At 42.0% G+C, this 72089-nt stretch overlaps 2 protein-coding genes, 1 long non-coding RNA gene and 2 pseudogenes across 14 annotated transcripts in view; 2 read left to right on the top strand and 3 right to left on the bottom strand.

Annotated features, from left to right (window-relative positions):
* Nucleotides 1–8388, top strand: part of LOC137222075 (uncharacterized) — a 147546-nt gene extending 139158 nt beyond the window's left edge. For 9 of the 12 annotated variants that reach the window (XR_010942286.1, XR_010942279.1, XR_010942280.1 and 6 more), the window contains 2 exons: nt 568–835; nt 1981–4364. Coding sequence is in view for 1 of the 12 variants with exons in the window: in XM_067732799.1 (XP_067588900.1) it covers nt 568–626; nt 4746–4896; nt 6440–6516 (287 nt within the window). In the remaining 11 variants the exon portion in view is untranslated. Of the gene's footprint in view, nt 1–567; nt 836–1980; nt 4365–4745; nt 4897–6439 lie in introns of those variants that run through there. The other 3 variants (XR_010942282.1, XR_010942296.1, XM_067732799.1) reach the window with 2 other exon arrangements.
* An 892-nt stretch (nt 8389–9280) lies between these two features.
* Nucleotides 9281–9384, bottom strand: LOC137222902 (U2 spliceosomal RNA; annotated as a pseudogene).
* An 8265-nt stretch (nt 9385–17649) lies between these two features.
* On the bottom strand, nt 17650–35524 carry LOC137221043 (uncharacterized). The gene is made up of 4 exons (XM_067730249.1): nt 35438–35524; nt 32396–33026; nt 22154–22212; nt 17650–18034 (listed from the first exon to the last, which is right to left on the bottom strand). Exons 1-4 carry the CDS (start codon nt 35522–35524, stop codon nt 17693–17695), a joined length of 1119 nt encoding a protein of 372 aa, XP_067586350.1. The 3' UTR covers nt 17650–17692.
* On the top strand, nt 32982–65995 carry LOC137222064 (UDP-N-acetylglucosamine--peptide N-acetylglucosaminyltransferase 110 kDa subunit pseudogene; annotated as a pseudogene).
* On the bottom strand, nt 46231–62354 carry LOC137222066 (uncharacterized). Its single transcript, XR_010942258.1, has 3 exons — nt 61787–62354; nt 55623–55687; nt 46231–47158 (listed from the first exon to the last, which is right to left on the bottom strand). It is a non-coding gene; the product is annotated as an uncharacterized lncRNA (long non-coding RNA).
* Nucleotides 65996–72089: the final 6094 nt, after the last annotated feature.

Raw genomic sequence — 72089 nt, 5'->3', positions numbered from 1 at the left:
TAACATTTTTCCAGCTACATGTAGAATATAACTTAGCATAAAAACGGTATGGGTTGGAGGATATGGGGAGGGGGAGGGTTAAGCTGTGACAAAGTGAGAGAGTGGCATGGACAGATATACACTACCAAACATAAAATAGCTAGTGGGAAGCAGCCGCTTAGCACAGGGAGATCAGCTTGGTGTTTTGTGACCACCTGGATGGGTGGGATAGGAAGGGTGGGAGGGAGACAAAAGAGGGAGGGGTTATGGGGATGTATGTATATGTATAGCTGATTCACTTTGTTATATAGCAGAAACTAACACAGCATTGTAAAGCAATTATACTCCAATAAGGACATTTAAAATAAATAAATAAGTAAAAGAAGACTGACTCATGTAATTAAAAAAAAAAAAGAAATTCTTTTGTCCTGGATTCAAGAGAAGGGATGAAGTAAAAGGATGAGGAAGAACAAGAAGAGGAAATGTGAGCATGGAGAGGGTAGGAGGAAGAGCAGAAGGCAAATAAGTGTATGTGCTTCCCTTGCCATCCCTGACTTTTTTTTTTTTTTTTTTTTTTTTGCGCTTCAGGAAAACCCAAAAGCCAGAGAAGAGCACGGAGGTGGTCACCACTGCATGTGAACAAAAAGGTGGAGAGAAGAGAATGGTGGTAATCTGGGCAGGCAACTGGAGGGTGACCTGAGTGCATCTCACCAGGGAAGAGTCCCGGTTCCATAGAACCCCTGAAGATGTCAGGCTCTTATGTTTAGATGGGGGGCCGAAGGCATCTGTGGGGTCACCACATACATCACTCCTGGAGGTGTTGTTCACATTGTGTTCTTTGTAAAGAGTGTCCCTGGTGAGGTTCAACATCTCCCTCTGCAGGACCCAGCCTTGCCCTCCCAACCCGCCGAGGTCAGCAGGCAACATCCCCAGTAAATCACCAGGTGTGGTGAGATATCTGGAGTGGCCCTGGTACCCCCCAGTTCAGGCGTCCTGGGGAAAGGGTGAGGAGGACAGAGGCACCGGGGCTTCTTCTCACGCAAGCAGACAGCTCACCTGGCCCAGCGCTGCTGCATCCCTGTGGGCACGCGGTAGCCCTGGCATCCGGTAGGGGACACTGCAGGATCCACACCTGGCTGGGATTTGCCCACCCCTTGGGGACCCCGCAGCCTCTGTGGAGCCCCACTGAAGGGCCTGGGTCACCTCATGGCACCATTTCTCAACCTGAGGTTCTATAGATTTTCCATAGATGTGTAAAAATTGAATACAACACACACACAAAATGAAGGCAATTCAAAGCAATGCTAATTTAGGATGAGTTAAAGGGCCAGGATTCCAAATTAATTATGACCTTAAAATTAGATAACAAATACATCTGGTTTTATTACCTGCTGAAAAGCAGTGTCTTCTACAAACTTTTCATGTTGGGATACAGCAAAGCTATAGAATTTATGATTCTATGACCACAGCATCAGGATATTTTTAAATTAAAAAGCACAGGCAAGTTTGGCTGGGGTGTTAAAGAAAGAAAAATGATTATTAGGGGAAAAGGGAACATTGCGGTTCTCTGCCCACTTCCACTGTGCTGGTCTCATGATGGGCCGTGTTGCGTGTGGGCTGGAGGGACAGGGTCACTACTCCCACCTGTGTCATCAGACCTCCCACTCACAGCGCCCAGGTGGGAGGGACCCACACTTTTCACCCTGGAGCCCCAGAGCCTCCCCTTTCCTCTGCATCACTTTCACTGTTCAGTGGACCAATCACTTGAATGCCGCCCGGCCAAATGCCCAGGTTAAATCGCCCCTGTAGGACAGGTCTCTCTGCTACCAGAACACACTTGGCAAAGAGCAGCAAACAGGCCCCAGTGCCCTGGGGATGTGAGCCCTGGGGATGTCAGGGCCCAAAGTCACTTGCAGGGTCTGAGTAGCCCCCTGGGTCCCACACACCGACCCCAGGGAGCCCACCACCCCACTGACTCCAGTCCCTGCCTTTGTGTGGCAGGTTCTGGTCTGACACCTGTGAGGACTGTGACCTGGAGTCCTCAGCCTGAGACTCAGAGGGGATGGAGCTTGTGCAGCGTCTGGCAGCTTAAATGAGACACGAAGCCAAGGAAGGAGGGCCGCCTCTCTGCTCCCCCTCCGCTCCTGAGTCAGCTAGTGAGTGCCGGTTACTTCCTGTCGGAGCTGTACAGATTTAGCATAAATTTTAGATATAGGTCTTATTTTTAACAGTGAAAGGCTGTTACATCAAGCAAAATTGATCTCCTCCTCGGTTTTTTTTTAAACATTTCTATGTAAGACAACACACAAGTATAGAAAAGCACCCTCCACAAAGGGAGGGCTCAGTGAATTACAGTGGGCGCTCCACTCTGGGGAGCAGTAGTTTTTCCCTCTGTGAAAGCCCAGATGCTTCTGAGAAGCTCCTCTCAGCTTCCTTACTCTGGCCCGACCTCCACAGCGGAAATCCCAAAGGGACTGGATTCTCCCAGCCCTCCAGCACCCTCCACTACTTTCTGATTGTGCTGCCACACTCATTTTGAGTTATTTGTGTGTAAATCACTGCACTTGGAATATACGTGGAGTAACTGATTTCATTTTTATAACTGAATAAGTTAGCACTTATTCTTCTCCCCTTCTACAGGGGGCAGCCAGGGTGCTGGGGACGTCCTGTATATTGAACTGGGGTTGGTAACAGATGTGTTTATATTTACAAGAAACCATAAAGCTCTACGCTTAAGATCTGTGCCCTGTACAATACACCAAGTAAACTTCAATTAGAAAGAGATGCCAAAAAAATTTCCCCACAAAACAAACTTCAGGGCCAGGTGGCTTCCTCTGATTTCTACCAAACATTTAAGACAGAAACGATACCCGTCTCCTACACACTCTTCCAGAGAACAGATACAGAGGGAACACACCCACACTGCTTTCATCGGACCAGGAGAATACTGATGTCGTACCCGCAGCAGATATTACAGGACAGGAGAAATTACAGGCTAAAGACTTCTGAATGTCGATGTCAAAATCCAAAAGCAAATATTAGCAGTCTAAATCTAGAGGTTTTCAGAAAGGAAGGAAACTAGGATTTCGTGGCGGTATTTCCAGTGGTTGATGTGGACAGGATCACTGGGTGTTTGGGTGCTGCCTGGGAACGTGGAGAGAAGGGACAATGCCATCGGGTTAGTGGAATGAACATTTGGTGACAGAGATTAGGAGGGCCTGGGTCATCCTCAGAGACAGTCCTGGGATGGGGTCTCTAGGCTGTGGCTATGGAGGGGTCCCTCTAGAAGGGCATGGGCCTCTCTCCTGTGCCACTGCAGGGTCTAGGGATGGATGAGGAGTTTGTAGGGGCTGGATTTTGATGAGGAAGGATGAGCAGAGAAGGTGCGCCCTCAGAGCCAGTGCAGCCACGGCCCCTCCCCAGCCAGGCCGTAGCCCAGGCTACTCCAACAGTTGCTCACATCAATAGTCAGGCGACAGTGGGGCACGCCAGCTTCACCCACTAAACCACCAAGCACAGCCCAGCAGGCCACTGTCCTCATTAATCAGCACTACCTGTGCATCCAGGGCTGGTTGTTGAAGACCAAGCTAATTTGTTAGAGACGTGCCATGTGGGCAACTGGCTTGGAGAGACCAGGGCTCTGAGCCACGTGGAGACAAGCCGACCACTGGTCAGACCACCAGGAGGCTCACCCAGTGTGTGAAGACGCTGAGGGAGGAGGGACGTAGATGGGACCCCCTGATCCTTCAAGGGACCTTCTTTCAGGGATATTTAAGAGCTGTGGGGTCAGGGATCAACATGTAAGGGAGGCAGCGGGTCAGGCATGGGCCCTCCTGTTGGCTCAGACCCCTCCTGTCCTTGGAGCAACCATGGGGCAGGCAGGAGGATTGGGGGCATGGAGGGAGGGGAGCCCTGGGCTCAGGGGTCCAGAGCACCATCTAGAGGATTCAGGGGTTCAGGGATTTCTGTCCCAGGGAACCAACTACATTCCTGTCCCACATCCATCTGTCATCAGCTTTGCGACTCCGGGAAAGTCACTTACAATCTCAACATTTTCGTGCCATGTACCATAAAATATGGTTCACAGCACCTGCCATGAGTTCCCCACGGGGCTGATGTGGGGATCACAGGAGGTGATGACAGATATTCTTCACAAGCTCTAAAGCATCACACCCATAACCTTCCCCACTCCCCTGCCCTGTGGCATCCAGGTCCCCTCTCTGGAGGCAGCACTACCACATTTCTTGCTTATTCTTCCAGACATTTAATATTTGCACACTTAGGTAGCACTTATGAAGTAACCATCATTTTTCATCAGGGTCTACCTGATTTGCTGTATTAAGCTTCATCATGTAATACTAATAAGTGGGCCCTATTGACATTTCCATTATCGCAGAACAAGGAACTGAGGACAGAGGGTCTGCATAACTTTCCCAGGTTCATGTGGCTTCTGGTATGATTTGAATCCAGACCATCAGGCACCAGCCCCCACTCTGTCGGTCACTGTGCTGTGCTCCCTTTCTGTATTATCTCACTAAATAAAGTCATGTCCCCGTGCAGTCAGCCTGCTGGCTATTTTAAGTGCACACCACATTGCAACACCCTCTTCTCAGCCCAGCTTCGATTCACATGACTCCCCTAGACTCCCCTAGGAGGCTGGTGAACAAACAGAACAGACGTGTGACCTGGGAATGAATTGACACCTCTGCATGGTCTTCTCCCAGCAACATATCAATAGTTCTCTCAGTTTCTGTCGTGTTTTCCAGGATCATGACTCGGGTACCAAGAAGAAAAGGAAGATTATAAAGGAATCAAACACAGGATGCACAAGAATATCATCTGCGATCAAGATAATCTGCTGGCCATCCGCAGCGGTGGTTCAGGCACATCAGAATCAGCATCTGGCCAAACAACAGGGTAGGGACACAAATAGCACCCCCACTAACCACTCCATTGAAGGTACTGTGGAAATAATACCAGCAAGTAGATTCAGGAGCAATGGCTGTAGTTTGTACAGCAGAGCCTGGATCTGGCTGAGGGAGGATTGGGCAGGGAAGGTGCCCACTCAGAGCCGGTGCAGCCACTGCCCGCTCTTAGGCAGGCCTTAGTCCAAGCTGCTCAGATGACTGGTCAGTTTCTAGTCAGTGAGACCCTGGGGTCCTGTAAACTTCATCTGTTAAGCCACCAAAACACCAGCCCAGTAGACCCTGTTCCCAGCTAATGAATATTAACTGCTCATCATCCAGGTTTGATCAGTTGAAGATGATGCTAATTCTCTGTGCAACTGTCATGTGGGCAGTTGGTTTGGACTGTCCTGGGTTTTGAGTCAGTTAGGGAATCAAGTAGACTACTGGTCATTCAGGGTGGTCACCTGACCACCAGGAAGTCTCACTGCAAATCAGCTGCTAGAATCAAGTGCTGAGGGGGAAGGGAGGGAAGATGCACACATATTTGGATACCCCGGTCCATCAGGGGGTCTGCATTTGGGGGAAAGACATGGTATTTGGGGTCAGGGATTGAAACGTAGAGCCAGGCGGTGGGTCCAGATTTGAGCCATTCTCTTGGGCCAGGCACCTCCTCCGAGTACCAGCTGTCTCCCTGCAGCATCCTTGGGGCAGGAGGATGTGGGAAAGGGAGTGAGGAGAGCTCTTGGTTTGTGTATCCAGGGCATGATCTCATGTCCATGTGTTCAGGAATCTCTATCCCTCCCCTGCCTCAGACCCATCACTCATCAGTGCTGTGACTCTGGGCAAGTTACTCAATCTGTCTAAATTTCAGTGCCCTGAACCATAAAATATGGGTCACAGCCCCTACTCTGCCCACCCCACAGTGCATCACAAGAAATAATATTCTTTCCATGAGCTCTAAAACTTCTTACTCATGTCATTAATGTGAAAAAGTAGGCTCTCTCCTCCTGTTTGTAGCCTCCTAGGTGCCCTTTCTGGAGACGACCTACTTAGTCTTCCAGGCATTTAATACTTGAACATTTATGTAGGTAGCACTTATGAAGTACCCATCATTTTTCTTCAGGCTTTGTATTTACTAATTTTTAGCCTCAGAACATAATACGAATAAGCAGGTCCTACTAATATTTCCATATCCCTGGCCAGGGAACTGAGAAACAGAAGGGCTAAGTTACTAACCTTCCCAGGTACACGTGGCGTTCAAATAGGATTTGATTTCAGGCCATCAGGCACCAGCACCCATACTCTCCCTCTTTGTGTTGTGCTGACTTTGTACTTGTCTCATGTAAATAAAGTTATTTTCCCCATGTGATGAGCCTGTTGGGTATTTTAAGTGCACGCTCAAATGCAAGGTCCATCTTCATAAGCCCTACTTTGCTTCAGGGGACTCCCTGGGCAGCTAGTAATAAGGAGATCTGAAGTTTCACCTGTGAATAAGTTAAGACTTTTGCCAGGAAGATGTCAACACCTCTCACTATTGTGAATGTATTTCCTAGGAACTTGTTTCAGGAATATGAAGAGAAAAAGACAAGGATTCAAACCAATGATACATATGGGGATTGATCCTCCGTGAAGAAAATATACTGGCTGGCCCTCACCGTCATTCAACAGCTCAAAATGAACATCTAGTCCCAAAGGGTTGAGCCTCAAATATCATCCCATACAAGCCACTCCATTGAAGTCACTGTGGGAATTCCATCCTGAAACTGATCAAGAGTAATGACTATAAAAATGTTGTCATATTATCTTTTGATTGAGATATAATCCATATTCCATCAATTCACATATATATATTTTTTTGGCGGTACACGGGCCGCTCACTGCTGTGGCCTCTCCCGTTGCGGAGCACAGGCTCCGGACGCGCAGGCTCAGTGGCCATGGCCCATGGGCCCAGCCGCTTACGCCACATGTGGGATCTTCCCGGACCGGGGTATGAACCCGCGTCCCCTGCACCGGCAGGCGGACTCTCAACCACTGCGCCACCAGGGAAGCCCCACATTTTTTATTAACTGTGTGATTCGGCTGCTTTTAGTGTACTCAGGTTTTGCAATGAACATCTCTAATTCCAGTACATTTTCATCATCCCCAAGAGAAACCTCATACCTAGTATCAGTCATTCTCATTCTGTCCTCCCCTTTCACCCCAGCCCTGGGTCTTTCTGTCTCTATTGATTTTCCTATGCTGGACATTTCATATGAAAAGAACCACACAATGTGCGGACTTCTGACTTTTGCAGTAAGCAAAATGTATTCAAGGTGCATCCAGGTTGTAGCATGCATCTGTCCTTCACCCTTTTAATGGCTGAATAATAGTCATTGTATGGATAAAACACATTTTATTTTTCCATTCCTCAGTTGGTGAATAGTTGGGTTGTTTCCACTTTTTGACTATTATAAATAATGATACGACAATGTAACACTCATGTACAAGTTTTTGTGTGAACATATGTTTTTTATTTCTCCTGGACATATACCTGGGAGTGGACTTCCTGGGCCATACTGTATCTCTGTGTTGAACTTTTTGAGGAACGGCCAAACTATTTTCTTTTTCGTATTTGCACCAGCGATGCTTGAAAGTGCCAATTTCCCCACATCATTGCCAACTCTTGTTTTTAAAAAAATTATATGGCACAATAGTGGGTATGAAGTGGTATCTCACTGTGGTTTCAGTTTGCATAATTTTGACTAATAATTTTGGACATGTTTTCATGTGCTTATTGGCAATTTGTGTCTCTTCTTTGGAGCAGTATCTATGCAGATTCTTTTTCTCATTCTTAAAATTTGGTTATTTGACATTTTATTGAGTTGCCAGTGTTCTTTACATATTCTGAATACTAGGCTTTATCTGATATATGACTTGCAAACATTTTCCTTCATTCTGAAGGTTGTATTATGTCTTTCTTGATGGTGTTCTTTGAAACACAAAGGATTTTAATTTTGATAAAGTCCAATTTCTTTTTCCTTTTGTTGCCTGTGCTTTTGCTATCATATTTAAGGGTTCATTGCCAAATCCAAGACTATGAAGATTTATCTCTTTTTTTCTTCAGAACTTTGTATAGTTTAACTCTTATATTTAACTCTTTCATCCATTTTAAATTCAAAGTCTATTTTGTCTGATATTGGTATAGACACTCCTGCTCTCTTTTGGTTACTATTTGAGTTTTCTCACTGAGGTTGGAATTCCTTTTTCTATCCTTTAACTTTCAACCTGCTTGAGTCTTTTGATCTCAATTAAGTCTCTTGTAGACAGCATATAGTTGGATCATATGTTTTTACCTATTCCGCCAATCTCTGTATTTTGATTGGAGAGTTTAATCCATTTATATTTAAAGTAACTGCTGACAAAAAAAAGACTTATTTCTGCTATTGTGCTGTTTCTTTTCCATCTGTCCAAAGCTTTTTTGCCCCTCATTTCCTGCATTCCTATCTTTCGTTGTGTGTGTTTAGCTGATTTCTTACAATAAAATATTTAAATTCCTTTCTCACTTCCTTTTGGGACTATTCTATAGCTATTTTCTTTGTGTTTACCATGGGGATTACCTTTAACATCCTAAAATTAAAACACTCTAATTTGAATTTATACCAGGTTAAACTCAACAACATCCAAGTTCTTGAAGCTAAAAGAGCATCCTACTATCTCAATGCAAAAGACCTTCTCCAAGACACACTGCAGTTTCTGCCTGGCTGGGACATTGCCCCAGAGTGGGGTTAAGTTTAAGGAGTGAAGGAGGCATACATTTCCATCCTCTGGATCACTGCTCACCAAAAAATACATAATGCCAGGCACATATGTAATTTTGAATTTTCTAATGAACACACCAGGAAAATGAAAATGGTGAAGTCAATGTAAATAATAGATTTTTAATTCAGTATCTGCAAAGTGTTAGAATTTTTACATGTGGCATGAGAAATGTGGTCATATTACGAGGGCTTGAGAGCCGCATGGGGCAAGATAGAGGACAAACAGCATGCACTTGAAACTCTAAGAAGTGAACGCTAACAGGCAGATGGGGCCTGGAAGTCCAAAGTTGAATAACAGCCCATAACAGGGTGATTATGGTGGGGTTTTTTCCTGCCTCTGTCTCCCAGTTTACGCAAGGCACGCAAAGTCCAGCAACAGCTGAAAGTTAAAACCATGGGATCAACCTTTTATTTCTAGCCAGACAAGTGAGAAAGTGGGGGGCTTGGATGTTGAGGAGTGAGGGGGTCATCCCCATTGGTCTTTTTCTCCCCAGTTACCACATCTCCCCTGCAACCTCAGTGATGGCAGAGGCCTTCACTGAGAAATGGCCTGTGTCTTTGGACAAAGGAACAGGTTAAGAGGCTCCTATTGTCTGAAAAGTGTGGGGGCATGCCCGTTATTTTCCTTTCTTTTCTCTTGCTATTTAAATTGACAAGAACAGGTACTACACTTGATCTTAGCCGAAAGGCTGAGATGAAATAGACAAAATAAACTTTAAGCTAAAATTACTGTCAAGTATAAATTTTACTAATCTAGTAATTCCAAAGGACCAAAGAGCAGGGCAGTGGCTTTATTGAGAACCCAGGATTTCCGAGTGTCCACCGTGCTCAGTCACTTTTAAATCATCAGCACAGCCCTATAATTCAGAGATTTAGGTGAAGTGACTTGCCCAGGGTCACACAGCTAAGTGAGAGTCTTCTGGGACCAACAGTAACTTTTGCAAAGGCGTCTCTTGCTATACTTAATCACTGCCACCATCTGACACTCACATTCTTTTTATACTATTCTGTTTCCTTGGGTCAAAGAATCCGACCCCTAAATTAAGGTTAAATAGGAATTAGTGGCAGATCAAAAGCCAAAATCGCTTCAAGATATTCTTTTAATTCCCCCAAGTAATGCCTTTAGTCACAAAAATATAGAACAATATAGAAAATTACAAGTCAAGTGACCTTAGTGTTCACAGGGAAGCACTAATACATTTTAATGTACCATGATCATATTAAAATAGAAATAACTATGAAACATTTTCTGCGGAGAAGCAGCCCCTGCAGCAGGCAGCAGAAAGGGACAGGAAGGCTGCATGGCGCCCAGGCCCCCAGTGGCCTAGGTCTCACCCCGCAGCGCACTGTTGATGCGCCGGAACGCTGCTTCCTTCTCGGAGTCCAGGTCTTCAGCGGCAACAGGGAAACCCAGCTCAGGGCCTGGGGGCAGCCTCAGAGGCTCCCCTTGCCGGTGCGGCAGCAGAGGAATCCTGCGTTTTCGGGGCCTGGGACTGTCAGATGTGCGGGAGCCGTTCCTCCAGGGCCCTTTCTGCCCTCTTGCTGCCTCTGCATTTTTGTCAGGCTGGCTTTTCCTCTGGGAAACCACCGGAGCTGCAGAGGGCGATGGAGGGCCCTCCTTGCTCCCTTTCTTTGCAGACTTCTGGGGCAGCCCTTGCGGTATGGCGGGACCCCTCCTTCTCTTCACTGGCGGGAAACCTCGGGCGGAGCTATATGAGCTCGTGACGGCGTTTCTTTGGGGGCAGGAGCTCATACAAGTGGTCTGCAGTTTCCTGGTGGATCTGTCTTCTGCCCTCTTGGCGTGGAAGTCTCTCTGCAGAGGTCCAGGCCTGGGCACGAAGAAAGAGCCCCCCAGCGGCCTAAATGCAGATCGTGCGCCCCCGGTGTCATCGGGGCCGCTTCTCTGGTCTTCGTTCCTCCCTGTGACTGTGGGGACTTCCTCCTGCTCGGCCATCCCTTGCCCGCTCTCCTCCAGGGCCCTCAACACCGTCTTCTCTGTGCTGTAGTTGTAGTTCGGGACACAGCTGGGTGTCGTGGCCGGCACTGGCTGCCCCTGCGCCACACTGACAGTGACTGTGTCCAGTGCGGACACTGAGCTGCGGGACGTCGTGGAGGTGCGAGCACCCATCTCTGCCTTCTTCCGATGGCCTCGCCTGAAGATGGAGATAAGGATCCCCATAAGGAGTGCAGCGTCTGCGGGATGGTAGAATGGGGTCTCAGAGACTCTGTGGCAAAGCGCAGATGCAGAGTCACTGGACACTTGTGGGCTGGCCTGCGAGTGGATAGCCGGCCATAGACAGCTGGGTGACCCGGGCCGGCCACGGGAAGTCGGTGGGCGCGGGGAGCGGGCTGGGGGCAGCCGAGCCCTCCTGGCAGGTGCTGGTCCCCCAGTGCCCGGGGCGAGGGTGAGGGGCAGGGCCTACCTAAGTAACTGCCCCTAGAGAACTTGGGTGAGGTTGGTCCTTGGTTAGAGAGCTGGGCTCCGAGCACTCTCCTTCAAGTGCCAACTCGGCCAAAAGCGGAGTGCGCTCTCTTTGGCCTGTTGCTGGGATGCAGCTCTGAAACGTGTGAGCGAACAATGGGCGTGCGTTGGCGGGACGCAAAAGTTTAGGGAGGGGTGGCGCATGCGCAGAGTACACGTCAGGCCCTGGGGCGCACAGGTGAGGATGCGCGCCCCTGGACCGTCTAGCGCTTCTGAATCTCCCCGGGGGTCTGAGGGCTGGAGGTGTTTGCCTTGAGGGTGATGAGCTTCTTGGCAGGGCAGCTGCCCCTTCTCCCCCGGCCGGCTCTAACTGTACAGGATGGGTCCCCGGCCACCAGAGCAGGAAAGCTGGAGAGCAGGGTACCTGGCTCAGCAGCCGCCGCCCAAGGTGGCAGATTTGGCATCAGCGCCTGTGCGTCCGCCTGCCCTCCCACCTGGTAACATTGGAGGAGAGAGCCGCTAAGAACAGAAGTGCAAAAAAAAAAAAAAAAACCCAGAAGTGCCCAAGCCAACCAGATCCTGCTGGGGTGACAACTGAAGGGGGATAAATGACTGAACAAAAATTAAGTCTCAGAGACATGTGAAACAATATTGCAAGTTCTAACTTTTGTGCCGTTGGAGGGTCTGAAGGAAAGGTGCAGAAGAAAATATATGAGGAAAAGAATAGTTGAAAACGTCACTGATTTCAAGACACAGACCTAAGCTCAGAAAGCCTCACCCTGACACACAACCTGATAAAAAAGCCAAGGTGAAGAATAATCTTGTATAACCGACCTGTTATACATCACAGAATGTCAACTTGAAGGACTGTGATTTCTCATCAGAAAACAGAGACCAGAAAAGAATGGAATAACATCTTTAAAGTATTAAAGGAAAAGACCAACCAGGATATGATATCCTTAAAGCAAGGATATCCTTAAAGACTGAAAGTCAAACAAAACCCAAAATGAAGTCTGATGGAGATGAGAGAAAATTAAGAGAATTCATCACCAGACAATTTGCTATAACAATATTACATGAAAGGAACTTCTTCAGGCTGAAGTGAAATGACACAAGAAAGAAGTAAGCTTGCAACTTCAGGAACAAAGGAAGGGCAACAAAAATGGCAAGTATCTGGAAAAATTATCCTCTTACATTATTTTGTATATGTATGACTTTTTTTTTTTTTGGCCACGCCTGCGTGGCCTGCGGGATCTTAGTTCCCCTACCAGGGACTGAACCCGGGGCCCCAGCAGTGAAAGTGCTGAGTCCTAACCACTGGACCACCAGGGAATTCCCTGTATATGTATGAAAAAAGGATACCACAGTCTCAGAGGGTGGCATTGACGTCATATAAATTTGACACATATGACAGCTATAACAAAGAGTGGAAGGTAAAAGAATCTATATGGATGTAAGCCTGCTGAATTTTATTTAATTGGAAAAATATTAACTCTAGACTGTGAAACAATATGTATACATAGTGTTATTCCAAGAACAATTAAAAAATGACAAACTCAAGAAAATTGGATAACCTCAATAGTCCTATATTTAGGAATTGTGGACAAGATAGCTAAAACATTCACATATGTGTTTTGTGAAAAGTTTTTCTCTTGGTTAATTGCCTAGGAGTGGGTTTTTGGGTCATATGGTAAGTATGGCCCTCTCAGCCAGCCCTGGTCACCACTTCAGGTGTCACCCCAGCAGGATCTGGATGGTGTGGGCACTTTCGTTCTTAGCGGCTCTCCCCTCCAGTGCCGCCAGGGGAAAGGGCAGGAGGACGCAGAGGCGCTGCTGCCAAAGCTGCCGCCTCTTGTGGGAGGTGCACAGCCAGCGACCTTGCCCCACTTTGCTGGGCGGGGATCCCGTCCAGTACAGTTAGTTACCCCGACAGCACTGGGGCACGGCCAGGGGAGAAGGGCCAGCTGTCCTGCCAAGAAGCTCATCACCCTCAAGGCAAACACCTCCCGCCCTCAGACCCCCGGGAGATTTAGAAGCGCTAGACGGTCCAGGGGCGCGCATCCTCACCTGTGCGCCCCAGGGCCTGACGTGTACTCTGCGCATGCGCCACCCCTCCCTAACCTTTTGCGCCCCGCCAACGCACGCCCATTGTTCGCTCACAGGTTTCAGAGTATAAAAAGGCAACAGGCCAAAGAGAGCGCACTCCGCTTTTGGCCGAGTTGGCAGCTGAAGGAGAGTGCTCGGAGCCCAGCTCTCTAACCAAGGACCAACCTCACCCAAGTTCTCTAGGGGCAGTTACTTAGGTAGGCCCTGCCCCTCACCCTCGCCCCGGGCACTGGGGGACCAGCACCTGCCAGGAGGGCTCGGCTGCCCCCAGCCCGCTCCCCGCGCCCACCGACTTCCCGTGGCCGGCCCGGGTCACCCAGCTGTCTATGGCCGGCTATCCACTCGCAGGCCAGCCCACAAGTGTCCAGTGACTCTGCATCTGCGCTTTGCCACAGAGTCTCTGAGACCCCATTCTACCATCCCGCAGACGCTGCACTCCTTATGGGGATCCTTATCTCCATCTTCAGGCGAGGCCATCGGAAGAAGGCAGAGATGGGTGCTCGCACCTCCACGACGTCCCGCAGCTCAGTGTCCGCACTGGACACAGTCACTGTCAGTGTGGCGCAGGGGCAGCCAGTGCCGGCCACGACACCCAGCTGTGTCCCGAACTACAACTACAGCACAGAGAAGACGGTGTTGAGGGCCCTGGAGGAGAGCGGGCAAGGGATGGCCGAGCAGGAGGAAGTCCCCACAGTCACAGGGAGGAACGAAGACCAGAGAAGCGGCCCCGATGACACCGGGGGCGCACGATCTGCATTTAGGCCCCTGGGGGGCTCTTTCTTCGTGCCCAGGCCTGGACCTCTGCAGAGAGACCTCCACGCCAAGTGGGCAGAGGACAGATCCGCCAGGAAACAGCAGACCTCTTGTATGAGTTCCTGCCCCCAAAGAAACGCCATCACGAGCTCATATAGCTCCACCCGAGGTTTCCTGCCAGTGGAAAGAAGGAGGGGTCCCGCCATACCGCAAGGGCTGCCCCAGAAGTCTGCGAATACAGGGGGCGAGGAGGGCCCTCCATCGCCCTCTGCAGCTCCGGTGGTTTCCCAGAGGAAAAGCCAGCCTGACAAAAATGCAGAGGCAGCAAGAGGGCAGAAAGGGCCCTGGAGGAAGGGCTCCTGCACATCTGACAGTCCCAGGCCCCGAAAACGCAGGATTCCTCTGCTGCCGCACCGGCAAGGTGAGCCTCTGAGGCTGCCCCCAGCCCCTGAGCCGGGTTTCCGGGTCACCGCCGAAGACCTAGACTCGGAGAAGGAAGCAGCGCTCCGGCGCATCAACAGTGCGCTGCGGGATGAGACCTATGCCATCGGGGACCTGGGCAGCTCTCCCCAGCTCTTCCCCAGGAAACGGAAAGCTCCAGCCTTTGCCTCTGCTCCAAGCCCCCCAGCTTTGGGCGGCCCCGCAGATCTGAGCTGCATGTTTGCAGCTCTCAGAGTTACGGCAAGAAAGAGGGGGCCCCCGAGCACCACACACAGCAATGGGGGCAGCATGGGCCTGAACTCCTGGGGCCCGCCTCACCAGAGCCACCCCACGGTGACCATGGGACCCAGCCCTAAGAAGCAGCCTAGGTTTGGAGGCACTACTGCCCCCATCTTACATCACATCCCTGGGGGCGCACCCAGGCAGGGCCCCCCTACTTCCAGCGGAGGGCGCAGCCCATGCCCAGCCAAGGCTGACTTTAGGGGTGTGTCGGTTCCAGCCTCTACTCCTATCAGCCTCAGCTCCGCAGTGGGCACAGCAAGGTGCAGCCTTGCTCTTAGGGCCCCCTCATCACCTGCCCAGGGCTTGGCTGGACAAAAAACCACTGGGCCATCGACCAAGTCATTCTCCTCCAGGTCGCGATTCATTACCTTGGGGTTTAAGAGGAGGAAGTTGGCCTGAGCCAATAATTTTGGGGCGAGGCCATCAGTGTCCACCTCCTCCCAGGCTGGGCCTCGTGTGGACCCTGTTTCGATGTGCAACTTATAATAAAGCTTTGTTCTTGTTCTTTTGCATAATCCTCACGTGTCTGTGATCTGTAGATCAAGTGTGGAAAAGCACTGGCTTGTATGAGTGGTAACATGGAAAGCCAGACCTGTTTACAGTTTCCTGTGACCCTGCTCATGGGTTGTGAAGAGTAGCACAACAAGATGGCTACAAGGGCCCTATATTAAAAGTGTGTTTTGAGTTTAAACGATGCAGCCCGGAATAAAATGGGCCCAGAGGGAGGGGTAAACAGGGAGGGTCATCCTTGTCTGTTGTAATTGCTATTTCCCACCCACTTCTCTGGCCTGGAGGGGGCTGGGTCATCCCGAGCACACACCAGCCGCCCATACTCTACACGTTTAGTATTTTCTAATGTAGCAGTTTGACTTTTTTTGTTTTGCTTTAATAAGTCTTAGGCAAATCATTTACATGCACATCTCACTCAGAGAGTATATGTCCATACAACCTAAAACAATCTACAGATCCAGTGCAATCCCTATCAAAATTCCCATGATATTTTTTACATAAATAGAAAGAACAATCCTAAAATTCGTATGGAACTGCAATAGACTTCAAAAGCCACAGCAATCCTGAGAAAGAAGAACAAAGCTGGAGGCAACACTTTTCCTGATTTCAAATTATACTACAAAGCTAGAGTAATCAAAATAGTATGGTACTGGCATGAAAACAGACACATACACCAATGCAACAGAATCAAGAGCCGAGAAATAAATCCACACACATACAGGCAACTAATTGACAGGGATCCAAGAATACTCAACAGGGAAAAGATAGTCTCTTCAGTAAATTGTGTTGGCAAAACTGGATACCCACATGCAAAACAAAGAAAGTGGACCCCTATCTTACACCATTTGTAAAAATTAACTTGAAATGGATTAAAGACTTAAATGTAAGACCTCAAACTGTAAAACTCCTAGAAGAGAACATAAAGAGAAAACTCCTTAACATTGGTCTTGGTGATGATTTTTTGGGTATGGCAACAAAACCACAAGCAACAAAAACAAAAAGCAACCAATGGGACTACATCAAACTAAAAAGCTCCTGGAGAGCAAAAGAAACAATCAACAAAATGAAAAGGCAACCTAGGAATGGGAAAAAATATTTGCAAACCACATGTATGATAAGAGGTTAATATCCAAAATCTATAAGGAATTAAAACAACTCCATAGCAAATAACAAACAAACAAAAACAAATAATCTGATTCCAAAATAGGCAAAGCAGGGGACTTCCCTGGTGGTCCAGTGGTTAAGACTCCACACTTCCACTGCAGGGGGCATGGGTTTGATCCCTGGTCAGGGAATTAAGGCCCGCATGTCATGCAGTGTGTGTAAAAACATAAAATAAATAAGGCAAAGCAAGACTAGGAAACAACTAAGTGTCCAACAGGTGAATGGATAAACAAAATGTGACATATCCAGATATAGATAGATAGATAGACTATTTGAACGCCACGTGTACCTAGGAAGGTTAGTTACTTAGCCCTTCTGTTTCTCAGTTCCCTGGCCAGGGATATGGAAATATTAGTAGGACCTGCTTATTCGTATTATGTCCTGAGGCTAAAAATTAGTAAATACAAAGCCTGAAGAAAAATGATGGGTACTTCATAAGTGCTACCTACATAAATGTTCAAGTATTAAATGCCTGGAAGACTAAGTAGGTCGTCTCCAGAAAGGGCACCTAGGAGGCTACAAACAGGAGGAGAGAGCCTACTTTTTCACATTAATGACATGAGTAAGAAGTTTTAGAGCTCATGGAAAGAATATTATTTCTTGTGATGCACTGTGGGGTGGGCAGAGTAGGGGCTGTGACCCATATTTTATGGTTCAGGGCACTGAAATTTAGACAGATTGAGTAACTTGCCCAGAGTCACAACACTGATGAGTGATGGGTCTGAGGCAGGGGAGGGATAGAGATTCCTGAACACATGGACATGAGATCATGCCCTGGATACACAAACCAAGAGCTCTCCTCACTCCCTTTCCCACATCCTCCTGCCCCAAGGATGCTGCAGGGAGACAGCTGGTACTCGGAGGAGGTGCCTGGCCCAAGAGAACGGCTCAAATCTGGACCCACCTCCTGGCTCTACGTTTCAATCCCTGACCCCAAATACAATGTCTTTCCCCCAAATGCAGACCCCCTGATGGACCGGGGTATCCAAATGTGTGTGCATCTCCCCTCCCTTCCCCCTCAGCACTTGATTCTAGCAGCTGATTTGCAGTGAGACTTCCTGGTGGTCAGGTGACCACCCTGAATGACCAGTAGTCTACTTGATTCCCTAACTGACTCAAAACCCAGGACAGTCCAAACCAACTGCCCACATGACAGTTGCACAGAGAATTAGCATCATCTTCAACTGATCAAACCTGGATGATGAGCAGTTAATATTCATTAGCTGGGAACAGGGTCTACTGGGCTGGTGTTTTGGTGGCTTAACAGATAAGTTTACAGGACCCCAGGGTCTCACTGACTAGAAACTGACCAGTCATCTGAGCAGCTTGGACTAAGGCCTGCCTAAGAGCGGGCAGTGGCTGCACCGGCTCTGAGTGGGCACCTTCCCTGCCCAATCCTCCCTCAGCCAGATCCAGGCTCTGCTGTACAAACTACAGCCATTGCTCCTGAATCTACTTGCTGGTATTATTTCCACAGTACCTTCAATGGAGTGGTTAGTGGGGGTGCTATTTGTGTCCCTACCCTGTTGTTTGGCCAGATGCTGATTCTGATGTGCCTGAACCACCGCTGCGGATGGCCAGCAGATTATCTTGATCGCAGATGATATTCTTGTGCATCCTGTGTTTGATTCCTTTATAATCTTCCTTTTCTTCTTGGTACCCGAGTCATGATCCTGGAAAACACGACAGAAACTGAGAGAACTATTGATATGTTGCTGGGAGAAGACCATGCAGAGGTGTCAATTCATTCCCAGGTCACACGTCTGTTCTGTTTGTTCACCAGCCTCCTAGGGGAGTCTAGGGGAGTCATGTGAATCGAAGCTGGGCTGAGAAGAGGGTGTTGCAATGTGGTGTGCACTTAAAATAGCCAGCAGGCTGACTGCACGGGGACATGACTTTATTTAGTGAGATAATACAGAAAGGGAGCACAGCACAGTGACCGACAGAGTGGGGGCTGGTGCCTGATGGTCTGGATTCAAATCATACCAGAAGCCACATGAACCTGGGAAAGTTATGCAGACCCTCTGTCCTCAGTTCCTTGTTCTGTGATAATGGAAATGTCAATAGGGCCCACTTATTAGTATTACATGATGAAGCTTAATACAGCAAATCAGGTAGACCCTGATGAAAAATGATGGTTACTTCATAAGTGCTACCTAAGTGTGCAAATATTAAATGTCTGGAAGAATAAGCAAGAAATGTGGTAGTGCTGCCTCCAGAGAGGGGACCTGGATGCCACAGGGCAGGGGAGTGGGGAAGGTTATGGGTGTGATGCTTTAGAGCTTGTGAAGAATATCTGTCATCACCTCCTGTGATCCCCACATCAGCCCCGTGGGGAACTCATGGCAGGTGCTGTGAACCATATTTTATGGTACATGGCACGAAAATGTTGAGATTGTAAGTGACTTTCCCGGAGTCGCAAAGCTGATGACAGATGGATGTGGGACAGGAATGTAGTTGGTTCCCTGGGACAGAAATCCCTGAACCCCTGAATCCTCTAGATGGTGCTCTGGACCCCTGAGCCCAGGGCTCCCCTCCCTCCATGCCCCCAATCCTCCTGCCTGCCCCATGGTTGCTCCAAGGACAGGAGGGGTCTGAGCCAACAGGAGGGCCCATGCCTGACCCGCTGCCTCCCTTACATGTTGATCCCTGACCCCACAGCTCTTAAATATCCCTGAAAGAAGGTCCCTTGAAGGATCAGGGGGTCCCATCTACGTCCCTCCTCCCTCAGCGTCTTCACACACTGGGTGAGCCTCCTGGTGGTCTGACCAGTGGTCGGCTTGTCTCCACGTGGCTCAGAGCCCTGGTCTCTCCAAGCCAGTTGCCCACATGGCACGTCTCTAACAAATTAGCTTGGTCTTCAACAACCAGCCCTGGATGCACAGGTAGTGCTGATTAATGAGGACAGTGGCCTGCTGGGCTGTGCTTGGTGGTTTAGTGGGTGAAGCTGGCGTGCCCCACTGTCGCCTGACTATTGATGTGAGCAACTGTTGGAGTAGCCTGGGCTACGGCCTGGCTGGGGAGGGGCCGTGGCTGCACTGGCTCTGAGGGCGCACCTTCTCTGCTCATCCTTCCTCATCAAAATCCAGCCCCTACAAACTCCTCATCCATCCCTAGACCCTGCAGTGGCACAGGAGAGAGGCCCATGCCCTTCTAGAGGGACCCCTCCATAGCCACAGCCTAGAGACCCCATCCCAGGACTGTCTCTGAGGATGACCCAGGCCCTCCTAATCTCTGTCACCAAATGTTCATTCCACTAACCCGATGGCATTGTCCCTTCTCTCCACGTTCCCAGGCAGCACCCAAACACCCAGTGATCCTGTCCACATCAACCACTGGAAATACCGCCACGAAATCCTAGTTTCCTTCCTTTCTGAAAACCTCTAGATTTAGACTGCTAATATTTGCTTTTGGATTTTGACATCGACATTCAGAAGTCTTTAGCCTGTAATTTCTCCTGTCCTGTAATATCTGCTGCGGGTACGACATCAGTATTCTCCTGGTCCGATGAAAGCAGTGTGGGTGTGTTCCCTCTGTATCTGTTCTCTGGAAGAGTGTGTAGGAGACGGGTATCGTTTCTGTCTTAAATGTTTGGTAGAAATCAGAGGAAGCCACCTGGCCCTGAAGTTTGTTTTGTGGGGAAATTTTTTTGGCATCTCTTTCTAATTGAAGTTTACTTGGTGTATTGTACAGGGCACAGATCTTAAGCGTAGAGCTTTATGGTTTCTTGTAAATATAAACACATCTGTTACCAACCCCAGTTCAATATACAGGACGTCCCCAGCACCCTGGCTACCCCCTGTAGAAGGGGAGAAGAATAAGTGCTAACTTATTTGGTTATAAAAATGAAATCAGTTACTCCACGTATATTCCAAGTGCAGTGATTTACACACAAATAACTCAGAATGAGTGTGGCAGCACAATCAGAAAGTAGTGGAGGGTGCTGGAGGGCTGGGAGAATCCAGTCCCTTTGGGATTTCCGCTGTGGAGGTCGGGCCAGAGTAAGGAAGCTGAGAGGAGCTTCTCAGAAGCATCTGGGCTTTCACAGAGGGAAAAACTACTGCTCCCCAGAGTGGAGCGCCCACTGTAATTCACTGAGCCCTCCCTTTGTGGAGGGTGCTTTTCTATACTTGTGTGTTGTCTTACATAGAAATGTTTAAAAAAAAACCGAGGAGGAGATCAATTTTGCTTGATGTAACAGCCTTTCACTGTTAAAAATAAGACCTATATCTAAAATTTATGCTAAATCTGTACAGCTCCGACAGGAAGTAACCGGCACTCACTAGCTGACTCAGGAGCGGAGGGGGAGCAGAGAGGCGGCCCTCCTTCCTTGGCTTCGTGTCTCATTTAAGCTGCCAGACGCTGCACAAGCTCCATCCCCTCTGAGTCTCAGGCTGAGGACTCCAGGTCACAGTCCTCACAGGTGTCAGACCAGAACCTGCCACACAAAGGCAGGGACTGGAGTCAGTGGGGTGGTGGGCTCCCTGGGGTCGGTGTGTGGGACCCAGGGGGCTACTCAGACCCTGCAAGTGACTTTGGGCCCTGACATCCCCAGGGCTCACATCCCCAGGGCACTGGGGCCTGTTTGCTGCTCTTTGCCAAGTGTGTTCTGGTAGCAGAGAGACCTGTCCTACAGGGGCGATTTAACCTGGGCATTTGGCCGGGCGGCATTCAAGTGATTGGTCCACTGAACAGTGAAAGTGATGCAGAGGAAAGGGGAGGCTCTGGGGCTCCAGGGTGAAAAGTGTGGGTCCCTCCCACCTGGGCGCTGTGAGTGGGAGGTCTGATGACACAGGTGGGAGTAGTGACCCTGTCCCTCCAGCCCACACGCAACACGGCCCATCATGAGACCAGCACAGTGGAAGTGGGCAGAGAACCGCAATGTTCCCTTTTCCCCTAATAATCATTTTTCTTTCTTTAACACCCCAGCCAAACTTGCCTGTGCTTTTTAATTTAAAAATATCCTGATGCTGTGGTCATAGAATCATAAATTCTATAGCTTTGCTGTATCCCAACATGAAAAGTTTGTAGAAGACACTGCTTTTCAGCAGGTAATAAAACCAGATGTATTTGTTATCTAATTTTAAGGTCATAATTAATTTGGAATCCTGGCCCTTTAACTCATCCTAAATTAGCATTGCTTTGAATTGCCTTCATTTTGTGTGTGTGTTGTATTCAATTTTTACACATCTATGGAAAATCTATAGAACCTCAGGTTGAGAAATGGTGCCATGAGGTGACCCAGGCCCTTCAGTGGGGCTCCACAGAGGCTGCGGGGTCCCCAGGGGGTGGGCAAATCCCAGCCAGGTGTGGATCCTGCAGTGTCCCCTACCGGATGCCAGGGCTACCGCGTGCCCACAGGGATGCAGCAGCGCTGGGCCAGGTGAGCTGTCTGCTTGCGTGAGAAGAAGCCCCGGTGCCTCTGTCCTCCTCACCCTTTCCCCAGGACGCCTGAACTGGGGGGTACCAGGGCCACTCCAGATATCTCACCATACCTGGTGATTTACTGGGGATGTTGCCTGCTGACCTCGGCGGGTTGGGAGGGCAAGGCTGGGTCCTGCAGAGGGAGATGTGGAACCTCACCAGGGACACTCTTTACAAAGAACACAATGTGAACAACACCTCCAGGAGTGATGTATGTGGTGACCCCACAGATGCCTTCGGCCCCCCATCTAAACATAAGAGCCTGACATCTTCAGGGGTTCTATGGAACCGGGACTCTTCCCTGGTGAGATGCACTCAGGTCACCCTCCAGTTGCCTGCCCAGATTACCACCATTCTCTTCTCTCCACCTTTTTGTTCACATGCAGTGGTGACCACCTCCGTGCTCTTCTCTGGCTTTTGGGTTTTCCTGAAGCGCAAAAAAAAAAAAAAAAAAAGTCAGGGATGGCAAGGGAAGCACATACACTTATTTGCCTTCTGCTCTTCCTCCTACCCTCTCCACGCTCACATTTCCTCTTCTTGTTCTTCCTCATCCTTTTACTTCATCCCTTCTCTTGAATCCAGGACAAAAGAATTTCTTTTTTTTTTTTAATTGCATGAGTCAGTCTTCTTTTACTTATTTATTTATTTTAAATGTCCTTATTGGAGTATAATTGCTTTACAATGCTGTGTTAGTTTCTGCTATATAACAAAGTGAATCAGCTATACATATACATACATCCCCATAACCCCTCCCTCTTTTGTCTCCCTCCCACCCTCCCTATCCCACCCATCCAGGTGGTCACAAAACACCAAGCTGATCTCCCTGTGCTAAGCGGCTGCTTCCCACTAGCTATTTTATGTTTGGTAGTGTATATCTGTCCATGCCACTCTCTCACTTTGTCACAGCTTAACCCTCCCCCTCCCCATATCCTCCAACCCATACCGTTTTTATGCTAAGTTATATTCTACATGTAGCTGGAAAAATGTTAAAAAGATTTTTAAAGAACTGCGCATCTATTTTTGAAGCTGATTTGCCTGTTCAAGGCTTGCTAGCACTTTATGCATCTCAGTACTATTTCACTTAGTAAACAGATGCAGTTGCCATAATTGCTGCATATGTGTCTGTGTTCCCTTCTAGGCTATATGTTTTTGAAGTTAGAAACTACATTTATATCACAGCCCCTATGTATAGCACAATATGCATTGCTAATTCAGATTGTGCTTTAAGATATGAGAGAAAATTTAACACGTTTATTATAGTCATAAACATCTAGCAAACCAACCAGAAAATAAAAACTAATTTTCAATTGGTTGGCCAAGAAAAAAAAGAGAGGAATACCTAGTGCAAAATCATATCTCTAATAACTACTGTTGGATTTAGAGCACACACATGCTAAACTTATTTTAAAATATCTTCTCATCAAAGATTTGAGGTTGGACCTGAAAAAATTATATCAGAAGTGAAAATAATTATGTGGTCTGACCAGCGTGGATCACACAAAGTAAGTGTACACTATGTATAAAGTAGATAAACTACGAGGTCCTGCTGTATAGCACAGGCAACTATATTCAATACCTTGTAATAACCTATAAAGGAAACGGATCTGAAAAAGGAATATATATATCTGAATCTCTTGGCGGTACACCTGAAACACAACATTGTCAATCAACTATACTTCAAGTAAAACAAAACAAAACAAAACAAAGTAAGTATAAAGGGAAGTATAGTTTTATAAATTCACCTCTGATATCCAATGGACCAACTGAAAGAAAACGGAAAGTACAACTTTCTAGGAGACAGGACATGGCCAGCAAACAAGGCCATTACCCTCGGTAACGGTCATACCTGCCAAAAGATATACAGACTAGCCTGCATTCATGAATACATAGGAATTCTTCATTTATCTGGCATTGTTAGGCAATGAGGTATTGTATGTTAGGAGAAGTTTTTTTAACTGACAAATTGAAGAGGAGTTATTTTAACCTTCACTCCGTAATTTTTTTCTAAAATTAAGAAATGTATCCACTGGTGTATCTAATGTTTCTCGTGATAACTCGGGGTCATCAGTTCAATCAACGTTTGCATGAATAATGCAAATGGAAACAAGGCAGGCATGCTTACTGAAACTGAAAATGACATGGCACTGGCTGGAATAACTGATGAGAGAGCAAGAGAAAAACAAAAATGAAAACAAACCGTGATCAAGAAACAATCAGTCAAGTTCTGACTTTCTGTACTTAGTTTCAAAACGAGATACCACAAATCCCAGCGAGAGACTCCAGCATCATTAGCTGTCTTTCTCCTTTGTTTCCACCTTCCTTTCCTTTTCCTTCTACCCTAGATTGTTCCAGGAAGTGATTATAGCTCCTTGCAAAACAATTTCTAATACTTGCTTTCTCTCACACAAACTTCACAATATGTCCATGTGATAAATAGTGTGGAGGTAAAAGACAATTCATCACAGGCACATCTCCTATGAAAATAAAATTAGAAACTAGCTTCTAAACATGCAGAGAGAAGGGAGTGGTGTCAGGCACTAATTTCCTTGTGAATTCCTCTCCATTTCTAATAGACGTTCTTCTTTACCAAGATCCCTTCTTATTGGTGTCCTGTTCCAGACTGCTCCACTCCACCCATCCTCATCCTGTAAAATACATTCACACTCTTTTGTGACCCTACTTATTTGCCCATTAAATAATCAGTCATAGAACTGTCGGAATTAAATACAGAGTGAAATTAAAATACTGGAGTCACTTGGAGGGTTTAAGCAGCTCCACCAGAAAATACTGGGCATGGATTTAAAAGAGGCTGCGTGGGACTTGCTCTTGTGCAAGTTCTTTCTCAAGAAGTATCTGAAATAAGCCTAAATTCAGAGTTAATCAGTCTGGCCTGCTTTCTCAGGTGGACTGGAATTCATTGCTCTTTCCCCTCAACTCCCTGATGTCAGTGGCACTTTCCGGAGGGGAGGTGGACTTCTCTGCCTACTGCAGAAGCGCAGTTCCCCCAGGCCCACTCCCTGTCTGAATCCCACACTTGAGGCCAGATGCCAGCCTTCCCAGAACATTTGTGGTTTCCTTTCAGTTTCCGACCTGCTCAGATTGAGTCCCTGTAGACTCTTTCTCAGCTTGAAACCTGATCTTCCACCCCTTCCCTGACCTTGATGGTTACCTTCCTACTTTAGGCCTCAGGTGCTTTAGCTATAAAATGATATAGTTGCCCTTAATTCTAAAGTTTTCTTTCTAAAGCGCTAAAATGTGGTGGCTCTTGAAAATGTTTCTCTTTGCTGGTTTAAATTTTGTAGAGAATTAAAACCCCAGCCACTCTAAAAGACAGTAAGTTACATTGGATAAGGAAAGTGTGCTTTTGTAGTTAGATTAACAGGGATGGAAGATGACTTAATATGTTTTAAGATACTCATGATCCGTTCTCGTGAGAGTCGGGGGAAGAAGGGGAAGAGAGTTAATAAAATACCAAACGATTGTGACAAATTAAGTTCACCAAGATGTAGCTGATTAGTTACTACTTGAATAAGCCACACAAATCCAATTCAAGTTGTCCTTTATTTTTCTAAGAAGGATCCCAGTGAACTGAGTCCCATGTTCAGTAACTCCACGTTCAATGGCTTAGTCTTTAAAAACTGTTATCTTGCTGGAAGAAGAAATATTGCCCATCAGTCCTAATTGATGTTTAGCTATCATGCACATTTCAAATAAATTTATAACATTGCCTGATCTCAGTGTAATACATTCCAAAGGGGCAAAGAGCACATGAAAAGTTATGGAGTCTCCATCGTCTACACTGAAGTGTGCAATAAATTACATATTATTTGGCCGTGAAATTCACAAGCCATAGAAACCACACCATTACCATTATACAGTGGTAAAGAGCAGGTAATGAGAATGATATAAAACAAAACAGACTGTGTATGTTGGCACTGCTGCCAATAAAACAATCATTAAATGCATTCATATGCATCTACGCTAGGTAAGCTCTTTAGGGCAATTGCTATGAGTTCTACATACCTGTCAGGATATTATATATAACCCACTTTCTATGGCCTTTATTCAAAGACGCTGAGAAAGGGTTACTCTGGGTAAATTCAGACCTTTTCTCAATATAGAATTTGGTCAACATGCATTCTGAACAGCAAAATTTCACAGTGCTTTCAATTTTCCTACACTAATTGCCACCTCAGCAAATGCAGGATTAAGTATAATGGATTATAAGAAGTTAGAAAGGAAAGATGGAAGAAAAGAAGGAAGGTAGAAAAAAGGTGGGTATGGAGTACTTCAACATTTACGTAAAGAGTGGACCTAAAACTAACCTGAGGTTTCCCTGAGCTATTAGCATAGGCTATAGAAACTTAAATGAAAAAATAAAAAAAACCAGCAAGGGAAACTCAAAGATTCTTTGTTTCTTCACTTTATTGCATATACACGTCCACCTTAAACAATCTATATGCTTATATCCAATAAGAGAGCATTGTTTTGCAAGGCTATTTGGCTTCTATCAGCATGTAAAGGTCGGACAACTCAACTTTAGCAGAGTTAGCCTTCAGGTGAATAATTGCTTCTTTCAGGTTGCGAGCATTTGAATTTTCCAGAAATGTTTCCCAAAAAATGAAAACTAAAAGAAGGGTCCTAGGACAGCGTCCTTTAGAAGTTTTATAGTATCAAGGCTTTTGGAGGAAGAGAATCCTTGTCCATTATCAACACAATGATTCCAAGCAGGTCAATTTTTGCTGAGAATATTATATAACAGAACCCACTTCACCTCCATTATACTGACAATGATCTTTCTTACTTCAACCTTGTGCTTCTTAGTAAAGTTGAAAATACGGAGCCAAGAACAGACAGTGACAATGCCAGAGACTCAGATGTACCAATAGGTGCCTTCAGACAACATCAGCCACCCAGGCTAAAGTCCTGGTTTAAAATATCCTAACATGAATGAATCTCAAAAACCATATGCTGAGCAAGTGAAGCCAGATCAGAAGGGCACCTACTGTATTATTCAACTTACATGAAATTCTAAACTGGGCAAAAGTCATCTCTAAAGATAAAAAACAGATCCGTGGTTGCCTTGGGGTGGGAGATGGGGATACTTTTGCAAAAGCCTAGGAGGAAACTTTCTAGGGTTTTAGGATTGTTATCTATCTTTATGGGGGTGGTAGTTAAACAAATGTATACATTAATTAAAAGTCACTGAACCCTTGACTAAAAATGTCTGCATTTTATTGTATGTAAATGATACCTTAATAAGGTTGATTACAAAATGAACCAAAACCAAAACAAAGCAGAAGAAAAACCTCTCAAGACCTCAAAGAAAATACACTGTTTTCTCCAGGGTACCAGACTGGAAATGAGGCATTGGTCTGTTCTACCCTCAGATTATCCCTAGGATTATCTAGTCTATTTTAAAGCACTAGAGTCCCCTATCAGGAAAACTCACCCCATGTTTAATTACTTTGATTTCTTCTCTGCCTCTTCTCCCAAGACAGTGAAGCCATTCACGGAAGAAAAGCCAGCTTTTTCCAACTTTGCATCACCACATATTCTTTCCAAAGCTATTATTTATGGAATGGAATTTGGCTACACTTTGTAAAAATCTAGCTTTTTGAGGCTTACAAATCTTAACAGTTAACCTATTGCCTCCACTGGAATTTGGAAAAAAATTATTTTGAAAAGGAATAGCTGAGACTTGACATTTTTTTTCTGTGTGATTTTCTCCTCCCCTAAGAGAGAAGTGAGTAGGAATGAGAAACACATACATAAAGAAAAATAAATTATCTTGCTGCCTTTGCATGGTTATAATTTATAGGAGGCCCTTTTCAACAATAATCTATTATCAGAATCAATAAAATATAATCTCCATGAAGGCCAGGCCAGGATATTTGTCTCTTTTTCAGCAGATTGCAATACAAACCACATTCATGGATATGCTTCTTGATGATCTTTGTAATACTGGAACAGTTGCCCATTTCCTCATGCCTCTTCACCTTAACTTCAACCTGGTTTTTCACCAATGACCTCACATTTCCTTTTCTATCACTTGGTTGTGGGCCTCTTTTCCAACTCCAACTCCAAGTCGCATTTCACTCTGGCACCAAAGGAAGACTCACACTTTCCTGCTTTTTAGTGATACCTCAAGGTCATTACCATATTGTGATCACCCTGAAGAATAGCCAGATAATTGTTATTTCAGAGCCATCTGACAGTTTGTAGCTCTAAAAATTAACTAAGGACCGCAATTGTCAAAAATATCCTAGTTTAAGATTTTGGTAATACAGCAACAGTAATTCCAAAGTCATTTATGACAATCAGTGTGGGAAGCACCCTCCTTCAGGAAGATCCTTTGCCATACAATATTCTTTCCCTGTAAGGAAGAATGGCCGTGGAAAGTAACCTTTTGTGGAAAGAAATACTTGGCTTTGAGAAGGCTTGAAGTTCATACATTTTTCTTGAATTAGATTCCCCATTAATTACTTTATCCACAAAGAGGTAATTATCAGAGTTATGTAAGCAATTAAGGAGATGCTACTCCACATTCTTTCAGCTTGTTGACCTTTCTCACTTTATTTCATGTGGCTATCTGAAACATCAGTGATTTACATGCCTTTTTTTTTTGACAGATTTCTGTGTGTGTGTGTCCTCATGATGAAAACATCATTAAAGTAAAATATCATGAATAGACTCTTAAGAAGCAGAGTCTACTTAAAGTCCTGGAAAATATGAAAGCACTAATATTCATGGACAACTCTACACTCTGAATATTACTCCAAATTTTGTTGACCTCTCTTTTGTCTAGGAGTTTTTCAAATTTTCTACCACGATCATTTGTTAGTTTTATAATTACATAATAAAGGCATTACATCATACAATCTTTTGTTATCCATTGCAGTTTTAAAACTATTCCTTTCCTTGTCCTCAGCAGATATGTCATAGATTATTAGTACACAAGCAAAGACTTTCAACGTAACAGTACTTTATAGTGAGAAGAACTATACTGAGCTATCTCTATCCGAAGACAATGCACTAGGAAAGCACTAGGAATTCTTAAGCACTAGGAATACAGAGACAATCAAGGGGCAAGTTCCTTGCCTTCAAGTATACATGATCATTATAGCAAATGCTTAAATAGCACTTAGTACGTAACTCACCACAGCAGTCTTATTATCCTCCTTTTGAATAGGTGAGCAGAGGAAGCCACAGGGATGTCATAGGGTAAAGCCAGAATTTGAACCTAGGTAGACTAGTACACTCTCCACGGCTTTAACTACTACATTAAATATATATATATATATAAGTTTTATATATATATATATGTATATAACTCCAAGTATTCCAAAGTTACAAAACACTTATCTACCAAAACTCAAAAAGGAGCACACAAACTTGCATAGAAAATAAACATGTGGGCTTCCCTTGTGGCGCAGTGGTTGAGAGTCTGCCTGCCGATGCAGGGGACACGGGTTTGTGCCCCAGTCCGGGAAGATCCCACATGCCGCGGAGTGGCTAGGCCCGTGAGCCATGGCCGCTGAGCCTGTGCGTCCGGAGCCTGTGCTCCTCAAAGGGAGAGGCCGCAACAGTGAGAGGCCCGCGTACCGCAAAAAAGAAAATAAACATGTAAAACTTCAAAAATAAACCACAATATAACCTGCTCCACATAATATACTGACTGCAGTGTCCAGGGCCTCTCCCATCCTTAGGTAGCTGGAAATTACAACAAAATAATACTTTTCACCTTTGGAAGCCACACCATCTCTCATACCAAGCAACCAATTACTTCCTTAGAATTGGAAATTAACCTGAATATCATAAAATATATGTATATAGCATTAGTAATGTAGAACCTTTGTTTAAAGACAATAACTTCAATAGCAGAGGGAACTTTACCATTGCAGGCTTCAGATAACCTCTATATTTCTCAGATTTCATGCTAAATCATAAAATGCCATATTGTGTCTGAAGCTATTTTTTCAATAGTCCATTTTCTTAAGTGGACTATGCAAAGCAGTAAATACTGAGGAACATTTTGGCTCCCAAATCCTAAAGCCATTCTGATTATGCCTGGGTGATCATGGGGACGTCATCGGAACTACCAGAGGACTGGCTGAAATACCAGTGTTCTGGCCAGCTTACAAATTAGAAATTATACAGAATCCAATTTTATTTTTTTGTTATGTAATTCCTATGAGGCTTTTGGGATGTCACTGTAAAGTCCTTTCATGTGTAATCTTTATCCATTAGATAGGGAACAATGCCAATCCCCGTAATAAATACTGTCACAACCTGACACTGAAAATCCATTGCAGGGCATAGGACCTGCAAATAGGATATGCATCACACACATCCACTCATTCAGACAATCCACAAATACTCATTTTTAAGTCTACTATATGCCAATAATGTACCGGCCTCTCAGATGCTAAACCATGCTAAATGCTGAAACAGACATACTCAGTTCGGGCCCTCCTGGAACTTATTACCTACAGAAGTGCCTTCGTTGTAAATGGTCAGGTCTCAGCCAATGCTATTATCATCAGCAGGTGACCAAAGGATAGAGCTTGCTTCCCTTCAGAGGTACGAAACAGTTCTTACACCTGAATGGGATGCAAAGAATAATCTGACTTCTGTTCACCGGGGGATGAACTGAACTGTCCTTGCAGAAGAGATAACAGATGGTGTGAACCCCACATCCTAGAAAAGGGCCAGGCACACGATAAGTGTTCAGCTTTTCAAAAACAAATGAACAATCACTTCCTCTCCTAGATCTTTACAGCCTCCCTCTGCTGGCTACTTTCTCTCAGCTTATAAACATCCTCAAATATACCCACTTAAAAAAACTCTCAGACCTATGATTCTTTGGATATTCTTGTGGATAACCTAAGTCTCTACCATGCCTTCAAACACCTGTCCTCCCAAAAGCCCACATCTGTACCTTGGGCCCAGACCTGTCTACCAGGCCCCTCTAAAGCACTGAAGATGAAGGAAGATCCTCTCGCCACCCTCAATCCCTTTCTACTGTGCTCTGTATCTCTCAAAAAGATGCAGCTGTAAACTGTCACCCACGCTTGCTGCCCTCCCTTTTCTAACTGGTCACCAGGCCTCACCCATTCTCTCTCAGATCTGCAAAACCCGGTCCCACCTTTTATAACTTAAGTGGGACCCTTAGATTACAAGTCACCCTGCACCCAATCAACTGCCTTCCACATGGAGGTCCAAGTGAGCCTCTAAACCAGAATTCCATTTCACTGTTCTTTGGTGTTTCCCGCAGCCTTCAGGATAAACATCCAAACTTCTGACAGGACAAACAAGGCGCCTTTCTGTTGGGCCCCACTAAGTTTTCAGTATCAACTCTCATTTCTTTCCCAAACCCTGAGTTCCAGCCCTGTACATTAGTTTTGCCATATTTTCTTACATTTCTCAAACTTCAACACACACTGTTCTCTCCTGCCACCCCAGGAGCTTCTACATATCCTTAGAAAGGATGGCACTTCCTCCAAGAATCCTACCCTGAACTTTCCCTTCCAAGTTTCTGTGCTCTGCAAAGGGGAAAGATGGTGGGGAGGGATACATTAGGAGTTTAGCATTAACATATACACACGACTATATATAAAATCATCAACAAGGACCTACTGCATAGCACAGGGACCTCTACTCCATATCCTGTAACAAACTGTACGGGAAAAGAATCTGAAAAGGAATGGATATATGTATAACTGAATCACTTTACTGTACACCTGAAAGTAACACAATATTGTAAATCAACTATCCTCCAATATAGAATAAAAATTAAATCAAAGAAAAAGAGAGATTCTGTGCTCTGTAGCAGCAGAACTCACTTCTTCCAGAGCACTGACTCCTGTGCTTGTGTTTACTTGCTGCCCAGTAGAAGGGAAGATTACCTAGGGCAGAAGCATGGTCTCCAGCAGCCCTTGGTTCTGACAACTCATTCAAGTGCCAGGATACTTTACACACATAACCTGCTTAATTAATTCTAAGAACCCACAGAAAGAGTGGTTTTTAATGTCATTTTACAAGTGTGGGGAGTGTAGTGCAAAACAAACCTGTCCAGGCCACAGAGAGCATGAGCCCTGGAATTCAAACCCTAAGCTGCCTTGACTCCGGTGCTCTTTCCACTATATATGATACACCTATTGGAAAAAAATTTTTTTTTCTTGAGCCCTGTTTCAATGGAAAGGAAATGAAGCTGGGATATATCCATTTCCTAATCGCTTTGGTGTGTACCAGGCAAAGTCATTCAACAGACCAGGTAACATCTGTGCAACAATTAACGATGCTCCAAACTGTGCTAAGTGTTCTACTTTGTAGAGTCTAGAAGCATTAACACAGTGCATCCTTGTAACCGCCACAGAGGCTGGGTCCTGTGAAGCCCATGCTACAGATGAGAACACTGAGACCTTGAAGCCTTAAGGCACTCGGCCGGGGTCACCGAGCTGGCAGGAGTCCTAGGCCGCACGCCCCGTCTAGTGCACGTACACCCGGTCACTGGGCACCGGTTCTAGTGCCCACCCTCCACCGTTAACCATTTAAAACCCCGCTTCTCAGCGCCCACACGAGGGCCCCTGGAAGCGGGAAGTACAAACCCGTCTCGACAAGCCGTGGCTGGAAGAAGCTCTGGATACAGATCAGGGGCAGAGGGTGCTCAGGAGCGGCGCCCAGTCTACCCGCGGAGGCAGAAGGCGTTAAGTCCAGCAGGCCCTCCCTCAGGGAAGCCCGCACGGAGGGCAGAGGCACCGAGTCCTGCAGCGCGCACAGGTCCTCAGAGCGCGAGAAGGAGTCGGCCGCGCTGTCCGGGCGCAGCTTCACCGAGTGTTCATGGCCTGAGCGCGGCCTCGGGGACGCTGGCTGCAGACAGGATGCCCACACCCTCCTGTGGGTCCCGGCTCGCCTCCAGGCCCCTCGGGCGCCCACCGCCCAGCGGCTGCGGCCCGAAGACACAGTGCCACGGGCCCCAGCTAGGCCGGGGCCTCCATGCCGCGCTCCGGAGCCCACGCGCGGCCTGGTGTTGGCGCGGGCATCAACTGCCTCCCGAGCCGCGGGGTTGCGGTTTAAGCCTCCGGGCGGGCCCGTGGGGGCGGGGCTCGAAGACTTCCGCGCGCTCGCCGTGCGTCCGCACGCAGACCCGCCTCCCTTGACGACGCGGCCTGAGGAGCAGCACGCAGACCCGCCTCTCCTGACGACGCGGCCTGAGGAGCGGTGTCGGCAGCTTCGAGACTAGGGCAGCGCGAAAGGTAGGAGGTGTGGAGAATTTGGGGTTTCCAAAAAGCGTTTGCTGACTGATCCAAACAAAAGTGAGACTTGGTTGTATCAGCGCATTTTAAAAGTAGTTAAACTCCAGCAAAGTGTCTGTGCTCGCCCCGCCCAGAAGAGAGCTTGAACTCCGTGAGGGACACAGGAAAGGCTGAGTGAACGTCTGCCTGTGGTCCCTTACCTGGTGCACGGGTGTGTGAATTTCTGCGGAGAGCTCTTAATTTCTGTCGTTTCTGCTGGCTTGACACGGTGGTTGGCAAACGGTGACGTGTTCCGTGCATTCAGGACATGATCGTGGTTCCTAATAATCACTTTGTTTTGTACTGACACCTCCACAGAGAATTTACTACTGAATATCCACTTTGCAGAAGAGAAAGTGAGGCGTAGGAAGTGAAGTGACTGAGTAAGAGGAAGGACTCAGACAATTGGTGTTAGTAAATTAACCCTGCAAGGAGGCCGTTAGCCTGCGGTGGCTCTAGCGATGCGGCCGCCCACTTAAACCAACCCAAATCTAAGCCTGTCAGCGCCTCAGGGTGACGAACACCGCTGAGGACACCCAGTCACAAACCACCAACTAGGCGTTAAAGCCATAGCAAATCACTCGTTTCCTTGCTTTGCTTCTGCCCTTTTAAAATAAACATCTCTGCAGCTCCTGTGGCTGGAGTGCTCCTCACCTCTTCCGCTTTGTGGTGCGTGAATTGAATCTATTTTTGCGCACATAAAGTGTTAAAATTTTAAATATGCCTCAGTTTGTCTTCTAGGATTGGCCGTAGAAGTTGGATTTGTGTCCAGTTTCTAGAGCAGTAGTCGTCCTCTGTTCAGGCCTTAGGCGTTACGTGTACAACGTTCCTCTTCTACCACCACCTTCTGGATGCCTCCACCCACTACCAGCTCCCACGCATCAGTTCCCCTAGGTGTGGTCAGCAATGGCTTTTACATGTAGCGTGCTCACATTATAACATCGCAGACACTCCTCCGTCCTCCAGCCAGCGTGTGAAGTGAAACATTAGCATTCCTGTTGAAGAGTCTCTGGTGTGACCACTTTCCCAAACACAGCCACTCCCCAGCTGACCCTGGGTAACCACTCTTCTGAACTTGGTCTCCGTCAGTGGCATGGATGTCTTTCTATGTAGGCTACATGTTTAAGTATTCTTAAACTGCATATCGTATTCTATTTTGTTTTCTCTTGTTACTTGCTTTATTTAGTGTTATCTTTGCTAGGTTCATCCATGCTGACACGTAAAGATCTGTCTAGTTCATGTACTTTCCTCGCTACGTAGGAGTCCCATGTAGGGAAATCCAATAATTTATATGTGCATTTTCCTGTTGATGGACATTTAAATTGTTTCAAATTTTAAGTAAGATTTCTTTTTAAAAAATTTTTATATCCTTTTTAAAGGTTACTTTACATTTACAGTTATTACCAAATATTGGCTATATTCCCTGTGTTGTACAATACATCCTTGAGCCTGTCGTACACCCAGTAGTTTACATCTCTCACTTCCCCACCCCTGTATTGCCCCCTCCTCCCCCTCCGCACTGGCAACCATTAGTTTGTTCTCTATATCGGTGACTCGCCTTCTTTTTTGTTATATTCGTTCAATTGTTGTATGTTTTAGATTCCATTTATAGGTGATATCCTACAGTGTTTCAGAGTTCAAAAGACTCTCACGACAGAAGCCAAAAGGTAAGAGCCATTTTACATTGATAAAAAGCATTTTAACTATGTAGAAGCAGAAAATGAAAAGAAAGAACTTTGCATTACATTTAATAAAAGCTTAGGGAGATCTTTGTGGTATATTAGTGAACTTAGTTGTGGAAATTTAGCCATGTACATTGTGTTGGAGAGGCACCAAGAGTACAAGAACTCTCACAATTTGAGTACACAATTGCCTTACTTGTAGGCATGGTGGCAGCCATTTACATAACAATGATTTGGAGGATGTTGTGTTAGTCAGCTCTTGCTGTGATAATGCTTTGGAACAAATCGACCCAAAACTCAGTTCCATAAACAAGAATTTATTTTTCTTGGACCTATTGGCTAGCTGCAGTGTCTCTCTTTTAGACCTCTAGATGGCTGGTTTTGCTCCGTGTTTTGGGTCAGTTTGAGGTCTGTAACACACATCTTCCTCTGGAGCCCAACTGTGAGGCCGCAGCTCCCAGGCCCTGTCTTCTCACAAAGTTCACTGAAACATAAGAGGTGAGCCCAAGTGCACAAGCCCATTTAAGTCCTCTGCTGCTCATTGAAGGCCATCATGTCTGCTCACACTTCTTTGGCCAAAACATGTCACAGATCTAAGCTGTATTTAGAATATGTGTATTTGTTTAAAGTTGGGTGCCCTCACAGAAGAATATTGCCTTTTGGACAGTGTTACCTTAGCATTTTCATTGGCATTTGCAAACGTGATAAACGCCGTGTGCACTTTTTCACCTTTGAGAACTTTCTGAAATTGTGGGACCATTTCTATTGGAAAAGAGGAAGGTACACTTTAGAACTCAACTCTAGTTATGGCATTGTTGGGAGAAGAATTAATGAGATAAGGTCAATACAAGTGAAAGATTTGGGATCACATATTCATCATTAACATTAGCATTCTACAGAACATTCCTGGAGAATTGTGATGCTTGCTTTATGTGATTTCTATCATAAATCATTAGAATTTGACCAAGACACTTCAGTGAAACATACATCATACAGCACATCGCATTTTAGTTTTTCCCACCACTCCACAACTTATCATCAATACTTCACCATAACTCAGAAACAGAAAAAGAAACTGAGTGAGTTCATTGTTAGCAGACGGGCTTCACAAGCAATACTAGTGGAAGTTCTTCAAATGATAGCGTACAGTAACTCAAGCCATACAAACAAAACAAAGAATGCTGACCAGAGCAGTTGTGGAGGGAATTATAAAAGATACTGTAATTTCAATTTCTTCTCCTTTCTTCTCTTAACAAATTTAAAAAGTAAGTGCCTAAGCAATATGACTATATTTGGATTGTTCTCTATATAACAGAAAAAAATCATATATTTGATGATATGGCACAACGAAGGCAGTGAGAACAAAGCTGTGTTAGGATAAAAATGACAGTAGATCATAAGCTGATTCCGCAGGAAGAAAGGAAGAGAACCAGAAATGGTAAATAGATTAACCCGACAAACTCAAAAAAATTTATTTGCTCAACTTTCTTCTCTAAGCTCTTTGAAAAAATAAGCTTGTGAGAAGTAATTATTATAATAATATGTTGTTAAGTATGTAACATATATAAATGTAATAAAAACAAAAAAGAGGGGAAGGCATACAGCTCTATAAAAGTACAGTATCTGTTTCTATCTGGAATGAACCTAGTAAAAATCTGAAGAGATTCTTAGGTGTATTACATAAGCCCTAGTGCAGCCATTACTCAAACAATGTGGTTAAAAATCATTAAAGGAATTACATGTTACGGTAGAAAATATCTACTTACTATAAAAGGAAACTGGAGGAACAATAACAAAAAAGCAAAAACATGAGACATGTAGAAAACCAAAGGTAGAATGATAGACATAAATAAATCCTACCATATCAATAATAAAAACTAAATGTAAATGAATTAAACAATACAATCAAAAGGCAGATATTGTCGAACTGGGTATTAAAAAATGTTTACTATAGGAGACACTGCTTGGATTCAAAAGTCTAATGTGTACAAAGTAAAAGGATGAAAAAATATACATCATGCAAATAGCAACCGTAAGCATTGCTGAAGTGGCTATACTAATACCAGAAAAAATAGACTTTAAAACAAACAAAAAAGTTACTAGATATGAAAAGGGACATTTTATGATAAAGAGAGGGAAGATACAAAAATCTTTACCCTATTTGCCCTGAATAAGGTAAAACCAAAATACACGAAGAAGAAAATACCAAAGTCCATGAAGAATTGAAGGAAGAAATAGATAATTGCACAACATTAGGTAGAGGCTTCAGTACTCCACAGTCAATAATGGATAGAACAGTTAGGCAGAAGATCAACAACGATATAGAAGACTTGGACAAGACTATGAATTAACAAGACCTAATAAATGTTTACAGAACACTCAACCAAACAGTAAAATACTCATCCTGCTCAACTACATGTGAAACGTTTTCCAGCATAGATGACATGCTAGGCTGTAAGAGAAGAGATTGAAACGCACATACATTGCTGGTGGGAATGTAAAATGGTGCGGCCATTTTACAAAACAGCTTGAGAGTTCCTGCAAGTGTTAAACATAGAGTTACCCTATGACCCAGCAGTTCCACTACTAAATATATACCTAAGAGAAATAAAAACTTATGTCTGCACGAAAGCTTGTACGTGAATGTTCATAGAAGCATATTTCTAAAAACAAAAGGTGGAAATAATTCAAATGACAACTGGATAAATGAATAAACAAAATGTGGAATATCCATACAATAGAATAGCATTCAGCTATAGAAAGGAATGATCTATTGATCCATGTTACAACATGGATGAACCATGAAAGCATTATGTAAAGTAAAAGCAGCCACTCACAGAAGATCACATATTGTACGGTCCCATTTATATGAAATGCCCAGAATAGCAAATCTGTAGAGACAGGAAGTAGATGAGTGGTTGCCTAGGGCTGAGAGGGCTGAGGAGATTGAAAAAAGCTTGTTAATGTGTAATGGGTTTTTTGTGGGGGGACAGAAATCTAAAATTGGATTGTTGTGATGCTTACACAAGTCTTTTAGTGGTTACACTCAGAACCACTGAATTGTATACATTAAAGTGTTGAAATTATGGTATTTAAATTACATCCCAATAAAGCTGTTAAAATTATGACAATTTTATATTTATAAATTTGAAAATTCATCGAAAATGACAAATTCTTTAAAAATGCAAGCTAACAAGACTAACCCAAGAAAGAAAACATATCTCAAAAACCTATATCTACTGCAAAAGTTGTTTGTATAATTAAGTACCTTTACAGAAAATGATTGCCAGGGATAAATGGCTTTCCAAGTAAATTCTTCCAAATATTTAGGGAAGAAATATTGGTAATCTTACATAAAAATCTTCCAGGAAACAGAAAAGTATATATTGCTCAAATATTTATAAGGCCAACATAAGCTTCAGATCAAAACTAAAAAGAATATTACAAGAATAGAATCACAGGCCAGTTTCTCTTTTGAACATGCATGCAAAATGTGTAAACAGAAGCACAAACTGTATCCATGGTATGTAAAACAATCATATATCACAATCAAAGTAGCTTTATTCTAGTAATGCAAGATTGGTTTAATGTTCAAACATGAAACTGATCCTAGGAATGAATTAGAGTGGGAAAAAAAGTCATTTAAAACAGAAGTCTTGGGACTTCCCTGGTGGTCCAGTGGTTAGAACTTGGCGCTTTCACTGCTGGGGCCCTGGGGTCCAATTCCCGGTCAGGGAACTAAGATCCTGCAAGCCATGAGGCGGGCCCCCCCCCCCGCCAAAAAAAAAAAGGAAAAAAAGAAGACAACCAGGAGAAGCACAAGATCGAATAAACATAACAGATAACACCTTATGAAAAGTAGGTGAAGATTATGGAATATTCTAAAATTTTAAAACAAAAAGAAACATTTAAAGATTCAAGAGGATGTGACAAATATTGTACATAGGCAAAAAATAAAATAAAATATACGGATGATGGAAGCCCAAAAATCCAGATGCCCATGTCCTGTCTCTGAAGATTCTCATTCAATGGGTTATGGATTTCCTCTATGTTTAAAAACCTACAGGTGTTATAAAGCAGAAACTAACACACCATTGTAAAGCAATTATACTCCAATAAAGATGTTAAAACACAACCAAACAAACCTACAGGTGATTCTGATATGATTCACAGACAATGTAAAGCTTCTGCTTTACAGGAAATAATACCAGATTATTTTGTTATTTTATAGTTATAGTAACAGGTTGTACTATTGACCGGTAAGTCTGATGTCAAAATGCACTCCCCACTAGGGATATAAAAGGAACTAATAGTCTCTGCGGCTGCTTGGTGGCAGCATGCATGTATTGCAAGGGCAATTATTGTAGGAATCCAAATGAGTGGAACATTTTAGAATTGGAAGACTACATACAGATCATCTAGTCAAGCTTCCAACTATGATAGTTGTGAAAACTAAGGCCCATATAAAAGAAATGATTTATCTCCAAAGAGCGTTAGTGAAAGAGTATGAAATTAAAAATATCTCTGAACTTTTAATTTAGTGCTGTTTTTATTAATCTCATGTATTAGCTTAAACTTCAGTGTGACAGATTTGGGATTGAATTCTTGCTCAGATTTACTGATTGCGTGCCTTTTAGTAAGTTACTAAAACACTTTTTTAAAAAAAATAGATTTATTTTTGGCTGCGTTGGCTCTTCCTTTCCATGCGCGGGCTTTCTCTAGTTGCGCTGAGCGCGGGCTACTCTTTGTTACGGTGCGCGGGCTTCTCATTGTGGTGGCTTCTCTTTGTTGCTGAGCACGGGGTCTAGGTGTGTGGGGTTCAGTAGCTGTGGTTCACGGGCTCTAGAGTGCAGGCTCAGTAGTTGTGGCGCATGCTCTTAGTTGCTCCGTGGCATGTGGGAGCTTCCCGGACCAGGGCTCAAACCCGCGTCCCCTGCACTGGCAGGCAGATTATTAACCACTGCACCACCAGGGAAGCCCTACTAAAACACTTTTAACTTCGCTTTTCACATATGTAAAATGGTGAGCCTTGGCTGATATAGAATATGAGATAACCTAGCACTGTTCTTAACACATACACGTAGTTAACATTTTTTGGCTCTCATCCCTCTTAAACAGCCTCTATCCTCTTAACAATGAAAGAGTGTTTCAGCTAGCAAAGCAACCCAGAGCTGACCACATTCTGGCAAGAGATACAGGATTCTTTTTCTTGCTGGTGGTTCTTTATACCTGATATTTGAACTGCACTGAAACATGAACATCTCTTGTTTATACTGTATTAATGGATTTGATAGATGAATTTTAAAAAGTAATATGCAGGAAAAAAAAGTAATATGCAGGAATTGAGCTGCCTTACTCTCAAGAAATATAATTCGATAGTGGTGGCTAAAACGATAAACAGTGTTTGCACAGGGAGTCCATATTGGATGTGAACTACCTGTACTCCCATTCGTCTATTAAGAATAAATAGAATCCTTTCAAAATCTCTTTTAAAGCGCAGTTATTTCCTTCTGACCCATTTAAGTTACCTGCAAGAAAAAGACAATCTCCTGAATCCTTGCTTAAAAGGCTTTTAATATAAAGCAGATAATTTTTTGCAACATTTCCCAAACTTTTCATTATCAAATTGGCTGAGGCTTCTCAACGATTATCATTTCACAACAATATCTCCCTTTTCACCTTTTTAAAAAGAATTGGCCTCGTAGATGTGCCCTTAAAACAGAGCTTCACTCTCAACTTATTTTAAATTTTGTATTCAAACAGTGTGAAGAAAACAGGATCAGGGAATTCAGCCATAAAAGTGAATGGATTACTGATACATGCTACATCATGGATGCAACTAAGTGAACGAAGTCAGGCACAAAAGGCTCTATATTGTATGGTTCCATTTATATGAAATGTCCAGCAGTGGCAAATCCATACACACGGAAAATATTATACATTAGTGGTTTCCAGGGGTTTGGAAGAGAGGGAAATAGGGAATGACTCCTCAAAATGGGTGTATGTTTCCTCTTGGGGTGATGAAAATGTTTTGTAGTTGGACAGTGGTGATAGTTGCACAACATTGTGACAGTAGTAAATTCCACTGAATGGTACAGTGAATTGTAAAATGATCAAAATGGTGAATTTTGTGTTATGTTCATTTTACTACAATAAAAAGGAGAAAGAATTAGGGAAAGACTTAGAGTTTGGGAAACTAAGGTGAACTGATCAAGAAAAAGACAGCTCTACTGTTCAGTGTTCTCTCAGCTCTCCCAGTGCATTAATCCTCAGCAAAAAGTAGCCTGAACTTGTCGATGATAGTCATTCAACACAGTCCAGGGAAAAGTAAATAAAATAAAACCCAACTCTTCTTCTTTAGCACATCTATGAAAGGTTAACTTGCTGCTCAGCCACGTGGACATTCATGAAATCGTTTCACTTTAGGTGTCCTCTACTTCAGTACTTTACTCACAGCTCATTCATACCTGTAGGCAACAGCATTCCTTAATTGGATGGAATCTGCAGTGCTGGTTGTGATCGGTCTCATGAAAAGAAAAGGGAAGGAGGAAAAAGCCTCCACATTGACTTGGTGGTCTTGACGAAATGGATGCAGAAGACAGCTTGAGTGTCAAACTGGAAACTGTTATTTTCCTTTTCCTTTTCTTTTTATCTTTCCTATCAGGTCTTCTGCCCACTTCCCACCCCCTTCTCTCAAACAGGAAAGACACTAATTAGCTGCTTTTTTGTGTTTTTGGTAAAACACCTATTGTTTTGCGTTTCTTGTTGTTCGGTTTTTACTGCCAAATGAGCTTCAGTGGTTGATGTAGGGGGTCTCTTGGGAACTTAACGTTTTCCAGTTTAAGTGGAAAAGCGTTTTTGTTTGAATTGGCTTTTACTGGGTGCTTCAAGGTTTGCTCTTGGCTCTTTGAAGGGAGACTGAATAGCACTGTGTTTCCTTTGAGGTTCCAATGAAGAAAGGATCCTATGTCCTGGGCACTTTTTGTTGATTTTGCTGTGTGTCCTCTCTAATAGCTAGAGGCAGATTCCAGGAAAATGACATATAAATGAATATAAGTAATCTAATATTTTTACAATTTGCTTTGGCCATACTCCTGGTCTTATTCTACTTGTAGCAGATGGCTTTAAAGAGCATTAGCTATGTATATATTAAAAATAATATAAATGTACCAATATTAAATATTATATTGATGTATAAATGTAGTATACTAATATTTATATTAGTGTATAACAATTATGTATTATATTAATATATATTTTTGCCTAGCATATATTATAGACAAAATATATGAGTAATGAAATGTAATTCTATGGTTAATATGTTCATAATATTAATATGATATATCCTGTAATATTGATTATAAAACAATTATATCATAATATAGAAATATATAATTATTATTATCTGATATAATACACTGTAGTTAATATATTCTATAGAACACAATATATAATGTATTAGTATAATTGTATTATATAGTATAAATATAATACATATGTAAAACTATATATCTTTTAGTTATACATTACATATACGAGTATGTATAGCTATTTATAATTTTATTTACATAGGAATCTGGTCATCATAACAATTGATGTAAAAATATGCAATATTTTCAATCAAATGGGCCTTAACCTCACTACCTACACATAACTACTTATAAAATCTTGAACCCTGTCTAACTCATGCTTCCATATCTCTCAACCTGCTTTTCTACACATGCACGTAGACACACGTTTATACACGATATATATGTATACTACCAGTTTTCAGTTCAATGTATATAAATATATAATATATAATGATATTCCTGTGTATGTATACAAATATAAATCAAAGGTATGTGTATAGGTATGTATTTCATGTTTATATAAATATATCATACAAATAATGTATGTGTATATAAATACATGACTGTATACATACATACACAGAAATACACTTATTTAAACAAAAGGGACCTAAATAAACATAGTTCTCTAAGAATAAAAGGTTATGTCTCACTCTTTCAATAACAGTTTATAGTTTTCTACTGTATGTGCTTCTATAATTGTTATGAACATTTCCCATTTTTGTTGAATGTTAAGTTGCTTTAATTTTTTGCCTTTTTTTGTTTTTTGTTTGTTTGTTTGTTTTGGTACGGAGGCCTCTCACTGTTGTGGCCTCTCCCGTTGCGGAGTACAGGCTCCGGACGCATAGGCTCAGCGGCCATGGCTCACGGGCCCAGCCGCTCCACGGCATGTGGGACCTTCCCAGACCGGGGCACGAACCCGTGTCCCCTGCATCGGCAGGCGGACTCTCAACCACTGCGCCACCAGGTAAGCCCAGTTTTTTGCCATTATTAATGAAGTTCTGAAGAATACGGTGGGCAAGATTACTTGAAAAACTCTCCTAAAAGAAAAGGGTTAGGTATGCTAGGTTAAATGTACACAACTTATTTTTAAGTGCGTGGTTGATTTTGGAAGTGTGCAGTCGAAATGTCCAGGACCCATGAAGGAAGGGTGGTCCATGTGTGAGAGTTATAGCTCTATTAAGAGTGGATTGAAGATCTTGATAGCTTAGAACAGAAGCTGGAAATCCTGTTTTTATGGAGCCAAATGGCAAATATTTTAGGCTTTGTAGACCAGAGAGGCAAAATTGAGGATATTATTTAGGTACTTAGGTAACCATTTAAAATGTTACCAGTTAAAACGTGAAAATTATTCATAGCTCATAGGCCACAAAAAATAGGCAGCTGTCTGGATTTGGAATACAGGCCGTAGTTGAATGACACACCTGGTATAGAGACTTGTTTTTAAATGGCCATGACCACATGGGAGGCAGGAGGTAAGACTCCATCCCTACTAGATGGGAAGTTAGAACTAAAGCTATCTATCCCTGGCTTCACCTTTAATGAAAGGGTGTGCCAGGAGAAAAAAATATCTGCTGGCAAAGGGAGACTAAGAGCAAATTCTCTTGGCCTCTGCTCTGGGTAGGAAACAGGTAGGAAATCTTGAGAATTCTGAACCGCAGATCTGTGTTCACAGTGTTTGGGTTGCAAATTTATTTGCGGTCTTGCAAACAGAAGCTAAGAAATTAACTTAAAATGCTCCCAAATCGGTGGTATTCCAAACACAAAACTAAACCCTTTCTGGAGAGGTAGACCTTCAACACAGGCCTATAGCGTTCCCACAGATAAAGTTTAGCTAAACGTGAGCTCATGATCTAAATTTACACAATAATGAAGAAATCAGCTACAAGTGGAGAGAATCAGCAAAAACAATCAATAGCAGAATTAGATTCGCAAGGCCATCCATCAGATGTTGGAATAATCAGGTGCCAGGCAGAAAATATACATAAAACTAGAACTGAAACAAGGAGCAAGGATGTTTTAAAAGACTGGGTAGGATCTTTCAAACATTTTTAAAGTACATGTCATTGATAAAGCTAAAAACTCGAAGGTCGTGTAATACAGCAGATTAATCGTGGAGAAGAATGAAATTATGCTGTTTTTAAAAATATGGCAGATCAGATTTCCTGCCTAATTATATAAGTTGATTTATCTTAAAAAATACACAGTATTTTAAAGACTTATTGGCTGTAAAATAAGTTAAGGGTATTTCAAAGGGCTTCTCTGCAAAGAGAAGTAAGAAGTAGCAAAACACAGAAAGTCGACGGGAAAAAATGTCAATATATACATGGCTATAGGGTGAACCAAGCCTTAGGCCAGCAACTATGAGGAGGAGCTGACCCTTAGATACGTACAACTAAGCTGGAACCTTCAAAAAGTTCAACTATTTATAAGTAAAAAGATTTATTAAAATTAATAACCAAGTGTTTTAATTGACATCAGAAGAGTAAAACAATAAACCCTGAGAACATAGAAAAATAGACAATAAAGATATGAGCAGAACTTAATAAAACAGAAAAAAGTGTAAAATTGAGGTGATTTAGTAAGTCAAAAGAATATTCTTTGAAAAGCTTTAAAAAAACAAACTTTGATTAAGCAAAACAAAAACGTAAGTAAACAATATACGGAAAGAATCAGGACAATGTTATAGCAGAGAGTACAAACAGAGAATATATGAAATGCCAGTAAATTTGAACATTTCTGTAAAGTGGACAATTTCCTAGCTCCTAAAGTTTACCAAAACTGACACAAGAGGAAATTTGTAGCTGGAGTTCTTGCACCAGTAAAGGAATTAAGTCAGTAGTTTACAGTCTTTCACCAAGAAAATACCAGACCCGGCCAGATCATTTGGGAGGTGAATTCTATCCAACTTCTGTTAAACAGATAACATCAATATTAACAAAGAAAAACTTCTAGGGAGTAGCAAAGGAAGAATGCTCCTTTATTCATCTTATGAAGTCTATATAATCCTAATACTGAAAATAGATTAGGACTGTAAGGAAAAAGAAATTTACAGGTCAAATTTACTTGTAAATATAAAAGGAAAAATTTTAAACTATGATATTAGCTACCCAAGTTCACTAGAGTAAGAAAAAGCACGAGCAAGTTAGGTCATCCAATGTAGTTTAATGTCAAGAATATATATCAATAGATTGAAATCACCACATTTTATTTCTTTCATCTGTCTCTTTAAAAACTTGGTAAGTACTTACATTGATCTCTCTTGTACTAGGCACTGTGCTAAGTCACTTACATATTTACTCCTTTAAACCTTCTATATCATCCCTGGGGGAAAGTTCTATTTTGCTTCCATTTCTTAGCTAAGACTCTAACACCCAGGAAAGTAAAGCAACATTTGTAAGTTTTTGTGGATGGTCAGTGACGGGACCAGTACAGGAACATCCAAAGTCTGTGCTTGGAAACAGTGCCCCATGTTGACACTCACATTACAGATGAAAGGAAAGGAACCATGCACTTACATTATAGATTAATACCCACATAACAGGTTAAAGGAAAAAGAAACATGTGCTTCTCTCAAAAGTTGTAAAGAAGGCATATCCATTTCTAAATATATTTCCCAATTTCTTTTGCTTGTTTTCTGACCTTTGTAGTGCATTTTGCCATGAGGAAAATTTTAATTCTTATATAATTAAATGTATCCTTTTTTTCTTTGTATCTTAGAAAGGTATTCCCCATGAATAATTTATTTCAAGTCTCCCAGGTTTCTGATACTTTTACACTTTCATTATTTTTTAACTTTTAACTAGTTGCTGTATCTAGAATTTAGTAATTCTATGATAGCCATATTTTCCCACTTTTGTTGAATAATTTTTGCTGCTGATCCAAAACGTGAATTTTATTTTAATCTCAATTCCCTTATGCTCTTGCATCTAATTTTAAGATGCGTCCTATTCCACTGGTTGTTTTGTCTATCTAAAACAAAATGCTACCTTAAAAATAATGTAATTATAATATAATAAGTGTCATTAATAAACAATACAATATATAATAAATAGCGTAATGTAAAATAACAAAATATAATTTACCATATAACAAGGTCAAAGGAGAGCAAAAGTATACAATCACTTGAAATATCCCCCAAAAGATATTTTGTAAAATTCAATATTCATTTGTAATTTAAAAGAAAGAGTAAAATAGGGATTGATGAATGCTTCCAAAATAAGAAGAAATTATATGTCTAAAAGAGAAAGAGGTAAGTGATAGACTTTAGTAACACTGGCAATAAATGCAGGACCAGATGAGGATGCCTGATATAATGTTAAAGAAAAAGTATTATGTAACATTGTGTTTGCAGCACTGATGAGTTCAGTGAAAAGAGAATCTCATAGAAAAGAGTATCTCGTTCTTCTTAATGTATGTACACTTGTCCATTGCATGAACATAACAGCTTATTTAACCAATATGTTACTGATCTGCATCTGGATTTCTAGGTTTTCATGGAATTTTATTATGCACAGTTGTTTCAAACACTAGGACTTCCTCTTATGTTTATATCTTTTGAAAGAAACACTATCTCCACCGATGATTTATCTGTGCTGGCTGCTAGCTGACTTTGGATACTTCTCAGTTCTTCCCTTTACCTTCCTAGTCAATATGAAAACGGAAGGCAAGAAGGTCTCCTGTTTCGAGACTGTAAATGTAGGTCTTGGTGATAAAGTCTTGGTGGTAAAGGCTAAAAGTATTAACCCAGAACAAATGTTTTTCCAGCTGTAACTGTGTGTGATTCCCTTGGCTTGATTCCGTAGAGGATGTAAGACAAGACTGTAGAATCTGCCCTCAAAGTGCTTCCAGTAGGATGAGCTAAGTCAAGTATGGTGGCATATCTAATTCAAGACAAAATATCACGTCTCCTTTTCTCTCCTGGCAAAACTTGGTGGAGTGAATGTAGAAGTCACTGTATGCTTTAAATTAAAGCAACACAATAAATCTTGTATTGGAAGGTGATTATTCTGGTCTCTTTGTGGAGACGAATTGGAAATTGTCTAGAAGAAGGAAAATTAGGTTAACCAAAGTTAAACTCATAAAAAATTGAGAATTAATTAAATATCTGTGGTCTATGTTTCTGTTTGATCATAATTTCTCCCAATTTATAGACCTCTTTGATACCTGATTAATCCTTGTCAAAGATGCAGTTAACAATGATTATTACTGTGTATTAGGTTTTGCCTGGGCCCTGAAGAAACTATCCTAAATCACCAGCTATGATTGTCACTTGATTTCCTCACAGAGAACAATCAGAACTCCTTGTCTTAAGTGGCTTGGGATGAGAAACTAGTTAGTCTCTTAGATACTGTTAGAGGACCCTACAGAGCCCATTGGTGAAAGTTTGGAAAACACTGGGCTTCTTAAAATTGATTCTTGTAGTGCTTCAGGAAAGATCACTGAACCAAAAGGATAACGGTGTTTCTGGTTCTGTTGTTAGTGTTCTCCATGGAAACATTGCTGAAGCTTCTGCACTCAATTTCCTTCCCCATGTGTGAATGTCACTGAAAATATCCAACTCCATTCTATCCCCATATAACTTCAGAAACTAAGCAAAATGAAGACTCAAAATTCATTTCAAATAATGAAATGAATATATAACATAGAATGGAACTGGGAAAATACCTGGTTTAAATTCTGGAAAGTACCAACTATACAATTCTGGATAAGTTGCTTCATCTTGCTTAGTCTAATTTATAACATTAAATGTTATAATGTTATGATGATTAATTTAATATCTTTGTATAACGTACAGTGTTATGTAATTTCTTCTTGTTCTTCTTGAGTAAATTCATATCCTTAAGCAACTCACTGTAAACAATAGTTACTTACTTGCTTAAATTACTCTTATCTTCTGTTATCAGCTGAATTGTGTCCTGCTCAAGTTAATATGTGGAAGTCTTAACCCCCAATACCTCGTAATATGACTGTATTTGGAGATAAGGCCCTTAAATAGGTAACTGAGGTTAAATGGGTGGGCTTTAATCCAATATGACTGGTGTCCTTATAAAAAGAAAATATTAGGACACAGACATGCACAGAGAGAAGATCATGTGAAGACAGAAGGAAAACATGGCATCTACAAACCAAGAAGAGATACTTGAGAAGAAATCAATCCTGCTGACACCTTATGTCAGATTTCTAGCCTCTAGACCTGTGAGTGAGTAAATTTCTGTTGTTTAACCTCCTCAGTCTCTGGTACTTTGTCATGGCAGCTCTAGGAAACTAATACAACTTTTTATGGCCTCCTTGTCTCCAGTTGAAAGTTCAATATTTGGCATCATAGCTAGGAAACAAAAATATCATCTACATTCCTTGTTGTAGTCTTTCTTCCCCATTCTCATTGCTAGTAATTTCCATATTTGGGTCTGTTTTCTGTGCCTTGTAAACAGAGCGTTACGCTCATTTCTGGTCTTACTGCTAATATACGGTAAATGTGCAGATACTGAATAGATTTTGGAGAAGTGCAGCATATAGTTGGCACATGTGTGTATGTGTGTGTATTCATATAATTTATACTTTTTCTCTATTTTCTTCCTTTGGTGTGAGCTAAGATTCTCTGCTTTTGTGACTAGTACTCCTGAATACTAATCCCTGAATTTAATTCACCAAAAATCGCCAAAAATAATAATAATATGGGGAAAGAGAGAGTGATAGAGGGAGAAGAACAAACAATCAGGCAAGGGCAGTACTGTGAATTATTAGGGTCTTATTAATAAGATTATGTTAGTCTAGAGGAAATGACCGTAAATATCATCAGTGAGCCCAGTTGGTCTTTACTGACTGCTAGACACATCCCTGAGTTCTGTTCTTAGTCCCCAACTGTATGATTACTACTGTCTGGAAGTATCATTTGAACAACTAAAGTCACTTAATGGAAAAGGAATATGTCTTTAGAGAATCAACAGTAATTTTTCTATCTGATTACAAAGGAATGTTGACTGTCTGGAAACCTCAGTCATATTTGTAAGCAGGAAAGCATTGGCTATTAAAAGTGGATGATGTAAAGAGATGAGCAGAAACTTTGGCGATAGGTATACCCGGATTTAATTCTCACTCCTACCGCTTGGCAGCTGGATAGCCTTAGGCAAGTTTCATACCTCCCTGAAATTCACTTAATTCAGTCTGTAAAATGGCGTAATAACTTATTATAGCATCCTTTTAGGAATTTTAAATCAGTTATTGAAATAAAAGTACCCAATATATAGACAAGTATGGATTCCTCAATAGGTGTTTGACCTTTCATTTCTCCAGTATCCTAGCCGCATCAAATAAAGAAAAATACTTTTTAAAATTTACAAATATTTCATTGTTCTAAAGTTAAAGCCATAAAAATAGAAATAATCAAATGGTCTACTATCATACCATTAAAAGAAAAAAAAATAGGTGTTTATGAGAGTTCCATATTAGAATACAAATTTTCCTTAGGCACCTGTTTATGTATGCTATTCTGCTCTTTACAATAAATAATTAAATTTAAAAGACTTAATTCCTCACTTTTAAGACCTTATTAGTTTACAAATTACATATTGACCTATGCTAAATTTTATACCGACCCATGCTAATGAATTCAGTACAGAAAACAAAAAACACTGCACTCAAGCAAACTACATATATATATATATAATATATATATATATATATAAAACTTAAATGCATTTATATCCTACCATGTCTCATAAAGCATTGTGGTAACTCACCGGAATACAGACAATCAAATATAATGGCAAAAGCACTTAATATAAACAGGGCCAAGGAAACATAGACAGAAGATGAAGAAAATATGAGGGAAATGTGAACAGGAGGAAGTGTAGTTAATCGAGTTGTATATTTTGACCTTAAGATTCTCTGTGTGGGGACTTCCCTGGTGGAACAGTGGTTGGGAATCCTCCTGCCAGTGCAGGGGACATGGGTTCGGGCCCTGGTCTGGGAAGATCCCACATGCCGCGGAGCAACTAAGCCCGTGCGCCACAACTACTGAGCTTGTGCTCTAGGGCCAATGAGCCACAACTACTGAAGCCCGCGTGCCACAACTACTGAAACCCCAGCGCCTAGAGCCCGTGCTCCGCAACGAGAGAAGCCACAGCAATGAGGAGCCCGCACACCACAATGTAGAGTAGCCCCCACTCGCCCCAAATAGAGAAAGCCCATGTGCAGCAACAAAGACCCAACACAGCCAAAAATAAATAAATTTATTAAAAAAAAAAGATTCTCTGTGGATAAAACAACATGTAAATAATTGGTTACAAAGCCACATTATTTGAAGGTGCCAGACTGCACATTAACAGTCTGACACAAAGGGACAGCACAGGAAAACTATTCAAAGATAAAGATTTTTAAATCTTTGCAGTTTGAAACCTTTTAGAGCAAGTATAATGAGCTCGACACACATTTCAACACTCCACGTTAATCACATGTTCAAAGCATGTCTCAAAGTCATTGGAAATAGTTGCTGTCTCTGTCTCTGATATGTAAAACAGACCTGTGATGTGTAAAACTCAGGAGGTATTGATATCCACTTTTTGGCATCCGAACAGGAAACAAAGTTGTTTTGCAGTGATAATAAAGAATGAAGTAAATGCAACAGTGAAATAAAAGACAAAGTACTGAGGGAATGTATTAACAAAATGAATCCAACTAAATTCTGGTGACCTGGGGCCTATGATTGTACACACTGCATGGAAATACCCCAGCCTAAATACTGGCATAGGAGGAAGGGTACTGCTAAGCCCATCACAATATAATCCTTTTAAATGTCCCTTTCAAGGTTGTCTCCACTCAACACTGAGTATAGGAAATCTTCCCATCAGGCAGAAACACTGGCTGTGCAATGATTGACCAAGAAATTAACACACTAATGAATAAATGATGCTAATTTATTTCTATCCCTGACAACGGGAAACAGCACACACTCTGTGTGAATGGTATGTCCTCTTTCCCACTTTTCTAAATGGTCAGTTATGTTTTTCCCTTCATTGCTTTATATCATGTGTGGCAGGCATGATGGGAAATGGCTACCAATGGTTCTGTTATTGATTTCTACCTTCATTTCACTGTGGCTAAAGAAGATACTTTGTATGATTTCAGTTTCTTAAAAATGTATTGGTACTTGTATTGTGGCGTAACATATGGTCTTTCCTGGAGAATGTTCCACGTGTACTTGAGAAAAATGTGTATTCTGCTGTTGTTGAGTGGAGTGATCTATATATGGCTGTTAGGTTTAGTCGGTTAAATGTGTTATTCAGTCCCCCTACCTCTCTACTGATCTTCTGTCTAGATGTGTTATCCATTATTGAAAGCAAGGTATTGATCTCCGACTATAATTTTAGAACTATCTATTTCTTCCTTCAATTCTGTCAATGTCTGCGTCACATATTTAGGGGATGTTTGGTACACATATGTTTATAGTTGTTATATCTTCTTGATAGATTGAACTTGTTATCAACATATAGTGGCCTCCTTTTCCTCTTGTGATAGTTTTTGATTTAAAGTTTATTTTGTGTGATATTAACGTAGCCATCCCAGATCTATCTTCCTTCCTTCCTTCCTTCCTTCCTTCCTTCCTTCCTTCCTTCCTTTTTCTCTCTCTCTCTTTCTTTCTTTTTGTTACTATTTGCATGGGATATTTTATTCTGTGCTTTAACTTTCAACCAACTTATGTCTCTTGAAATCAAGTGAGTTTTGTGCGGACAGCATATACTTGGATTATGGATGTTTTTAAAGTCCATTCTGCCAATATTTATCTTTTTATTGGAGAGCTTAATCCACTCTTTTAAAAATTACTGATGAGGAAGAACTTAATTCTGTCTGTTTCCTGGTTGTTTTCTGTATGTCTTATGCATTTTTTGTCCCTCATTTACTCCATTACTGACTTCTTCTGTGCTTAGCCGATTTTCTTGTAGTGAACTCTTGATTCCTTTTTCATTTCTTTTTGCATATAGTCTATTGATATTTTCTTTGTGGTTATCGAGAAGATTACATTTACCCTTCTAAAGTTCAACCAATATCATTTGAATTGGAACCAACTTCAATAGCACACAGAAACTCTGTTCCTCTACAGTTCCATTCCTCCTCCTTACATTATTGTTGTCACAAATTACACCTTTATACTTTGTGAGCCCAATAACGTGGATTTATGATTATTTTATGCATTTGTTTTTTCAATCATGTGAGAAATAAAAAGTAGAGTTACAAGCCAGTAGCACAATACTGGCTTTAGTATCTGCCCATGTATTTATCTTTACTGGAGATTTCTATTTCTTTATACAGCTTCGAGTTGCTGTCTAGTGTCCTTTCATTTCAACCTGAAGGTTCAGTTTAGCATTTGTCATAGGGCAGTGTTAGGAAGTTGTAAAACAAACGCCCTCAGCCTTTGTTCATCCGGGAATGTGTTAATTTCTCCCTAAGTTTTGAAACCAGTTTGGCCAAATATAGAATTCTTGGTGGACAGTTTTTTTCTTTCAGCACTTTAAATATGTCTGGCCTCTTGCCTCCATGGTTTCAGATAGGAAATTAGCTATGAATCTTTTTGAGGATCCCTGCTTTGTAACAAATTTGTTTTTTCTTTCTCCTTTGGGAGAAAAGATTCTTTCTCTGTCTTTTGGCATCTGAGAGTTTGATCATACTGTTTCTTGTTGTGGGGTTCCTTGAGTTTCTCTTAGTCCTGAAATCAGGCAAAGATTTACAGCAACCAAACACATACTGAACCAGGGAAGAGGCAATTTGAAAATGGCAGGAAAGCTTTGTGGCATTTTTACTTGCCCTTGCCCCATCTACTCTTAGTGTAGTGGTGGTCTTAAAGTCGTGGGGTCGTAATGCAGTGATAGTCTTAAAGTAGCAGCAGACCATTCCTAGTATGGGACCCTCAATCCTGCTTCAGGAGGGAGCAGAAGAGACCGTACTCTCGGATTATTATGTGTATCTGTTCTAACCTGTCTGGGAGCTACCTGAAGGACTGACACAAGATGCTTATCTCTGTCTTAGCTAACCTGGAACACAGTCTGGGAAAGCAGCGGTCATTGCTCAAAAAAAGTGCAAGGTGAACTAACAAAGCACAGATGGCTGGGGCAGAAGATTGTGCATTGAAATACAATAGACCACATAAGATGCAGGAGCAAAAGTTGGGGGAGATTCTTTGGGAACTTAGAACATACAAAAAGTACACATGTGTCCAGAGAAATTAAGAAAGCCACATGCATACTCAAGATAAGATGCGTATTCTGAAAACACCAGAGGAGTCTCTAAGCTTTTACCATGGGCTGAGCCCTGAACTCAGTGCAGGTCAGCTAAATGTTGAAGGAGTGATCCAGCAATCTGCACAATGGGGAGAGGTGTGTGGTTTTGAGTGTGCATGTGGATGTGCTTGTGTATATTTGTTTTTGTTTGTCTTAGGTGCAGGAATTCAAGGACATCTCTGTCAAAACATTAGCTAAACATGAACTAAAGGAACAGAGACTTCAGTGCCTACATACGATAAGGAGTACACTCATTGCAAAACTAGTTTGGAAAGGTCCCTAAACAAACAGACTGCTACAGCCTTCAACAATCCAAAGCCCTGGGAAAGTGGGAGAATATGATTTCCCTAGACACCACATTATAATATTTGAAAGCCAAATGTTCAACCAAAAAACTCACAAGGTATACAAAGACATGGAAAAGTATGGTCCATTTAAGAAAACAAATTAATTGATGAAACCATCCCTAAGGAAGCCCAGACTTTTCTCCATTGCATATTCTTGCCTCCTTTGTCATAGATTCATTGACATAAGTGCATGGGTTTCTTTCTGGGCTCTCTATTCTGTTCCAGTGATGGATGTTTTTGTGCCGGTACCATACTGTTTTGATTACTGTAGGTTTGTAGCACAGTCTGAAGCCAGGGAGCATGATTCCTCCAGTTGTGTTCTTCTTTCTCAAGACTGTTTTAGCTATTCAGGATCTTTTGTGTTTCCATACAAACTTTAAAATTATTTGTTCTAGGTCTGTGGAAAATGCCCTTGATATGTTGATACAATCTGCATTGAATCCGTAGATTTGCTTGGGTATGATGGTCATTTTAACAATATTAATTCTTCCACTCCGTGACCATGGTGTATCTTTCCAGCTGTTTGTGTCATCTTTCATTTCTTTTATGAGTGTCATATAGTTTCCTGGGTACAGGTCTTTTACCTCCTTAGGCAGGTTTATTCTTATGTATTTTATTCTTTTTTATGCGATTGTAAATGGGATTGTTTCCTTAATTTCTCTTTCTGATAGTTCACTGTGAGTGTATAGAAATACAAAATTTATATATAGAAATCTAGTGTATCCTGCAAATTTACCAAGTTCATGTTTGAGCTCGAATAGTTTTTTGATGGTGTCTTTCAGATTTTCTATGTATCATGCCATCTGCCAACAGTGACAGTTTTACTTTTTCCTTTCCATTTTGGAGTCCTTTTATTTATTTATTTTTTCTTGTCTGATTGCTGTGGCTAGGATTTCCAAAACTCTGTTCAATAAAAGTGGTGAGAGTGGGCATCCTTGTCTTGTTCCTGATCTTACGGGAAATGCTTTCAGCTTTTCACCATTGAGTATGTTAGCTATGGGCTTGTCATATATGGCCTTTATTATGTTGAGGTATGTTCCCTCTGTGCCCACTTTCTGTAGAGTTTTTACCATGAATGGATATTGAATTTTTTCAGAAGCTTTTTCTGCATCTATTGAGATGATCGTATGGTTTTTAGTCTTCAATTTGTTACTGTGATGATAAGAGACCTAAGACAGCTACAGAGGCTAAGTGACCTTTCCTTCCCTGAATGGGTAGGTATCCTTGTTCTGCCTTCTAACTGAGTTAGTATCTGAGTAAACAACTGCCAGGTGTCATTTAGTTCACAATACACTGCTGTGGCAGTACAGAAATGAATTTGCCTAAGTCATTTGGCTTTTCTCAATTATAGTAAATGAATATACTGAATGAATACTTCAACGTAAGGAAATGTTCTTAAAAATATATTAATGTAGGCAACTTCAGTGGAGAACTGAAAACAAAACAAAACATTCAGGTAAAGGGCTGAAATAAAAGTACACTCAGTTGTATCCAGTTTCCTCTTGTAAATCTCTCTTTTTAATTTGAGTGGACAGTCACTTGAGAATATCTGACTTGGGGCTAAGGAAATCTAAGCCTTCTTGGCCACACTGTATTCTCTTATGTCATTTACTAAAGACACCAGGTGGGCTGCTGAAAAAAGAGTGGGAAAAATCAATCCCTCACATCCAAAGGGCGGCTCTTGAAAATATGTGTGTTGTTGTAGTTATTTTGCTCTTCTGGCCTCAGAAGTTCTAATCTTAACCTTAGCCCCTCATGGAGAGAGACTTTGTAAACCAATTCCCACATTACTCATTATGTGACCGTTGAAAAAGAGCAACCCAGCTCTTTTCCTGTGCTTTCAACCAGTTATCTTCTTCAAAAATCTGTTTGGATTATTATACCTTAATCTTGCCTGGAAAGGGACTTATGGGAAGGTTCTTATTGTTTGAAAGTTTGGTGCCAGTATCTGCAAAGAAAGAAGAAAGATGTGTTTATCAAACATCCCAATAGTGAAGGTGTGTGAAAGCAACTTTTGAAAAAGTTAATCTGTCAGAGTTTAGCCGTATTATTACATTTTATTTTATTCATTGAAAATATATAATTATCAATGAATCCTTTCTAGATTTTCTAGTTTCCCAAAGTTCCCTGTATTCACATTCTAAGAGGAAAAATGGTATTTTAAGTCACTGCTCTCCACCTTATATTATTTATAATCACTCCTCGTGACTTCTTCCTTCCAAGAAACGTGATCCTGAGAAGTGTCCTTTGTTTGTCTTTGTGGAATAAGTGATGAGGATGCATCCTGGAGACCTGTGAGATGTTCAACTTGTGGCATAATGAAACTAGGATGGAGAGTTCTGGAAAGATCTGGAAAGGTGGCTGGTAGAGTGTGGCCAGATGTGGGAGAAGAGAGACATACAGAGAGAGGGAGAGGAAATTTTCAGAGGGAGAAAATGAAACAAATAATTAAATAAGTTTTGTTGTGTGCTGTGGGATGCAAGCCTTTCTCTCCCCCTTTCCTTCACAATGTCTTTGTTAAAGACTGTGTTTTTCATTAGTTTTACTGAGATAGGATTTGCCGTTTTGTTTGGATACTGAGAATGGACCCATGGGAACAGTTACATTTGGGTTATCTCTGACTATCTTTAATGAAGAACATAAATATTGGCCACACTATCTATGCACATGCTATCACCATGCCTTTTTTGTTCTCTGTTCATATATCTAAGTCCTCTTCTTTCTTTAAGGTCAATCTCAAATCTCATCTGAAATGTACATTTATTGATAGATTCAACCCATAATGAACTGTCCCTTCTTTGTCCTCCTTAGGCTCTGATTATTTATAAAAACTCATTTTTGAACTTAGAAACTGTCCAATATGATATATTAGTTATTTCACCAGCATATGTTATATCCTCAACACAATTATACACTTTTGTGGGGCTGGGATCATACATTCTGTAATTTTTCTCAGTACTTACACTTACTTTGATAAAAAGCGCATTCATTCATCTAAACATCATTTATTGGGTGTTAATTAAATATCTCAACTCAGTAAATATTGTTTCAATGAATGCATGCATGAATGAGGGAGTGTGCAATAGGTAGCCTAATGTACTGCCCAATGTGAGAAAACCAAAAACATAAACACAAAAGCAAGCCAAAAAGTGGACCAGGACTTTCTGTAAAATATCCTGCTTTTTGTTGGATGATGCCATGAAAATCAAGATGCTCCTGAACGGTCTTAATAGCTGACCAAGAATAGTAAACAATTGGAATTCTCTCAGGCTTCTTCAACCCTATCACTGGACACATTTATACCTCTCAGGCATGTTATTAAAAGAAGAGATTAATAAAGCTTTTATAGATGAGTTGATAAATCTCTAAATATTTAAGTCTTCATTGCCTCCTAGGTTTTCTCTATTTTGGGTTTCCAAAAGATTTCAATAAACCACAGGATAATTAAAAATTAGACATTATCTTTCTTACCTTGACATTTTTTGATGGTAAACACCTTTTTATTGTCTCCATAGTGCTGCCCGATTTCCACCAGTACAGTACTTAAGTGAATTTTGCTCTGGATGGTGGACTATATAAGATGTAAACGAATTGTTTGTATATGTTTTAGAATTCTTCAAAAGGGCCTGGCCATGGAAATGCATTGAATATTACTTAAATAACTAAAGTAACTTCCTCAGAATTATTATTCTATTCTGGTTAGGATACTATCTGCTCTGGTTTGTTAAAATTTCGCTTTAGAGTGGTTTTAATTTTGTTTCTGATAGGGTCCTAGGATTTATTGCCACACCCATCCTGCATCTGTTTTTCTTTGAATTACTCTCCTTGCAGTTTCTGATTCATACAGGGCCTTACAGGTTAGTGACAACCTGGCCATCACAACGCTGGGAAGGACAGGCCTACTTTTCAGAGGTGTTGATGTTTTCCGTACCTGAAGGTTTTCAAGAGATACCAGTCTTCCTCACCACCTCCCTTGGCCCTCTTAATGGACTAAGCAGTTCCTCATGAAATTTCTGTAGGATATCTGTACCAACTTCTCAGTATTGTTCCATCCTGAGTCTAAATTCCTGGCCTCAAGGTAATGTTAGATTTCTAGCTCCAGTCCCTATTTACATAAGGCCTATACTAAGGAACGGAACCCACAGACATCAGTCCGCTCTTCTTTCTCTGGATTTAATTTCTCTGTTACTTTCTGAAACATGCAGGTGTTCCTTTCTTTCTTTTAATCTCAGCTATGTGCTTTTAACTTTTTCAAAATTGACCCAGAATTTACATGTGTCTCCAGTAAGAGTACATTAAATTGAGCTTAGTCTGCTATTCTACTGGCATATTTGAGATCCAGATAATTTGCTACTTAACTGGATTCAATGACCTGTATATTTCAGGCATCTAACACTCACCATGTTCCAAATTTCCCTCCTTATAGTTAGTAATTTTCTTGGGAATCTGGATGAGATTAAATGGAATAAAGTTAGTGAGTGGTCCAGGAATGCCTGAAAGTTTGTTTGTCAGAGTGGCCAGGGAAAGTTGAGCAAGGAAGAAAAGCAAATGAAAAACAGAATCCCATTATTATGGCTGAGTTTACTCCCAGGATTCCATGCAGAGCTCTCTGTAGAGCTGGGTTGGGTTATAACTTATGCCAGAGCTCTACGTGGGGCTGACACCATCTCATGCCAAGCTCTCAGTTCTGGGCTCACGTCATCTCTGGTCCACTCTGTGGAGTGGAAACTTTGGAGGAATGGCCAATGTGTTCCGCGGCGTAGGAAGAGGGAAATTGTGAATGTGACTTTCTAAATTGTGGAGGAACTAACCACTGTAAATGTGCCTTGAACTATGTTGTTTAATTTGACTAGTCAGATCAATGACTTTCTCCTTGAATGAAATGCTGCTACGTATATGAGCAGAAAAACAAAACTGGTATAAGGAATAGATAGCTAGTGGGAAGCAGCCACATAGCACAGGGAGATCCGCTCGGTGCTTTGTGACCACCTAGAGGGGTGGGATAGGGAGGGTGGGAGGGAGAGAGATGCAAGAGGGAGGAGATATGGGGACATATGTATAACTGATTTACTTTGTTATAAAGCAGAAACTAACACACCATTGTAAAGCAATTATACCACAATAAAGATGTTAAAAAAAAAAACTGGTATAAGGAGATGGAGAGACTGGGAGTCTTATTTTCCCACCAATTAACTTTGCCTCTGACCATGACCTTCCTTTGAGTCTCCTAGACCTTGGGGATGATCGCAGCCCCTTGGGTTGGGTGACGGCAACCCCATCTTCACTAGAACCTCTATAGTTAACTTTGATTTTTCCCACTCCGTCTATCTATCCCATGTATGCAGTCAGACATTTGATCTTGGACTTTTCCTGACAAAATATGCTTGAATATAACCATTTCTTTTCACTCCCACTGCTACTGCTCTTGTCACTGCCTTAACTAGGGCTTTATCTTTAAGTTCTTTATATAAATATATAAATATCTATATATAAATATAATATACAAATAAAATATAATATTAATTCTGATGATTTTAAAGTCTTTTCTTGAGAAAGACTTTTCCTGATAAAGATACACAATATCTTATATAAATATTTTTGTATTATCTGTTCTTTTCTTAGAATTTTAGCCATATGATTCTATCTCTTGGTTTGTCTAGAACTTTTTGAATGCTCGCTATTTTATTTGGCTTTTTTTGTTTCTCTCAGTGGAAACGTTGTTTTGCTTCCAAATATTTTATTCTACCTGGAAGTAGCAAATCTTCAAATTACAATTTTTTAAATGCTTTCAAATATCAATACTATAGGTGTCACAAAATCTAGAAAAATGACATTTAAAAATTAACTACTGCCAGATGTGTCTCTATAAAACTTTTCCCCCACTCTTTTAGCTATATATTCTTTAACTGCCTCCTCATACGACAGTTTATGTATTTTCGAAATCAAATTTTAAGAAATAAACTTTGTAGTTTATAGACATAGATTTCTTGTAACATGGTTGATTAGAATTTGCTTCTAGTTATTAATAGTTTAGAAAAGTTTATTTCAGCTTCACAATTTATTATTGATAATGTCACATTAATTTTCATTGTTAACTTTGAGAAAACCTCTATGGATTACTTCCTCATAAATATTTACTATTATAAATGCATTACTGATTTCAGTACTGCTATAGGTTTGTGCATTACAGGAATTCTGATAAAATACTCATTCACACCATTCCATTACACACATTGTTGATGGGGTATATTCTTTTATTTATTTATTTATTTATTTTTGGCTGTGTTGGGTCTTCGTTGCTGTGCGCAGGCTTTCTCTACTTGCAGGAAGTGGGGGCTACTCTTTGTTGCGGTACACAGGCTTCTCATTGCCGTGGCTTCTCGTTGCAGAGCACGAGCGCTAAGCACGCAGGCTTCAGTAGTTGTGGCTCGCAGGCTCAGTAGTCGTGGCTCACGGGCTCTAGAGCGCAGGCTCCGTAGTTGTGGCACACCGGCTTAGTTGCTCCGTGGAATGTGGGATCTTCCCGGACCAGGGTTCGAACCCTTGTCCCCTGCATTGGCAGGTGGCTTCTTAACCACGGCGCCATCAGGGAAGCCCCTGGAGTATATTCTTGACAGAAGAAAATTTCCCGTTTTGACTAAGCATTGATGAAAACTGAATCTTTGACTTATCTTTCACATGCCTGATGATTGAAATAATTTTCCACAGAATAGCTTCTGGTTTTGTACTTTTCAGTTGGTTTTTTCTTCTTCAAACGCACATGCTTTGAGAGCTGTGAAGTGCAAGACATGGCTATATTGTAAGGTGGTTTTTGTCCTTATGCTTCTGTGTCTTGTGCTAGTTAAGTCAGTAGAGTAGTCAGTATGAGTACTGGAAGTTATTCCTGTAATGGGATAGTATATAGTCAATTACATATGGTGGTGTCTGAAAATCACATAATAGCCTCACTTAAAACATCTCCTTAGGGCTTCCCTGGTGGCGCAGTGGTTGAGAGTCCACCTGCCGATGCAGGGGACACGGGTTCGTGCCCCGGTCCGGGAAGATCCCACATGCCGCGGAGCGGCTAGGCCCGTGAGCCATGGCCGCTGAGCCTGTGCGTCCAGAGCCTGTGCTCCACAACGGGAGAGGCCACAACAGTGAGAGGTCCGCGTACCACAGAACAAAAGAAAATCTCCTTAGCCAGATTTCAAAAAAGCCTGTGGCCATTCCAATATGATCCAACATAGTGGAATATGATAGAAGGAAAATTGGCAAAGAAAGAGACGACTGGTCTTACCTGATTGAAGTGAAAATATCTCACTTTTGACAATTTTGCAAAAACCTATAATTACATGAATTAATTTCTAGGGTTCTTCATAGGACCTAAAAAGGAACCCATAGAGTTGTGGAACAACAATAGAAGCTTCTGTGATGAGAAGCCCGGGCACCGCAACAAAGAGTAGCCCCCGCTCGCCGCAACTGGAGAAAGTCTGCACGCAGCATTGAAGACCCAACGCAGCCAAAATAAAAATAAATAAATAAAAATAAATAAATTTATTTTTAAAAAAGTAATACTCAGGTTTGAGGCATGAGAAATATGATGAGGAGAAATTAGCTAATCCTTTCAGAACTTTTAAAATATCAAACTCAGTCTCTAAGATTTTAGCATTATATACAACATCGGTTACTTATTAGTGGTTTGGGAAGGCCAATTTAAAATTTTCTGATCTTACTGTATTGAAATTCACGGCCCTAATGTTTTCCACATTGACTATATGAATGATGAAGTAAAGTCAATCATGTATTTCCTTTCCAACTGGACAGAAAACAAAATTTTGAAAAGTGTTTGGACTACTGACTTTTGATTTCTTCTAAGGCAAGTGTATAGGTAATTTTTATTCCCTGATTAGGAGAAAAATGGTGGAAGAGGGCAGGGTTAAGAATTAAGATTTCAAGAGCGTGACAGTTAGACGACCAACCAGAGTTCCTAAGGTTCGGTGCCTGTAACTGTCGCTGCCACTTAAGCCTGCCAAAGCAGTGGTACGGCTGCTGCCCTCATATTTGCTACCTCTAGAAACATTCTTGCCAGTAGTGGCGGCAGCGGGACTCAATTACCCCCTTTTCTCACTCTCTCCAGAAGCTCCAGATGGCGTCTTCTGTGGGCAACGTGGCCGACAGCACAGAACCAACGAAACGTATGCTTTCCTTCCAAGGGTTAGCTGAGTTGGCTCATCGAGAATATCAGGCAGGAGATTTTGAGGCAGCTGAGAAACACTGCATGCAGCTGTGGAGACAAGAGCCAGACAATACTGGAGTACTTTTATTACTTTCATCTCTACACTTCCAGTGTCGAAGGCTGGACAGATCTGCCCACTTTAGTACTCTGGCAATTAAACAGAACCCTCTTCTGGCAGAAGCCTATTCGAATTCGGGGAATGTGTACAAGGAAAGAGGACAGTTGCAGGAAGCAATTGAGCATTACCGGCATGCATTGCATCTCAAACCAGATTTCATCGATGGTTATATTAACCTGGCAGCCGCTTTGGTAGCAGCAGGCGACATGGAAGGGGCAGTACAAGCTTACGTCTCTGCTCTTCAGTGCAATCCTGATTTGTACTGTGTTCGCAGTGACCTGGGGAACCTGCTCAAAGCCCTGGGTCGCTTGGAAGGAGCCAAGGCATGTTATTTGAAAGCAATGGAGACGCAACCGAACTTTGCAGTAGCTTGGAGTAATCTTGGCTGTGTTTTCAATGCACAAGGGGAGATTTGGCTTGCAATTCATCACTTTGAAAAGGCTGTCGCCCTTGACCCCAGTTTTCTGGATGCTTATATCAATTTAGGAAATGTCTTGCAAGAGGCACGGATTTTTGACAGAGCTGTGGCAGCTTACCTTTGTGCCCTAAGCTTGAGCCCAAATCATGCAGTGGTACATGCCAACCTGGCTTGTGTATACTATGAGCAAGGCCTGATAGATCTGGCAATAGACACCTACAGGCGAGCTATTGAGTTGCAACCACATTTCCCTGATGCTTACTGCAACCTAGCCAACGCTCTGGAAGAGAAGGGCAGTGTTGCCGAAGCAGAAGATTGTTATAATACAGCTCTGCGGCTGTGTCCCACCCATGCAGACTCTCTGAATAACCTAGCCAATATCAAAGGAGACCAGGGAAACATTGAAGAGGCAGTTCGCTTGTATTGTAAAGCATTAGAAGTCTTCCCAGAGTTTGCTGTTGCCCATTCAAATTTAGCAAGTGTATTGCAGCAGCAGGGAAAACTGCAGGAAGCTCTGATGCATTATAAGGAGGCTGTTCGAATCAGTCCTACCTTTGCTGATGCCTACTGTAACATGGGAAACACTCTAAAGGAGATGCAGGATGTTCAGGGAGCCTTGCAGTGTTATACTCGTGCCATTCAGATTAACCCTGCACTTGCGGATGCCCACAGCAATCTGGCTTCCATTCACAAGTATTCAGGGAATATTCCAGAAGCAATTGCTTCTTATCGCACTGCTCTGAAGCTTGAACCTGATTTTCCTGACGCTTATTGTGATTTGGCTCATTGCCTGCAGATTGTCTGTGATTGGACAGACTATGATGAGCGAATGAAGAAGTTGGTCAGCATTGTGGCTGACCAGCTGGAGAAGAATAGGTTGCCTTCTGTGCAGCCTCATCATAGTATGCTCTATCCTCTTTCTCATGGCTTCAGGAAGGCTATTGCTGAGAGCCACGGGAACCTCTGCTTGGATGAGATCAGTGTCCTTCATAAACCACCGTACGAACATCCAAAAGACTTGAAGCTCAGTGATGGTCGACTGCGTGTAGGATACGTGAGTTCTGACTTTGGGAATCATCCTACTTCTCATCTTATGCAGTCTATTCCAGGCATGCACAATCCTGATAAATTTGAGGTATTCTGTTATGCCCTGAGCCCAGATGATGGCACAAACTTCCGAGCAAAGGTGATGGCAGAAGCCCATCATTTCATTGATCTTTCTCAGATTCCATGCAATGGGAAAGCAGCTGATCGCATCCATCAAGATGGTATACACATCCTTGTAAATATGAATGGTTATACCAGGGGTGCTCGAAATGAACTCTTTGCTCTCAGGCCAGCTCCTATTCAGGCAATGTGGCTGGGCTACCCTGGGACCAGTGGCGTGCTTTTCATGGATTATATCATCACTGATCAGGAAACTTCACCTGCTGAAGTTGCTGAGCAGTATTCTGAGAAACTGGCTTATATGCCCCATACTTTCTTTATTGGTGATCATGCTAATATGTTCCCTCACCTGAAGAAGAAAGCAGTCATCGATTTTCAGTCCAATGGGCACATTTATGACAATCGGATTGTGCTGAATGGCATCGACCTCAAAGCATTTCTTGATAGTCTCCCAGATGTGCAGATTGTCAAGACGAAATGTCCTGATGGAGGAGACAGTGCAAACAGCAGTAATACAGCTCTTAATATGCCTGTCATTCCTATGAATACTATTGCAGAGGCAGTTATTGAAATGATTAACAGAGGACAAATTCAGATAACAATTAATGGATTCAGTCTTAGCAATGGACTGGCAACTACCCAGATCAACATTAAGGCTGCCACTGGAGAGGAGGTTCCCCGTACCATTATTGTAACCACACGTTCTCAGTACGGGTTACCAGAAGATGCCATTGTGTACTGTAACTTTAATCAGTTGTATAAAATTGACCCATCTACTTTGCAGATGTGGGCAAATATTCTGAAGCGTGTTCCCAATAGTGTACTGTGGCTGTTGCGTTTTCCAGCAGTAGGAGAACCTAATATTCAACAGTATGCACAAAACATGGGCCTTCCCCAGAACCGTATCATTTTTTCACCTGTTGCTCCTAAAGAGGAACATGTTCGGAGAGGCCAGCTGGCTGATGTCTGCTTGGACACTCCACTCTGTAATGGACACACCACAGGGATGGATGTCCTTTGGTCAGGGACACCCGTGGTGACTATGCCAGGAGAGACTCTTGCTTCCCGAGTTGCAGCTTCCCAGCTCACTTGTTTAGGCTGTCTTGAGCTTATTGCTCAAAATAGACAAGAATATGAAGACATAGCTGTGAAACTGGGAACTGATCTAGAATACCTGAAGAAAATTCGTGGCAAAGTCTGGAAGCAGAGAACATCTAGCCCTCTGTTCAACACCAAACAATACACAGTGGACCTAGAGCGGCTCTATCTACAGATGTGGGAGCATTACGCAGCTGGCAACAAACCTGATCACATGATTAAGCCTGTTGAAGTCACTGAGTCGGCCTAAATAAGGACTGTGTGCACAGGAGAATTACCCTGTACCTGAGCCTCAACCTTCTGGGGGAAAGGGAACTACTTTTTCCTTATCTGTACAATACCATGCTGCAGATGGGTGACAGACAATGATAAGAAATAGCACAGCCAGACTTGCTTCCTGCATGATCATGATCATGATAGGGAGAGACACAAGAGATGGGAAACTGCTGTTCCACAAGGAGTCTCCATAGAATTTTGCAGCAGCCAGGTGTCTGGAAGGTCTGGAAGGTAAGTCTGGAAGGTCTGATCTCCCTTGGTCTTCCATGGGATGGATGGTTAGTGTGGAAGGGAGATAGAGATTGCCCAGCCGTTCTGTGATTATCATGGATTGATTGAGTCTTCTGGATTAATATTTTTCTTTATATTTGGGGTATTGGAGCTTTTAAAAATGTTTGGTTTCAGGTATTTTTATTCATGTGAAGTGTATATGATTCTCTTGAGATAAGGTTTTAAGCTAAAATATTCCTTGTTTTAGTTTCTGAACTCTACAGATAAATGGGGACTTTGCTGGTGTAGTCTTTTTATAGGTTTTATAAACCACTTGAGCCTATATCAGTCATTTTAGTTTCTGACATAATGTTTGGAACTATCAGTGCCTTGTTGGTTTATAGATGATGGCTTAAATTCTTTTCCTGGTCCGTTTCCTTCTTCCCCTCCCCCCACTTTAAAAATTCTCCTGTAACTTGGCTAACAAAAAACCAAGTCTGATTCAAAACCTCCCAGAGCGTTTCTCTTAAACGCATCATCTGGTGCCAAATGAAGATCCTTAGGAGTGATTATTAATTCTGAAGGGCACAGTTGTGGTACTGTCACTGATGATAACGACAATGGATTTTTGGCCCAGAGTTTTGACCTATTTCACCAGTGTTTTACCGTTGACTGCCCCTCTGTGCTGCTTCCAAAAGTGATAGTGTGTGTTAAGATTTTTACTTTCATTTCTAAAGTTTGTTTTTTTTTTTTAGTGAGTCCTGTTCTTCCTTTTTCTTTCAGCAGAAATGAAATCCCAGGTAAGTATAAGTATTCAAATATTTGATCAGTAAGTCACAGTTATCTCCAGTACATTAAATAACTTTCATCAAAAAACATGTTATAGGTAAAAAGCTCTGAAGGACCAGCTATGTATATGATAATTATGTTTCAGACCTTCTAGGGTATTATATATAATAACTTGTCTTCTGGACGTGGTCTTGAAGTCTTTATGGATCCAGCCTCAGTAGTAGTGAACTGCACTGCTACTTGGTTTGGAGTACAAATTAGACTTTAGCCCTCCTGGAGGTTGAGTTTTTGGTATTGAAAACCATAGGAGTGAAATTATTGTATTTCAACAAAGGATCGAGGGCTTGAGGCTTAAACAAGGCAACATATGTGTGGGAAGCAGTCAGCCTTGAGAGCAGGTAAGGACATGCCAGGCATGAGGCCGCTGCTCGAAGGGACTGTCCCTACTTGTTCCCCTCCTTGTTCCATTCCATGGGAGATAAATCACCAGGGCCCAGAGATCAGAAAGAATGTAAAATGAGACAAGCAAAGCTGTCTCCCCCCTGCACATGCAGGTTATTTTTGATGCTTCTGGGTTTATGGGTTTCCTCCCAGGGAAGTTAACCTTGAGCCGAGACAGTCTGTAGATAATGTAAACCACCATCTGGCAGCCTTCCGATTTCTAGTCTATATAATCTGCAACTGTAGCATAATACAATTTGCCTTGCAACCATCAGTTGTCTTGGTCCTTCTGACCCCATCCGTCGGTGCTACTTCAGTTCCTTACCCCTTCCCTTCTGACCCTGGGCGGTGAGATCCTCTTTCTCCGGCTGGTCCGCGGCAAGTGGCACTCGAACAGGGACCTGAAGCGTGAAGGCAATTAAAAGAAAAAGAAAGTGCAGGTAAGAGAACCCTTATGCAAAATATGTGTGGCCACCAGTAAAAGTGAAACTAATAGAGGCATAAGGCAATAGTCAGAAGTAAAATAAGATGGGGCCAAAGGGCTCAAAGGAGTGTGAATTATTTGCTCAGGTTTTACTTTCGATGCTTAAAGCTCGGGGTAATAAAGTTTCTACCTCACAGTTGACTGAATTTTTACAGCATATCCATGGTGTATCTCCCTGGTTTCCTGATGGCGGCTCTGTTGACATAGAAATCTGGCAGAAAGTTGGAGAAGATTTAAAAAATTATTATGAGTCTCGAGGGCCTACTCATACTCCTGTTGTTACATATAGTTTGTGGAATCTGATAAAAATATGTTTAGCTGCTTCTCATGATAGTGTTGATTTGAATGTAAAGTCAGAAAAACATAAGCCTCTGACAGAAGGAGAGACTGTATTATCAGCTACTGTGTCGCCACTTCCTAAACCGAAAGAGCTAATTAATTTAAATAGTTTAGATGAAGAGGAACATTTTGACTTAACAGATGAGGCTTGTAAACATAAAAGAGAGAACTATCCTGAGGATGATTTTCTAATGGCTGTGATAGATAAGTCAGTGAAAAAGCTGCAGGTTAATAAGGACTGTCTTGCTCAAAAATCTACATCTGTAAAAATGCTCAGTCCCTTGCAGCGCGCTGTACAAGGAGCCATAAAACGAGGAGAAGATCCTATTTTCTGTTGTCCCGTCATAGAAAGACCTGGTCCTAATAATCCTCAACAAGCTACTAGGGAGCATCAGGCTCTCCCTTTGAAAGTTTTTAAAGATTGAAAATCTGCCTGTGCTCAATATGGGCCCACTGCTCCTTTTACTGCTGCTATGGTTGACAGGAGAAGCTCTTCCCCCCGCTGATTGGAAGTCTATTGCACGAGCTTGTTTAAATGGTGGAGATTATTTAATATGGAAGTTTGATTTTTATGAACGGGCTGCTGAACAAGCAGAAAAGAATGCTGCCCATAATATTCCAGTTGATTATCATATGCTGATTGGGGAAGGACAGTATCTTTCTTTGCAAGATCAATTAACTTATCCCTTTGTTGCTTATCCTCAAATAAATCATTTGGCATTACAAGCCTGGAGGAAATGACCTTCTACACACAAAACTGAGGATCTTTCAACAATTAGACAGGGACCTGATGAACCATATGCTGATTTTGTAGATAGGTTGTCACAGGCAGTGGGGAGACTCATTGTGGACGGACTCACTGGTACAATTGTAGTTAAGCAACTTGCTTTTGAGAATGCTAATAATGCGTCTCAGGCTGCGATTCGACCTTGGAGAAAACGGGGAACATTGGAGGATTATATTCGCCTTTGTGCAGACATTGGGCCTACTTATATACAGGGTGCTGCTGTGGCTGCAGCATTAACTAAAGTGGGGTTTAAAAACAATCAAAAGAAAACGAAGACTTGTTTTAAATGCGGAAAGGCAGGTCATTTTGCTAGCGAATGTAGATCTTTTAATTCTAACCCTAGTCCTTTCTTCCCTACTCAGAAACCTCCAGATGGTCAGAAAATCCCTGGTTTATGCCCTAAATGCAATAGGGGAAAACATTGGGCACAAGATTGTTGCTCAGTGGCCCACAAGGATGGGCCACCACTGTCGGGAAACTCCTCCCGGGGCCTTCCCTGGCCCCAACAAATAATAAGGGCAATGTCTGTGTATCCTCCTCAAATTATCAATCAGACATTAACCAAAAACAGAAACATACAATATCCTCGCTCTCCAGAGCAACACCAGGAAGCGCAGGACTGGAGCTCAGTACCTCCGCCCGATATGTATTAACTCCTGAAATGGGTCCTCAGGCCCTCTCTACGGGCATCTGTGGACCTTTACCCAAGGGTTTGATGGGACTATTATTGGGAAGAAGTAGTGTCACCATGAAAGGTTTAACTATTATGCCAGGAGTCACAGATTCTGACTATGAAGGAGAAATAAAAGTCATGGCACAAACTATTAAAAATACAACAATTATTTCTCCTGGTGATAAAATTGCACAATTGCTACTTTTGCCCTTTGTACCTCATGGACAAATTTTACAACATCAAAAGAGAGAAACAAAGGCTTTTGGATCGTCTAATGCTGCCTACTGGATTCAGAAGATAGGGAAAGAACGTCCAGAAATGAAATGAACCATTAATGGAAAGGTTTTTTCAGGTTTGTTAGACACTGGAGCTGATGTCTCTGTTATGACGCAGATACACTGGCCTAAACGTTGGCCCATTAGTCCTACTATTACAGAACTTCACGGAATAGGACAAAGTTCTTCTCCTATGCAAAGTAGTCAGTTATTATTATGGCAAGATAGTGAGGGCCATTCAGGATACTTCCAGCCTTATGTTTTGCCTGGGCTGCCTTTAAACCTCTGGGGCCGAGATATATTAAAAGAAATGGGAGTATTACTTTATAGTCCAAATTCTCAAGTCTCTAATATGATGTTGGATCAAGGATTTCTTCCCACAAAAGGGCTGGGAACAAATCAACAAGGAACTGTCTCTCCTATTGATGTGAAAATAAAAAATGATAGACAAGGTTTGGGTTTTTCTTAGGGGCCTTGGATTCTCCACTCACTGCTGATCCAATTACTTGGCTGCCTGATGACCCTGTATGGGTGGACCAATGGCCCCTCACAAAGGAGAAATTAGAAGCTGCAGAACAATCAGTACTGGAACAATTAGGGCATTTAGAAATTTCCAGTAGTCCTTGGAATACTCCTATTTTTATTATCAAGAAAAAATCTGGAAAATATAGGTTATTACAGGATCTAAGAGCTGTTAATAAAACTATGCTAATAATGGGAGCTCTTCAACCAGGCCTACCCTCTCCAACAGCCATACCACATAATTATCATCTTTTAGTTATAGAGTTAAAAGATTGTTTTTTCACTATTCCTTTGTTTCCTGAAGATAGAAAACATTTTGCTTTTAGCTTGCCTGCCTTAAATTTTAAGGAAGCCATGAGGAGATTTCAATGGAAAGTATTGCCTCAGGGCATGGCAAATAGTCCTACATTATGCCAAAAATATGTGGCTCAGGCCTTGACTCCTGTGAGAAAAAGGTTTCCATCGTTATATCTCATACATTATATGGATGATATAATTTTAGCCACTGATAATATTTCTTTATTAGAGACTGCTTTTCAATTTTTACAACAGTCCTTACAATCATTTGACTTGGTCATTGCCTCAAAAAAAATTCAAAGACAATCTCCATTTTTATATTTGGGAAAATATATTGATAACACTACTATTAGGCCTCAAAAACTGCAAATTCGAGTTGATAATTTAAAAACATTAAATGCTTTACAAAAATTACTTGGAGATATTAATTGGCTAAGGCCTTCCTTAAAACTTACTACTGCTCAATTACAGCCTTTGTTTGATATTCTTAAAGGTGACTCAGATCCTTCTTCTTCACGCTCTATGACTCCAGAAGGATTTCAAGCTTTACAAATAGTCAATAGATCTATCAGTTCTACACAATTAACTAGAATTCATACTCACCTTCCAATTTTCTTAATAATTTGTCCAACTCCTCATGTGCCTACTGCCATCTTATGGCAAACTGTTGGAATTATTGAATAGATCCATATGAAAACTACACCCTCTAAAGTTATTAACCCTTATTATGAACTTATTAATAATTTAGTAATGCAAGGTAGAACTAGATGCTTACAACCTATAAGTATAGAACCTTCTCAAATTATTATCCCTTATTCAGTTAGTCAACAAAATTGGCTTTTTCAACATAGTAATGAATGGGGTCTTGCTCTTGCAGGATTTTCAGGTACCTTGGAATGCCATTACCCTGCTGATAAATTGATCCAGTTCAGCAAACTTAACTCATATCTTTCCTTCTATAATTAGGCAACAGCCTGTTCCTCATGTACCTTTGGTTTTTACGGACGGTTCTTCTTCAGGAGTGGCTACTGTAATCATTGACGATGGAACAAACCTCATTAAAGAAACTTCCTTGACTTCAGGAAGGAAGTTGAACTGTATGTTGAACTGTATGCTGTCATTATGTCTTTTAAACATTTGCCTTCTATGTCTTTAATTTGTTTTCTGATAGTAAATATCTTATTAGCTTGTGATTTCTTCTGGAGACTGCGACCATAGGACATACTAATAACCCTGAATTATCATCCTCTTTTCGTTTGCTTCAACAGCTTATTCGTTCCCATGATGGTCCTGTTGCAGGTCTGTATATCCGTGCTCATTCTAACTTGCCTGGTCCATTGACTAAACTTAATGCGACTGCAGATGTTTTAACTCGATCTAAACGTGATCTTTATCCTGTACATTTTCCTCCCAAGAATAGAGTTGAAGTTACTCCTCCTCCTCAATCTCTTTTCCCTAAAGCAGGACATGTCCCAATTTACCATACTCCTCCTTTCCGTTCGTCATGCTGTCAAGAATGGCTAATGTACTGCATTCATTATCTTCATACTGTTGATACTCATGGTCCATGTCCTGGACACCCTCATATTATGGTAAGTTATGATCAAACTGCTTCACAAGCAGCACAGCCGTTGCACGCTTTACACCGTCAGTCGGCGGCTACATTACACACACAATTTTCCCTTACTCGTGAAGCCGCCCGACAAATTGTTAAGCAATGCCCACAATGCTTACCTCACCTTCCTGTTCCACATTATGTTGTTAATCCTCGTGGATTATTACCTAGACATTTATGGCAAATGGATGTTACTCATATCCCGTCTTTTGGGAAATTACAGTTTGTTCGTGTCACTATCGATACTTACTCTGGTTTCCTCTGTGCTACAGCACAGACCGGAGAAGCTACTAAACATGTTATCACTCATTTATTACACTGTTTTGCTTTCATGAACCTTCCCAAAATTATTAAAACAGATAATGGGACCGCTTACTCTAGTGCTGCTTTTGCAACATTTTGTAATTCATTACAGAATTACCCATATTACAGGCATTCCATATAACCCTCAAGGACAAGGTATTATAGAACGTGCAAATAGATCTTTAAAGCTAACTATTGAAAAAATAAAAAGGGGGGAATTGTATAGAACAACGCCACATAACCTTATAAATCATGCTCTGTTTATTTTAAATGTTCTCACTGTTGACAAATTTGGCTGCTCTGCAGGGGGAAGGTTGGTGGCT

This window comes from Pseudorca crassidens, chromosome 3 (genome assembly GCF_039906515.1).
Source record: "Pseudorca crassidens isolate mPseCra1 chromosome 3, mPseCra1.hap1, whole genome shotgun sequence".
In the NCBI taxonomy this organism is placed as follows: Eukaryota; Metazoa; Chordata; class Mammalia; order Artiodactyla; family Delphinidae; genus Pseudorca; species Pseudorca crassidens.
Note: the sequence above shows the minus strand (reverse complement) of the source record. Positions and strands in the feature narration are given on the sequence as shown.

What these genes read in the sequence shown, in the direction of transcription:
- LOC137221043 (XM_067730249.1), bottom strand. Translation starts at nt 35,524, where the DNA reads ATGGTCCCACAATTTCAGAAAGTTCTCAAAGGTGAAAAAGTGCACACG. An exon ending in ATGCCAATGAAAATGCTAAG is followed by an intron (nt 33,027 to 35,437) that starts GTAACACTGTCC and finishes GCGCTGCCCTAG; the next exon opens with TCTCGAAGCTGCCGACACCG. An exon ending in CACTGCATGTGAACAAAAAG is followed by an intron (nt 18,035 to 22,153) that starts GTGGAGAGAAGA and finishes CGTGTTTTCCAG; the next exon opens with GATCATGACTCGGGTACCAA.